The following is a 72,089-nucleotide window of genomic DNA, read 5'->3' as shown; positions in this document are numbered from 1 at the left end:
CCTGAATACTGCATTGAGGTGACGAGCCTTCGTGTAGTAGCGAAGGTATGAAAGGCATGCATTGATTGGTGACGAGCCCTTTGCTACGACCTACAACCATATGATCGTATGAGATGTCTAGGACTGACGACCCTAGAATGGATCACTGTTTGGATGGTGACATGAGGAAGGTATCTTAGCTTCCCAATCCTGCTGTATGAAAAGGACTAATAACAACTTGGTAATCATATCCATGCACCGCATTTGCATGTGCTTTGTAGATGTGGCGCACTTTGAGGTAGTGTCATGCGTAACGTAAGATGAAGACGCTGAGGGTGTACGCGTGAGGGCACGCATCATTCTGCATGCATCCTTGCATTAACAAGAGTACTTAGGACTTGTTTACTTGTTCTGCTTTATCATTACTGCTCGACTGAACTGATAACATGTTAACCAGTGCCTTATTGTTCCACTGAGTTGATCACTCACTCCCACGTTCTGGGGCGGTGTTAAACACCCACCAGACTCTGTCTCAAGTTCTGATGTTGCAGATGTTGATGCGACTTCTGAGGCAGAGCGGGAGATGGATGATGATGAGGCTGCTTTCTCTTATATGCAATTTTCAGACGGGTTCTAGCGAGCTTGTTCTGATGCGCGGGACTCTAGGATTATTTTTGGGAATTAAATGATGTAACTTGATACTTGTAATTTTGATAGCCACACTTTCATCACGACCTGGTTTGTGTATATACTTCAGGGATTCACACTTGTACACATATATTTCTATAAGTCTTCCACTTGCTTTATTCACTTATCCCTGAATTATATCTGTGTTTTGGCTTAATCTATTCCATGTTTTATGCACTAATACAGACAACATACATCCATCATTAAATATGTTGCATAAGTGATGTTTTGGAACTCGGGAGCTGAGTTATGCTCGACCCCCGAATTTCAGGGCGTTACAATTAGATCAATGGTCATACTTACTCGATTAGGGCCATGGTTATACGATATGTGTAGGGAAATTTCTTTTTCTCATGGGTGAAGTTTGGTCAGAAACTGATAGTCCGAAATCCTCAATTTTGCGTATAAGCGAATGGCCCAATTCACTTAAGTTCTATTAAGTTTTCTAAGGATATTCACGTTTCTCACACACTTCACTCAGGGCTCATGTTGTGCATTTCTGGACACATCTAGGCTTAATTCCCGCGATGGTTGTCAAGCCCAGTAAGGTGGACATAATCCTATAGTTTCATGGTCATCAGACTCTTGACCTGTGGTCTAGGTCCGATACGTGGTTTCAATGTACTCTCGAGAGCAACAAGCTCTTGGGATTTCTCCTAGGTCTTTATGTAGTATTGAGTCAGTGGTATTAATGGTTTATGCCTTCTCGTTTGTGAAAATGGCAACCCATGCATAATCTACCAATTATCTAGTTTAGTACTTAACTAAATTCTACCTTAATTTCGACAGGATACGGTCCTTAGGTGGTTCTGCCTAAGGTTGTACTCGAGTCCTTGTACGGATTTTTTCGAGACGTTACAAAAGGGGCTGATGGAATTCTACTCAGATGTTTGTTAAAGAATGAAGCAATGACTGTTATGGAAGGGGTCCATGAGGGCGTCCGTGGAGCTCATCAAGTGGAAAGGAAAATAAAACTCATGCTCAGATGTTATGGATACTTTTGACTTGAAATGATGGTCGACTATGTCCAATACACTAAAGGCTGCGAGGCTTGTTAGAGGAATGGCTGATCCAGCATGTACCTATGACCGAATTGCATCCTATTATAAAGCCTTGGCCATTTCGAAGGTGGGCGATCGACTTGATTGGACAAATTTATCCACCTTTGAGGAAGATGGATTCATTTATTATCGTAGTTACTGACTATTTTACGAAGTGGGTCGAAGCAAGATCTATTCATAAGGTCAGTCAAGAGGATATTATAAGGTTCATAGAAACTAATATCATCCATCAATTTGGTATTCCTGAGTCCATCACCATGGATAAAGGAGCAGCTTTTATATTTACGAAAACAAAGGCTATGGCCAAGCGATATGGGATAAAGATTCTCCATTCGACTTCATATTATGCTTAGGCCAATGGTCAATCTGAAGCCAGTACAAGGAAATAAAAATTATTTTGAGAAAAATGATACGAGGAAACCTGAGGGAATGGCACCTCAAATATCTGAAGCTTTCTGGGCCTATAGGGTATCACCTCATACTAGTACTGGGGTGAGTCCATTTATGCTGACTTATGGATATGAAGTTGTTTTGCCACTAGAAGTTATGATCCCATCTATGCGAGTTACCCATCAATCACAGTTAAGTCCAGCTGAGTTCATAAAGGCTATGCTGGTTGAGCTTGAAGGGATGGACGAGACTCGTGTTAAAGCTTTTAATTCTATGATGGCCAACAAGGTGGTCGTGGCTTGGGCGTATAATAAAAGAGTAAAAGGAAAAGCTTTTAAGGAGACATAGTTTGGAAGTTGATCCTTCCTATTGGACAGAAAGATCGAGAGCTGGGAAAATGGTCCCGTAATTGGGATGGACCATACACCATCTAGCTATAAACGGCTGATTCCTGAAGCAATACTTTCCACCATTGTGGGAAGTTGTCAGGGATCAGGTTGAGTCAATTCAATAAAAGGAATTTTAAGTAAATTGAATAAAAGCCCTTAGACGAGGGGCCTAGCTAAAATGTTTTAAATAAAGGTTTCAAGGCCATAGAAGAATATTAAAAAAAAAAGTTGTTGATTTGAAGAGGGGTGGGGTCAAACAGTTAAGTCATTTTGTGGCCCTTTGGTGTGACCAAAGGCTCGGGCAGTAGCAACTTTTGTATCCCTCGCCCAGTTCCTTCTCTCACTCCATGACACCTGCGGGCTCACGAGTTCAGCCGAAGCGTGCTCTATGTAAGATAGACAGTTGTCTCCTACTTTGAGTGAGTGGCCGAATCGATGATTGATCACCTTAGACTTCGGTCATACCCAGTGTCTGCCTACTTTGGTGCTCGAGGTCATTGTTGTTCGGTTTGAATTGAAACTGCAATCCCAATTCTGGCATGCCCACACACTCATCACTCGTGCTAGGAAGAGGAATGTTGAAATAATGGCGAACAATTACATCCTTGTATTTCCCTTGATTCCAAAACAATATACATCTAAATAATATAATAGAGAAAGGAAAGGTGGTCCAACAGTAATTTCGACAGCATCGCGGCATGTATAGAGTCCATCGAAGCGATGAAGGGGTTGTATGGGCCGAAACCCTCGGTCAATATTCAAAGGATGCAAGTGTCAAAGATCAAATAGTAGAGGAACCCATAAAAATAAATCCATAGAACTGCATTCCATAGACAACATCGCGCAACAGACTCCTTTTGCGCAGGCATGCAACATAATCCTGTTATGTGGGTATGTAATGCGCTCCTGTTGTGCAGGCACGCAATGGGCTGACATCCCGCCAATACCTGAGCTCTCTCTTATTCTCTAGACACTCTCCAACTTCTCTGTTCTTTAAATGAAGAGAGGAGTGAGCTATTCATAGACATGTGTGAACTGCTTTTCCGCACAACAGAATCAACGCACAACGAGAGCAGTGTGTAACAAGATCAGTGCATAATTGAATTAGCACACAACGGGATTAGGGCACAATGAGATCAGCACACAAAAGAATCAACATGCAATGAGATGAGCACACAACACCTTTAGCGCACAACAGGATCAGCGTACAATGGGATCAGTGCACAACAACTTCAGCGCATAACAACTTCAGTGCACAACAACTTCAGTATGCAATAGAACTTGTGCACAACAAAACCTATGCACAATGGAACCTACGCACAGTAGAACCAAGTCCCACGATAACCTAGGGAACATCTCTAAAACCTGTGATACATCTCCATAACCCACAATGACTCTACGGTACATCTCCAAAACCCGTGATAACCCGCAATACATCTCCATAACCTGCGATGACTCCATGGTACATCTCTAAAACCCGCGATAACCCGCACATCTCCAAAACCTGTGATGACTCCGCGATTCATCTCTAGTAGATTTTTACATTTTTTGTGCCTCAACAGCTAGCACAAATACCCCAAGTGACTTCCATAACCTCATCGGGTTTGACTGTTTCCACCTTCTTAAGTTTCATTGCTTCGACTTTCCTTGTGAGATTAGCTACTCTTACACTCATATCATCTTCTTCTCTTAAGACATAAATCCCTTCTTTCTCTCTTGATTGAGTTGGCTTGGGAGTGGTGGGTTGTGGGAAGGTGTCCCATGATTGTGTGTTTTCAGCGAGTAGATCAAAATAATCCCATGCTTCATCGACCTTTTTGTTCATGAATTCGCCGTTACACATCATCTCAACAAACTGGTGCATGGACGAAGTCAATCCATTATAGAAAAATCTTATTACCCACTATATTTTGTTACCATGATGTGACACAAATTTAGGAGATCCTTGAATCTCTCGCAACTTTAAAAGAAGTTCTCTTCCTCCTTTTGGGCAAAATTGATGATTGCCCTCCTTAAAGTGTTTTTTTATGAACCAGGAAGAACTTTTTAAGGAACTGTTAGGTCATCTCATCCCATATGCTGATAGATCACAAATTTAAGGAGTGCATCCACAACTTAGCCGTCTCCTTGAATGAGAAGGGAAATAACTTTAGTATTACTGTGTCATTAGACATGTTTTGAAAGTGCAATGTGGTAATTGTCTTGTCAAATTCTTTTAAGTGCAAGTATAGACTTTCAGAGTCTAGTCCATGAAATTTAGAAAGGAGTTATATCACTCCTGGTTTGGATTCCACATTTCCTGCATTAAGTGAAAACACCAAGGTGTACTCGCCCTTGTCGGTTGTAAATAATCTCGCAAAGTTCTAGGCGGGGGAGCGTGATGCACCTTGTTCTCATCTTGAACTTCCTCAACTGGATGTTGGTGGATGATTGAATTCCCTATGATAATTGTAATTATATGGATATTTGGGAACTAAACTAACAAAAAGTTCAAAATTCCATTATGTTTTAAATGCTCCATTATATGATTAGATAGGATAAGACTTCAATTCCAATCGAGTTATTATTAAATCAAGTAGATTGAATATTGAGATTGCTATAGGTGGATTCTTGGATTCTTAGTCTTTTATCTTTATCAATTAAAACATTTTTTCTTCATCGCTGGATTAAAAACACAAATAACCAAGTTAGATTTAGATTATTTTTAAACCATGTTCCCCATTCCCCATGGTTTCAACATCGTTCTCACTGAGTTATTATTACATCGCATCCTTATACATGGGTTTGCCAACAAGTTTTTGGCATCGTTGTCAGGGAGTATCGTTGAACATGATTAGGTTTAGGTTTTCTAATTTTAATTTTTGTTTTAGGTTAGATTTTTTTTAGTTTTTCTGAATTTTTCTAACCTAGGGTTTTTAGAATCTTTTAATTTCATATTTTTTCTAGGGTTTACCTTATTTTCTTTTTATTTTTAACATAACTAATATCATTGCTTGCTTTGTGTGTAAGACCATCTAGATCGTGTTCCGCTTTTCTCGTAACATCCTTCCTTACTACCTCTACCCGCTTTCTATATTGTTGTAGGATTTTTTTTGTAGGAATTTATTTTAGGATTAGATTCAGAATTTCGGTCTCATCATGTTCATGTAAGAGTGAACACATGAATACGCTCATCTACTTCCAGAAGATGAGAGATATTGTGAAGGGCTATTAGATGATTGTTCACAACCCCAAGTGTAGGGTCGCAATTTAATAATAACTCGGTGAAACCGAGGTCACTTGTACGTATTTTAAAAATAAATAAAATTAGAACTAAGAAAATATTTAAATTAAAATTTGGAATAGTTTAGAGTAATTACGAATAAAGTATCAATAATCAAAAGGAAACTAGAGCTCCAAGGATCCACATGTAGCTATCAAGATGCTACCTTGATTTAAGAAACACAATTGGAATTGGAGTCCTATCCTATTTAATTGGAAAATCAAATCTTTAAACTTTTCATTGACCTCGTCCACACCTGAAGGAATATTGTGATGATTGGAAGGGAATTCATGCATCCACCATGCCAAAGAGATGATGGTGAATCACGAGTTTTACTAATCTCAAAATCTCAAAGCAAGAAAAGAAGATATTCAAAGCTATCACAGCATCTATTATAATTTGAATCACAATACATTATAGAAAACTAAAAATATTCCTTAAATTCAAACTAGAAATCAATAAGGTTTAACATAAACAAGAATCAAAGTAAAGGAAACATCAAAATAAACTACAGCTTCACCTCTTAACCTAAGTTAAGAGATTAGCTAGTCATAAGTAACTCAAAAATAAAAGAAAAAGTAAAAGATATACTAGAATTCATGAAGAAATTGAAGTGGAAGAACGTTGTTAGTGCTCCGCCTAGGCCTTCTGTAAGACCTGTCTCCTAGTCTGTACTGTTCTATAGACTCTCGTGGTCCTCCTTGTCAAATTTCGGTGACCGCGATCTGTAATCGGTGTTTGTACGCAACCCTGAGTCACACCCTATCAACACGAGTCGACTCGACTCGAGACTTATACTCTTGCGACCGCACCGTCGCCATAGTTCCAATGCCACATCTCGCATACCAATGCAATACCCAGGCTAGGAGTTGTGGGCCCACGTTTATTTCAAGGAAAATGCCACGCGTTGCGAATTACGAGAGAATCTTTACTAAACTTCACATCAATCAAGTCAAGTACAAATCCATACCTAGCCATCCCTTTTTCACCAACAAGGCATGACACCCATTCCTCTCTCACCCAAAAGTCAACAAGCACCATGCCCTCTCATCCCATCACTCCATCCATCACCACTCCTCTCTCTCTCATTTTCTCAAACAAACCAAAGAGAAGCAGCCATCCAAGCATTTTCAAACTCCAAGATTTTGCCAAGTGTGGCCCACTTTCTACCCCTCTCATCTCTCATCCCAGCTCTTCAATCTCCATCATCCTCCATCAAAGTTAAAGCTTAGGAACCAAGGATTTCAAGGAGCTAAAGAAGAAGATCCAACGGTGGGTGTTTATAGGATTAGATTTGTATTTTTATGATGGGCCAAGTGGAGCCCACCGATTGATGGTATGGATCCCATTTGGGACCCATCTTGATGTATGTATTGTAATCCTTAAGGGGCCCATAGTGGCGGGGTCCCTCCATCATCACACTCTCTCTCTCTCTCTCTCTCTCTCTCTCTCTCTCTCTCTCTTTCCCATCTTGTGGCCCACCATGATGTATTTTTTTATCCATGCCATCCACCATGTGGACCATGCCGCTATCCATCCAGGGCCCCACCTTATTGCCCATTTTGGGTGGGCCTGGACAAAGGAAAAACATAAATGTCAGCTGATCTAAAACTGGTGGGCCATACCCACATAGGACCCACTCACCATGGCAGCGATCTGGCTGGCCTACAGCAGCTATATAGCTGTTATGATGTAAATCCACACCATCTGTTCATCTGGTGGGACCCAACTTGATGCTTATGCTATCCTCATCATCTGTGGGATCATGGGACCCACGTCCAGGTGTGGCTCATCCAGACCGTCCATATCATAGGCCAGCCATGATACATGTATTTTATTCCACACCATCTAGATAAGCTGGACGGTGGAGTCTGCCTTGAAGCATGTGTTTCATCAATGCTGTCCACCCATTTTCCTGGTGGGTGGGACCCACCCACTCATGCTGAACGTGTGGGATGGGGCCCACCTTGATGAATGTATTCTCTATCCCCTGTCCATTTGATTGGGACGGTGGGATGGCACTGTGATGTATGTGCTTTAAGCCACGCCGTCTATCTGTCTTGGACGTAGGACCCACCCATACGTGTTGCACGTGTGGGGTGGGGCCCACCTTACTGATGTATGTGTCCTACATCCAGCCGTCCATTAGGTTGGATGTGTAGTCCACCTTGATATGTGTATTATATAGCCACGCCGTCCATCTGCTATAGACGGTGGACCCCTTGCTGCATGTGTTATATATGTCATACCGTCCATCCATTGTTGGACTGGTGGGCCACACGTGTGGACCCACCTAATGTATGTGTTGCTCCCATGCCGTCCAGCAGATGTGGGGCCCACGTATTATGTGTTGTACATCCACACCGACCAGTTGTTTGGGACGGTGCTGGATGCACCCTGAGGCATGTTTTAATCTACGCCATCCATTGCGTGGATGGTGGGCCCCACATTGACATATTTGTGGCCTTTGACGAGGCCAGATGTGATGTATGAGAGGCCATCTGCTCGGCCCAATGTGATATATTTGTGACCCATTTGGCGAGGCCCATTGTGAGTACATGTGGCCCATGAGTGAGGTCGTGAAAAGGCCGAGCTAAGAGTCCTAGAGGGGGGGGGGGGGTGAATAGGACTATGCCAAATTAAAAATTAAATGCGAAATTTAAACAAATATAAATAAAGATATCACTTAAACAATCCCACAAAGCAGAAATGAATAACAACCTTGAATGTACAAGTATTGAGAGGTTGAAACAGATGTTGTTCTAAGAACAACCTTACACCAAAAAGCAATGGTTTGTGGTAGGACAACCTGATTCCTAGAATGGTCTGTGTATCAAAATCTAAAACTAATATAGAGGAATAAAGAATAAAATAGCAAAGAAAGAAATTAAGCTATTACAACATTCCCACACTTGCATAAAAAGGATTACAACATTCTCCACAAATGCATAAAGGGAAATTACAACATCACACAATCAAATAATCACCACAAGACCAGAAGTTATAGTGGTTCGCTTGTGTGTACACCAACTGTTTAGAAAAGCATCCACACAACTACTCCACTCCTAATATCCTCACACAGTGGATATTAGCATTCACTATGAAATAGGTTTTTCAAGGTTCACCTAAAACCCTCACAATTGTGTCTTTCAAGTGGGCTTACACAATTCAAAAACCCCACACTCTGAGTTTTCTGGATCACCTCAGACAAACCAAAAGAAAGAGATTTTTCTGGCACAATCTCAAATAAACCAAAAGAATAGATTTACAAAACAGTAAAATACTTATCTGGATATTCTCCTTTGTTGTAGCCCGGAAGAGCCAATTCGGAGTAGAAGTTTGACATAGATGTTCAATGTTCACACTCACTTATGAAATGGTTCTAAGTTCTAAATGGATTTTATATTAAATCACCTTGGGCTAGCTTAATTTGATTTTGATTCTAAGAAATGGGAAAACTTCAATCCCTTTTTCAAATAAGATTGGAATGTAGAATACAAAATCAAATGCAAAAAGCTAATTGAATAGAATATAAAATGACCACCAAATAGCTTAAGAATATTACTAACTTATCTCTCAGAGCGGTGTCTTGATTTTGTTTGAATTAGATATCAAACTCTGAAAATCATGCTCTATTTATAAGTGTAGAAACTGCTCACTCGACTAGCCCAGAGGTCATCTTGACTGGTCGAAGGACCAACAAACTTTTGAAATTTTAGGTGCGATAAGATCAGGTCATTCCACGACTGGTTGAAGGGCTTGCTCGACCAGTCGAGTGGCCTCCACGATTGGTCGAGTCCTATCCACGACTGGTCGTGTGGAACCCATATTGGTTGCTGGACTTTGAGTCGAGCCTGCTCGACTGGTCAAGCACTATTCACTCGACTAGTCGAGCAGTCTCCAGGACTAGTTGAGGCAATAACAGAAAATCTCGAAAATAAGTAACAAACCTTGAACTGGTCAAGGAATTTCTTAAACTGGTCGAGCCAGTATTAGGACTAGTCGAACATAGTCTAAGACTAGTTGAGAAAAAGTTTATACACTTATAAAGTGACCCAATTAAACTATGCAATCAACAATGACCTAACTTATGCTCAATTTAGGGTCTTTCATACCTTATAAGTGATGTTTGAACATTGAAACATCTTTTGCTTCAGTCAATTGTTGATCTTAATGAACATGAAGCTTGAATTTGAAACATTTTGAAGCTTCAACTTGAAGTACTTTGAAGCTTGAATTTATAACCTTTTGAAGCTTGAACTTGAAATATCTTGAAGCATGAGCTTAAGGTACTTAAGTTGTATTTCACCTTGAGCTTTGAGTACCAAAGTGATGACTATTGTCTTAACTTAAATGAAGCCTTGAAAACATGAACTATTAGTTGATATTCTACTTGAATTCTTATACTTGTGATGCTTGAATCTTGAAATGAAACACCTTGTAATGGATCATCTTGAACTTGAAGACGAACTAAACAAGATACAAATTCCAAGAGGTTTTGACACTACTAAATTTGACAATCATAGGAGCTAGAGAACATAGCACTTACAGGCCCGACGTGTTGTGTATATGGACCATGAGTGAGGCCCAACATGTTGTGTATATGGCCCATGAGTGAGGCTCGACGTGTCGTATATGAAACCCCTGTGATGCGGCCCCATTATGATGTATATGTGGCCCATGAGTGAGGCCCAACGTGTCGTATATGAAGCCCATGTGATGCAAATCATCATGATGTATATGTGACCCATGAGTGAGGCCCGATGTATTGTGGCCAAGAGAATTCCCAACGTCTAGACCGAGTGGATATATATGAACGCATGAGGGCCATATACTAGTAGGTCGCGTCTCCCACTATGTCGTGGTCAGTTGGGGGGGGGGGGGGGGGTGTGACCTTACTCGCCTGAGTAAGGGGGCAATATCTAGGTTGAATTTGATAAGCTTGAGGAATGGGTCTGCTATCGATGAGCCGGGCCCGATATTGACAGGTGGATAGTGAGGTCTCTTCCACTTACCCAGTTGTGCGCTCGGGTAGTGGCGACAAGCTGGCATAGTGTACTAGACCCCGGTGATGATCCAAGAGATGTACGGTACTGACATGTGGACTTATTGAGTAGGAGTTGCATACTCATTCATTCATTCATTCACTATCCACTTGGGCTAGTGGTGCACAACTAAATGTTATGTATATCTTCACAATGGTTAGGATTTCGGTTGGGGCGCGTGACTAACTCGAGATCAGGAGTTTACCACATTGAGTCGTTTGGATAAAAGTCCCTTGTGATGGACCCCATAGCCTGCGATACTACGTACTATCATCCCGACTTCACACTCCAGCTTGGTCATTTCATTCACACCGCATATTGCATTACATCCGTGGCATATGGCATTTTGGGTAACTATGTTTCTACATCTGTATGGCTTAGATATGACTAGTGCATTCGTGGACTTGTCAGGATTTGCATATTCATTGCATCTCCAGTATATGATATTTAGCTTACTATGTCTCCGCATTGCATAGTTATGCTTCATTGCTTCCTCAATATATGATATTGCCTTATTATGCTTTTACATCGCACAGCCTGGATAAGTCGATACTATTCATGGATTCACTAGTATGTTTCTGTATTACTCTAATATTGTATTCTGACCACGCTTATATTGCGTGCACACTTACACCACCCTCTAAGCTTTCTATAAGCTTATGCACGATAGATGGTGCAGTTGGCATTAGGTCACAGCAGCGTTGAGCTTGGAGCGTGCAGTTGTCTTCTGGAGCTTTGATTTTTTATATATGTATTTCCCTTTTAGCACTATATTCAACTAATTATATTAGTAGCTATGTGATGATGATGTTGCCTTTATGATTTGGGTATACTTCTTGTTATGCTTCTTATAAGATAAATGTACGTTGGAAAATCCTCCTTTTAGGATCTTAGGATTGAAACCTGGTGTATGGGCACTGGGAAAAGAGAATGGGGTACTACGGAGGCTGTTGGCACCGGATTAGGCGATCGAGAATTTTGTGAGCCCATTTTCTGAATTTGGAGCATGACACCATCTCTCCCTTTCCAAACCCTAGAAGATGCTTTGGAGCATCCTAGGGAGTCCTATTTATAGTAGTGGAACTCCAACTTTTGCATCGATTTAAAAAAATCTATAAACAGCCTCAAATTTATGCACTTTACATGTTTCCCAAAATAGACTTTCAAAACTTTCATTTTTTATACTCAAAGTTTTAGAATATGTTTTTTCAGGACAATTTTTAGGAATATATTTTTTTAGGACAAATTTCAGGATTCCTTTTCTTTTTCTTCACTTCAAATCTTCAATTCTCTTCATTCCTCACTTATTTTCCTTGGATCTATGACATTTAAATTCTTCATTAATGACTTCCAAATCTCCAAATCTTCATTTAGTAATATTTTAAGTGTAAATCTTCCTTTTGGCATCAATTTCACCTTAAGCTCTCAAAATCACCTCGCACATGAAAACATGCATAATTAGATCGATTAAGACTATCATGTTTATAAAACCAAGGTATAAGTAGGGGGAAATATGCAATATTTCACACTCAACACACCCCCCAATCAACATTTTGCTAGTCCCGAGCAAAACATGTGTGAAGTGATCTTCAATCTTCAATGTTCAAATCACTTTTAGAAAATAATCTTTTGTGCAATCAAGTATGAATGAGTACAATCTAAAGAAGTGAGAGTGCAATTTTGAAAACCTAGAGATGAATCACACGAGCAATCAATTAAAAAGTTTCTTTATCAATCATTTAAGAGCATAAGTTTATATATCAAGTTTTTACAATGTTCTTAGTGAATTATATTTACTTTCCATAACATACTACAATTTCATAATGTTAGCCATCCTTGTCACCTCAAGTTTTATTGAATAATCAAGTATTGATTCCGAACTTATCACATTTTCCTTCTTTTTCCAGTTTTTAATTTTATATCAACGGTCCTTTTTATTTATTCATTCTTTTCAGACTTTTCATTCATTTCTAGTCTTTTCATCATACATGACGTTTTTGTCAATCTCTCTATTTTTTTTTACTAGTGCTTTTTATTTTTGTTAAGGTGGATAAAATTCTTCAGACTTAATCTCAATATCTTTCAATGATATATATATATAGGGAAATTGACCGTACTGACCTCGAAGTTTGGGCAAATTACCCAGAAAGCTACGTCATTCCATATATCCTAAAAGTGACCTTCGGACAAGCTTCCAAAAATTACTTAGACTAAAATGCCCTTGTCCTTGTGTCAGTAGTTGTACAATTTTCTGGGGAATAAGAAGTTATGTAGTATTTAATGCCACGACAGTAATGTGTACGAAACGTTTTTTTTGCGCATGGGCAAGGACCAAACTTGTGGGGCCCACATTGATGTATATGTATAATCCATGTCGCCCATCCTTTTTGTTGTGTCATTTTAGGGCTAAGGCCCAAATATTAGCCTGATCCAGAGCTTGTGTGGGTCACATAATAGAAAATAATGGTGAAAATGGAATCCACTGTTGAAACTTTCTAGGCTCACTGTGATGTTTGTTAGAAGTGGACATTGCCCAGGACTTTTTAGGCCCATGGTGAGTTGGCCGACAAGGTGGACGGAACGGATCTCCCCATTGTTGGCCTTAGGGTATTATACCAATGGCTATCCTTTCATTTGGTAGTAAAGGAAGTGAATATGTAACAACCACGACCCATATAACATGAGAACCATGACCCATATAACATGATAACTATGACCCATTACAACCACGACTTATATAACATGAGAACCACGACCCATATAACATTAGAACCATGACACATGACAACTATGACCCTTACTACATTACAACCATGACCCTTACCACATTATAATCACGACCTAGGTATGCGTCATGGTTGCCATGTTATATGGGTCGTGTTTTTCATGAGGAAATGGTCGTGGTTGTCATGGGTCGTGGTTCTCATGCTATATAGGTCGTAGTCTTCATTTTATAGGCCTTAGCAAGGCCAAACTAGTGGGGCCTACATTGATGTATGTGAATAATCCATGCCACCTATCCTTTTTCCTGTGTCATTTTAGGTCTAAGTTCCAAATATCAGCCTGATCCGGAGCTCGTCATGGGTCATAGTTATCATGTTATATGAGTCGTGGCTCCCATGTTATATGAGAACCACGACCCATGACAACTACGACCCTTACCACATTACAACCACGACCCGACTACGGTCGGTGCTATAAATTTTCTGTGGTCCACGTTATATTCATTTTCTATCCATGCCGTCTATCCATTTTGCGAGCTCATTTTAAGGAATGACGACAAAGATGAGATGGATCAAAATCCTAGGTGGATAACACAATAGAAAACAGTGGCGATTGAATGTCAATCATTAAAAACTTGTTGAGGTTCCAAAAGTTTTAGATCATGCTGATATATGTTTTTTCCTTTCATCACGTCTTTGTGAAATGATCAATGGGTTGGATGGAAAATAAACATTTCAGCAGGCCTAGGAAGCTTTTAATGATGAGAGTTCAATCACCACTATTTGTTTGGAGTGATGTGGTCCACCTGAGATTTGATTCTTCGCAAAATGGATGGTAGCGTGGATACACGTGGTGGAGCAGACGCAGCTTTTCTATGGTGGATGGTATCAATAACGAATCTGAGTCCGTCTAGAGTCCCTTTCTCCTACGGAAGAGGATTAGCTGGTGTACCTCACACCGGATGCGGATGGAAGCGGATTTCCTGCGAAAGCCTTTCGCAGCAAGTTCCTATGTAAGGATTTTGCATGGGGCCCACTGCAATGTTTGTGGGAAAGCCACTCCGTCCATCCATTTATATATCTCATTTTAGGACATGCGACCAAAAAATAAGATGGATCCAAAACTTAAATGGCCACACGAAAAGGAAATAGTGGCGATTTAGTGACCACCATTAAAACATTTATATGGCCATAAAAGTTTTGTATCGGTTTAAGTTCATGGTGTTTTCACTTCATCTCAATGAAAATGACCTTATAAATGGTTTGGATTGAATATAAATAGTAATGTGGAGCCTAGGAAGATTTCAATAGTAGGCATTCCTTTTCCTAGTGTTTCATCTCGTGTGGCCCATTTAACTTTTGGATACGCCTTATTTTTGGTCGCATGTCTTAAAATGAGATCTAAAAATGGATGGACAGAGTGGCTTTCTCACAAACATTACAGTGGGCCCCACACAGAATCCTTTTGTAGGGCCCTCCTACGAAGGGATTTCGTAGGAAATCCGCGTCTGACGCGGATTGCGTTCACACCTCACACCAGCTATATAGCTACTGTATTGATGTCAGCAAGTTCTGTGGGTCTGATCATGAGGTATGTGTTATATCCAGACCATCCATCCATTTTGTGAGCTCGTCTTAAGGCTTGAGACGAAAAATAAGACAGATCTAACTATCAAGTGGACCACACTGCCAAAAGTAGTGGGGAATTGAATGTCTACCATTGAAACCCTTTTCGGGGTCACATAAGTTTTGGCTCAATATGAAATTTTTTTCCCTCTTAATTCAGGTCTTTGTGACCTTATGAACAGATTGGATGGAAAATAAACATTATGGTGGATCCTATTATTTGTTTAACGGTGAAAATCATTATCTTCGTTGCTATTTGTGGTGTGGTCCATATGATCTTTAGATATGATTCATTTTTTAGATAATGCTCTAAAATGATCTCTAAAAATAGATGAACGGTGTAGATATAATAAATACACAACTGTGGGGCCATGTAACTATTTGTATAACTCGGAGCTCGAGGAGCATCTCTTCGCATGACACGTATCGACAGTAGTTAGGTAGCTGGCGTGTGGTACACGGAAATGGAATGGCTACTCCCCACCACCAGCCCCATGGCTGGTGGTCGGTGCTATGTGGGCCCCACCATGATGTATGTATTTCATCCATTCCATTCATCCATTTTTACATATCATTTTAGGCCTTGATCCCAAAAACTTGAGGATATAAATCTAAGGTGGACTACAAAATAGGAAAACAATAGTGATTGGATATCCACCATTAAACTCCTCCCAAGGCATAATGTATTTTTTATTTGACATCCAATCTGTTGATTAGGCCATACAAGCCCAGATGAAGGGATAAAACAAAGATCATCTTGATCCAGAACTTTTATGGCCCCTAAAAAGTTTTTAATGGTCGATGCTCATTCAACACTCTTTCCTCTAATGTGGTTCACTTAAGATAGGGATATACCTCATTTTTGGTTTCATACCATAAAATGATCTGGAAAAATAGATGGACAAAATGGATGAAACACATACAACATATTGGGGCTCATGGAGCACTGACCACCAGCCATTAGCTGGTGGCATGGGGAGTAGCCAATCCATTTTCGTGGTACACCAACCAATTCGCTTCTGCATCCATCCGCGACAAAGAAGCTATATAGGTGTGGTATTGACGTCCACAAGTTCTGTGGGTCCTATCATAAGGGATGTGTTATATCCAGACCGTCCATCCATTTGGCAAGCACGTCCTAAGGCTTGAGACTAAAAATAAGACAAATCTAAAGATAAAGTGGACCACATCCGGATGACAACCACGACCCAAATAATATGACAACCATGACTCGTATAACATGATAACTACGACCCGTGACAACCACGACCCGGATGACAACCACGACCCAAATAACATGACAACCACGACCCATATAACAAGACAACTACGACCCATGACAACCATGACCCATAAGATGACAACCATGACCCATATAACTTGACAACTATGACCCATGACAACCACAACCCATATAACTTGACAACCATGACCAATATAACATGACAACCTTGACCCTTCCTATATGACAATCACGATCCATTCGAAGGGTCATTGTTCACATGCACGATGGATCATGGTTTTCATCTATAAAGGGTCATGGTTGACATTTGACCCTACCCCTAAAATGACACAACAGAAAGGATGGGCGGCATAGATTATTTACATACATCAATGTGGGCCCACTTGGGTCGTGATTTGCATGGGTCGTAGTTGCCATGTTATATGGGTCATGGTTGTCATATTGCGTGATTCGTGGTTTGTAATGTGTTCACTTCCTTTTCTACCAAACCATTGGTACTATAGCTTAAGGACCACAATGGGGTGATCCGATCCATCCACCTTGTCGGCTAGCTCGTTGTGGGCCCAAAAAGTCCTGACTTGGGCAATATCCACTTCTAACAAGCATCATAATGAGCCTGGAAAGTTTCTATAGTTACAATTATTTTCAATTTTATGGCCCAAACGAGCACCGAATCAGGCTGATATTTGGGCCTTACCCCTAAAATGACAGCTCAAAAAGGATGGGCGGCATAGATTATACACATACATCAATGTGGGCCCATATGGGTTGTTGTTTGCATGGGTCGTAGTTGTCATGTTATTTGGGTCATGGTTGTCATGTTACATGGATCGTGGTGGACCACAACACAGGAAAACAATAGTGATTGGATATCCACCATTAAAATCCTCATAAGGCCCACTATACTGTTTATTTGACATCCAATCTGTTGATTAGGTCGTACAGACACAAATGAATGGAAAATAACAAAGATCAGCTTGATCCAAAACTTTTATGGCCCCCAAAAAGTTTTTAGTGGTCTACGACGGTCATTTAGCACTGTTTCCTGTAATGATGTCCACTTGAGAATGAGGTATACCTCATTTTTGGACTCATACCATAAAATGACCTCTAAAAATATATGGACGGCATGGATGAAACACATACATGGTGGTGGGGCCAACATTGATGCAACATGACAACCACAACCCATATAACTTGACAACCATGACCCATATAATATGACAACCTTGACCCTTCCTATATGACAACCAAGATCCATTCGAAGGGTCATTGTTCACATGCATGATGGATCATGGTTTTCATCTACAAAGGGTCGTGGTTGATATTTGACCCTACCCCTAAAATGACACAACAAAAAGGATGGGCGGCATAGATTATTTACATACATCAATGTGGGCCCACTTGGGTCGTGATTTGCATGGGTCGTAGTTGCCATGTTATATGGGTCATGGTTGTCATGTTGTGTGATTCGTGGTTTGTAATGTGTTCACTTCCTTTTCTACCAAACCATTGGTACTATAGCTTAAGGACCACAATGGGGTGATCCGATCCATCCACCTTGTCGGCTAACTCGTTGTGGGCCCAAAAAGGCCTGACTTGGGCAATATCCATTTCTAACAAGCATCATAATGAGCCTGAAAAGTTTCTATAGTTACAATTATTTTCTATTTTATGGCCCAAATGAGCACTGGATCAGGCTGATATTTGGGCCTTACCCCTAAAATGACAGCTCAAAAAGGATGGGTGGCATAGATTATACACATACAACAATGTGGGCCCATATGGATTGTTGTTTACATGGGTCATAGTTGTCATGTTATTTGGGTCGTGGTTGTCATGTTGCATGGATCGTGGTGGACCACAACACAGGAAAACAATAATGATTGGATATCCACCATTAAAATCCTCATAAGGCCCACTGTACTGTTTATTTGACATCCAATCTGTTGATTAGGTCATACAGACACAAATGAATGGAAAATAACAAAGATCAGCTTGATTCAAAACTTTTATGGCCCCCAAAAAGTTTTTAGTGGTCTACGACGGTCATTCAGCACTGTTTTCTGTAATGATGTCCACTTGAGAATGAGGTATACCTCATTTTTGGACTCATACCATAAAACGACCTCTAAAAATGTATGGACGACATGGATGAAACACATACATGGTGGTGGGGCCAACAGACCGCTGAGCAGCAGCGATTGGCTGGTGGTAGGGGGAGTAGCCGATCCGTCACTTTCTCAGGTTTTGAAAAAGAAGATAATTTCTTATTCACTCCAAGACCGTATGACTTCTGAACTAAGGACAAGGGCATTTTCATCCGAAATAATCTTCAAGCGTTGTCAGGAGGCCACTCTTAGGATATATGGAATGGCGTAGCTTTCTAGGTAATTTGCCCAAACTTCGAGGTTAGTACGGTCAATTTCCCATATACATACTAACAATCAGAAATTCTAGTATTATTCACAGAAATCAAATTGAATGTGTCTTATGATTTAGATTATCATGATATTCAAAATTCCTCGATTAAATGAAAGAACTTAAGCGATAGTCTTACTCAGTTGATCAAACTCCAACAATTTTAAATTCAATATCTTATCTTATCATCATACTCAAAGCATTCTTAATTCCATAGATTATCATTTCCCAAGCATGTTTTTAGCTCGAAAAATTGAAAATTTTCACAATTTTTGCTCAAAACTAAGAAAACACTAATTAGTTTACCTAATCCACACTCCCAACCTAAAACTACATTGTCCTTAATGTAAAAGATATGAGCATGCAATGCACATAGGACAACGAAAAGAAATGGGAAGTGATGGGAAGATAATACATGAGGAAGGAGAATTGAAGCTTTTTCAAAGTTCTTCACATGTAAATGGGTTAGAACGAAGACTAAACAAACTAAAATTGAACTATCCTAATCCTAAATCCTATGAAAGAAATAAACCTAATTACATCTTCATTAGACTAAGAGGTCAATCCTGGTATACAGGATCAGTCAGAGGCATGGACATGTCCTCTAAATCAAACTTCTCAATAAATGGCTTAAGACGATGTCCATTCACTTTGAAAACATTGTCATTCGTCGAATTCTTTATCTTAATAGCCCCATAAGGATAGACATTAGTAACAATGAAGGGACCAGTCCAACGAGGTCAAAGTTTACCCTGAAAAAGATGTAACTGAGAATTGTACAAAAGGACTTTTTGACTGCTTATGAATGATTTTCGACGGATGTTCCTGTCATGGAATACCTTAATCCTATCCTTGTAAATTCTCAAGTTCTCATAAGCGTAATTCAAGATTTCTTCAAGTTCATTCAATTGAAGTTTATGCAGTATGTCAGTGTTGTTTAAATTAAAGTTTAAATTTTTGATAGTCTAGTAGGCTCTATGCTCTAGCTCCACTGGTAGGTGGCAACCTTTCCTATAAATAAGTTTAAAGGGAGATATTCCAATGGGGGTCTTAAAAGTTATACGGTAAGCCCATAAAGCATCAGTCAAGTGAATTGATCAATCCTTACAGTCAAGGTTAACCATTTTTTTCCAGAATTTGTTTAATTTCCCTATTGGAAATCTTAGCTTACCCAGTCAAGGTGATATGGAGTGTTCACTTTATGAAAGATGTCATATTTGTTCATTAAGTACTCAAATAGCCTATTACAAAAGTGTGAACCTCCATCACTAATGATGGCCTGAGGTGTTTCGAACCAGGAAAGGACATTTTCTTTCAAGAGTCGAATGACCATTTTATGATTATTATTCCGGCATGGGATTGTTTTAACCCACTTGGTGACATAGTCTACTGCTAACAAAAAGTAAATACTCACAAAGGATTGGGGGAATGGTCTCATGAAATCGATGCCTCGACAATCAAATGCTTCAATGATAAGAATATGGTTTAGAGGCATCATATTTCAATGGGACAACCCTCCCAATTTTTGACAATGCTCATAAGCTTTGTAAAACTCGTGAGTATATCTGAACATCGTGAGCTAGTAAAAGCCGCACTGTAGAATTTTGGCCATGATCTTTTTTAGCAAAAAAGTGACCACCACGGGCCTGAGAATGGCAAAAGGAGATGACACTCTGATGTTCATTTTCTAGCACACATTTCCTTAGAATTTGGTTCGGGCAATATTTAAACAAATAAGAATCATCCTAAAAAAACCTACATACCTCAGTGAAGATTTTTTCTTATCTTACGCAGTCCAATATGTTGGTGTGAAACCTGTAGCAAGATAATTCGTAATGTTAGCAAACAAAGGTAATTGAGAGAGTTTAAACAATTATTCATCAGGGAAAATAACATTTATCGGTCTTAACTTAAGGGAATCAAGGAGATCAAGTCTTGAGAGGCGGTCTGCCACTACATTCTCTACTCCCTTTTTGTCTGTTATTTCTATGTCGAATTCCTGGAGTAAGAGGATCCATCTTATCAGGCAAGGCTTGGCATCATTCTTAGAGAGAAGGTACTTTAGCACCGCATGATCAGTATAAAAGATGATCTTGGATCCAATCAAGTAGGACTTAAATTTGTCCAAAGCAAACACTACAGCTAAGAGTTCCTTCTTCATAGTAGAATAGTTCACTTTAGTAGAATTTAGAGTTCTACTCGCACAGTGAATCACATAGGGCTTCTTCTCTTTTCTTTGGCCTAACACCACCCCAATAGCATAATCAGAGACATCGCACATAATCTCAAAAGGTATGCTCCAGTCGGGTGGCTGCTCTTGAGCTTAGTGAAAGCTTCATGGCATTGTTCAGTCCACTCGTATGGTGCATCCTTTTGAAGTAGATTATATAAAGGACGAAGAGATGGTTAAAGTCATTTATGAATCGTCTATAAAATTCGGTGTGTCCTAAGAAGGATTGCACATCATGTATGCTCTTGGGTGGAGGTAGGTTAGAGATAAGATCAATTTTAGCCTTGTCTACCTCAATTCCCTTAGATGAAATTATACGTCCAAAAACAATTCCCTTAGGAACCATGAAATGACATTTCTCCTAATTCAGAACTAAATTATTTTCCTCACATCACTTCAGCAAATTTTTAAGATTTTCTAAACACTCGCTGAAGGATGGACCAAAAACAGAGAAGTCATCCATGAAGACCTCTAAATATTGCCCCACCATGTCAAAAAAAATACTCAACATGCATCCCTGAAAAGTGGCGGAGGCATTGCATAGTCCAAATGACATCCTTCAGTAAGTAAAGGTGTCAAATGAACATATGAACGATGTCTTTTCTTGATCTTCAAGAGCTATCTCTATCTTATTGTAACTCGAATATCTGTTAAGGAAGCAGCAGTAGGAATGACTAACTAGCCTTTCTAAATTTTAATCAATGAAGGGCAAAGGAAAGTGATCCTTCCTTGCGATGGTATTCAACTTTCTGTAGTCAATGCACATTCTCTAACTAGTAGTGACTCTAGTTGGCACGAGTTCATTGTCGGCATTGGTTACGATGGTGATTCTGGACTTCTTAGGAACCACCTGAGTTAAACTCACCCATTGACTATCAGATATAGGGTATATGATACCCATATACAACAATTGAAACACTTCTCCCTTAACCACCTCTTTCATGTTTGGATTTAATCGATGTTGTTGTTGTCGAGATGTTTTTGCATTATCCTCTAGATGAATGCGGTGAGTACAAATCAAAGGATCAATTCCCTTGAGATTCACAATCGACCATCCAATGGCTCCTTTATGCTCAATGAGAGTAGAAATAAGTATACTTTCTTGTTCTTTCTCAAGGTGGGAAGAAATCACCATTGGGTATGTGTCATCTTGACCTAAGTAAACATATTTGAGATCAGCGGGCAAGGGTTTTACGTCAAGCTTTGGTGCCTTGAGGCTAGACGGTAGAGGCACTACATTGGTTTAGGGCAATTTCTCAAATTATGGCCTCCACTAATTAACTTCAAGTATCAGCATCACATTAAGTAAGGCATCCATCTCCTAAATCATGTTATCATCTAAATCAAGGGAGTGGGTCAAGCACGTCTCTAGAGGGTCAGAGTATAGAGTCAAAAGTGCTCTATTTTCCATGAAAGATTCGATTATGTTAATGTCATGGGTATTATGTTCATTCTCTGTCTATTTGCTCATATTGAAAAAGATATTGAGCTCCAATGTCATATTTTCAAAAGATAGATTCATAATTCCATTCTTATAATTAATAATGGCATTTGATGTAGCAAGGAATGGACGACTAAGAATAACGGGTATCTGAGTACTCACACCCACACTAGGTTAAGTATTCAGAACAACAAAATCTACTGGATAGTAGAATTTATCAACCTAGACCAACACATCCTCAATCATTCCTCTCTGTACACGGACCGATCAATCAACAAATTGTAATGTGGTCCATGTGGGTTTTAATTCACATAGATACAATTGTTCGTAAACCAAGAAAGGAATCAGATTTACACTCGCCCCCAAGTCAAGAACTAGTGCTCAATCCAGTGGTTCCAAATTACATAAGTGATGGTTGGGCTACCAGGATCCTTGTATTTTTGTGGCACATCTTGCTTGAGGATGGCACTCACTTTTTCTTTCAAAAAGATTTTCTATTGTATGTTTTGCTGTCTTTTGGTCATACATAAATTTTTCAGAAATTTGGCATATGAAGGGATTTGTTTAACGCCATTGAGTAGAGAAATATTGACCTTCACTTACTTAACCACTGTTGATTGTTAAATATTGCATATTTTCCCCTATTTATATCTTTGTTTTATGAACATGATACTACTTAATGTTATATTTTATACATGTTTGTGTTGCAAGGTGAATTTGAGAGCTTAAATTGAAAAGAATGTTAAAAGCATGGATTTAATGCTCAAGAATCACAAAGCTAAAGATTGGATCTTAGAAGACCAAGAATGAAGAATTCACATGCCAATGATCCAAGAAAACTAAGTGAGGAAGGAAGAGAATCGAAAACTTGAAGTGTAGAAAAGGCATCCTAAAAATTTACGTGCTTCGACCAACCCTGTATCTACTTCGACCAGCCCTGGCTCTGCTTCGACCAGCCCTGACTCTGGCTTAACTAGTTGAAGAAACATTAGCTCGAACTCCAACAATATTATCTTTTAAATTCGCATGATCCTTGACTAGTCGAAGACTTCCCTCAACTAGTCGAAGGTGACACTAAGGTTACATAGATTTTGGGCAGACTGCGTAAATTTGAGGCAGTTTCTGGACTTTTCCAACTCGGTGTGAAAGTTGGAGTTCCACAACTATAAATAGAAGTTTTTTTATGATGTTCCTTAGCATCTTCTAGGGTTTAAGGAGTAGAACAAAAGGGTGGAGAGCCATCGCCACAAGTTTTACTTCTTCTTCCGTAGCTTGTTTTTATGTTTTATTTAAGAGTTCTTAGTTCAATCATGTCTATGGTTGACTAAACCTCTTAGCTAGGGATAAGAGTTGAAGCTTGTAGCACGATTGAGATGTCTTCTTTACTTTGATTCATGTTTATTTTGAACTTCATTAATTTTTAGTTGATTTTAAGGAATATTTTCAGTTTTTAATGGTTTGTTGTGATTCCAATTACAATAAATTTGCGATAGCTTTGAATATCTTCATTTCCTCTTTGAGATTGTGGGATTGGTAAATCCTATTGTTCACCATTGTCCCTTGGGCATGGTAGGGTGACGGAATTTCTTCCAAATTTTTATAATTCTCTTCCATTGAAACTGGATCAATGAGAAGTTTAGGGATTTGACTATCTTTTTCTTTAACTGGATAAGATAGGACTTTGATTTTAGTTAGATCTCTTGACTCATGCAAGGTAGCATCTCAATTTCTGCAAGTGGATCCTTGGCACCCTAGTTCTCACCTTTCATTTGTTAGTTTAATCAATATTCACAATTACTCACTTTATTTCTAGATTTCTAACTTAGATCTTCTTCTAGTTCTAGTTCTAGTTACTTTTAGAATATGCACAAGTTTAGTCCTTGTGGATTCAACCTCTGTATCACCGAGATTATTATTACATTGTGACCCTACACTTGGGGTTGTGAACAACCACGTCTAGAATATCCTGTGAGTTATATAGAGGTTTTGGTGCAATTAACCGTTGAGGGAATGGTGCAATCGACTTGTTTTGAGATTTTAGTTCCATCTCATGTGGGATGTTCCTAAGTCCATCATTCTTAACTTCTTCCGAGTCCTTAGGCTTTTCAGCCCTCGCCGGAATGGTTTCGTCAATTGTATTTCCACTTTTAAGAGTGGTGATACACTTAGCTTGTTTCACATGTTGATTGGAAGAGCTTGGGTCACTGATTTCACATTATGGCTTTGGATTGGGGAGAGGTTGGGCTGAAAAACTCCCTTTTCTCCCCAGTTGTTAAGTGTGACCCAATCCTTTGAATTGATGATCCAAACATTCCCATTGTTGTTTTGAGATCTTGGAATGCTTGCACTGTCTTTTGGTTGAAGATCTCTTGGTTTTATATAAATTTTTGAACTGGATCCTTTTGAGGTTTCCTTTGATTTAAAAGTTGAGTAAGAGCCTCTTGAGGATTGGTCGTTTGTCCGTTCCTCCAACTGAAGTTTGGATGGTTTCTCCAATTGGAATTGTATGTATTTGAGGTGGGTTTGTTAAATGGTCATTAGTAAGTATTTATGAATTTGATTGCTCATTTAATAAATGTTGAAAAACAGGGATTGTGGGACAATCCTGAGTCGCATGTATGTTGCTAGCACAAATACCATAAATAACTTCCACAACTTTCCTTGGTTTGATAGCTTCCACCTTCTTAAGTTCCATGGCCTCAACTTTTCTTGTGATATTAGCAACCCTTGTGAAAAGGCCAAGCTAAAAGTCCTATAGGGGGGGGGGGGGGGGGGGGAATAGGACTATGCCAAATTAAAATTTGAATACGGAATAAGAAAGAACTAAAACAAGATAGCACTAATCAATCCTAAATAGCATAAATAAATAGCAACCTCAAATGCAAAAGTATTGAGAGGTTAATACAGATGTTGTTCTAAGGACAACCTTACACCAAAAACTAATGGCTTATGGTAGGACAAGTTGATTACTAAACGATCTGTGTATCAAAGTCCCAAACCAATGTAGAGGAATAAAGAATAAAAAAGAAATAAATATCTACTACTATTACACCATTCACCACATGTGTAGAAAGTAAATTACAATCATTCACCACAAATGCACAAAGATAAACATTCACCACAACTCCAACAATTATACTGGTTCGCTTGTGTGTACACCAACTATTAGAAAATAGCCATACAACTACTCCACTCCCAATATCCTCACCCACGGGATATCAGCTTTCACTATGAAATAGGTTTTCCAAGGCCAACCTAAAACCTTCACAATTATATTTTCAAAGGGCTACCACAATTAAAATCCCACTCACTGAGATTTTCTAGTTATCTCAGTAAAAAATAAAACGAAAGATTTTTTAGCAATCTTACAAACCAAATACAGAAAATTGAAATGTACTTATCTGAAGATTCTCTTTCTGATGAAGCCTGGTAGAACCAATTCAATGTAGATGTTTATTGTCCAATCTGACATAAGAAAGGGTTCTTAGGTCTAAATGATTTTTAGATTAAATCAACCTAGGCTAGCTTGATTTGATTTTGATCTCACAAAGGGTAAAATTAATATTCCCTTTTTAAAAGAAATAAAATTGAATAGTGATCTCAAAATCAAATGCAAAAAAGCTACTAAAAGAATCTTAAATACTAACTAATTAGCTTTTAGAATGTGGGGACAAGTTTCTTAGATTTGTGACTTGAATAGCTTTGAATGAATTGAAAAACTCTGAAAATATCCTCAATTTATAGGCAAAAATACCGTTCACTCGACTGGCCTAAAGGTCAGCTCGACTAGTCGAAGGACCAACAACATTTCAAAATTTTTAGTGTGATAAAATAAGATCACTACTCGACTGGTCGAGTGGCTTGCTCAACTGGTCGAGCCCTGCACTCGACTGGTCGAGTGGGACCCAGAAATGTTGCTGGACTTTGAGTCGAGCTTACTCGGCTGGTCGAGCACTGTTCACTCGACTGGTCAAGCAGTATTCAGGACTGGTCGAGGGTCCAATAGAAAATCCTAAAAATTCACAACAAACCTTGGACTGGTCAAGGGAATTCTTGGACTGGTCGAGCTAATGTTTGGACTAGTCGAACCATGACTAGGACTGGTGGAGCCAATGTCTGGACTAGTCGAACCATGACTAGGACTGGTCGAAAAAATAACCCATAAAATTATCAAATGACTTATGATATTTTATGACCTATCTTAAGGTCAGTCTAAGGTTAAACAAACCTTACTTGTGAGATTGATTCATCACATATCATTCTCTTGAAGTAGTTGAAGCTTGAAGACTAGATCTAGTACTTGAACTTCTTGTTCTTGAACCCCTTGATCTTGTACTTGAACTTCTTATTCTTAAAAGAGAACTTCTTGATATTGTACTTGAACTTCTGATGTTGAAAGAGAGTGACTTGATCTTGTAGAAAAGGATGACATGAAGTTGATCTTACAATAACCACTAAATAAGATGTAGATTCCAAGAGGTTTTGACACTTCAAAATTTGACAAATCTATGAGCTAGAAAGGATAGCATTTACACCTTGCACTCATGTTATCTTCTTCTTTTAAAGCATACATTCCTCCCCTTTGATTAAGTAAGCTTAGAAGTGGTGGGTCTTGGGGAGGTGTCCCATGATTACACATTTTGTACCAATTGATCAAGGTAATCTCATGGATCATCGACCTCCTTATTCATGAATTCACCATTACACATCATCTCTACAAATTGGCACATTGGTGAAGTTAATTCATTATAGCAAAAACTTATTGTCCGCAAAATTTTATAGCCATAATGTGGATAGGAATTCGTGAGATCTTTAAACCTTTCCTAGCATTGGAAGAAGGTCCCTTCATCTGTCTGGGTGAAGTTCATGATTACCTTAAGTGTTAGTTTTATGAAACAGGAAAAACTTTTTTGAGAAATTCCTGGGTCATCTCAGCCAATGTGGTGATAGATCGTGGCTTTAAGGAGTGCATCCATGCCTTAGCCTTCTCCAACGGTGAAAATGAGAACAGTTTGAGTCACGTTGTGCTCCCAGATACGTTTAGAAAGTGTAATGTGGAGACTATCTCATCAACCTCTTTGATGTACAATTATGGACTTTCAGAGTATGGTCCATGTAATTTAGGAAGGAGTTATATCACTCTAAGTTTAACATCCATGTTTCCTGCATTAAGTGGAAACACCATGCAGGAAGGTGTACTCACTCCCGTCGATTGTAAATAATCTCACAAAGTACGAGGCAGGGGAGCATTATGCACCTCATTCTCATCTTGAACCTCCTCAACTAGAAGTTGAGGTTGATTTGTAGCCATTACTTTAATTAACTAAAAGGATCTTAAGTGGTGTCTAGTCCTTTGATGGATAAGCAACCCTTCGACTAATCGTCCTTCACTCAAGAGACGTTGAGTGTTGTCACGAACCCACTTGGGCATGAAACATACACAACCCTTAAGCACTAAACAACTAAAACCTAGAAGAAAGAAAAATAAAGCAAATAAGAAATTTAGAAAAGAAAGAGATAATTGGAAAGAGGTTACCGGATTGGAGTTGCTATGTTAAAATCATACAAAACAGAAAACAATGTTAGTTTTTAAAAACAATTTCAGGAAAAATCCTAACAAAAAAAAAAACAAAAGTTAAACCTAATCTTAACCTAATTCTAATTCCAATTAATCTCAGAAAAACATAGCCATTGTCCCCGACAATAATGCCAAAACCTTCTTCACAACCCAAGTGTAGGGTCGCGATGTAATAATAACTTGGTGAGACCGAGCTTGAATCCATAGGGACTAAACTTGTATGTATTTTGAAAATAACTAGAACTAGATAAAGATCTAAATTGAAAATTGGAATAGTTGAGAGTAGTTGTGAATAAAGTATCAATAATCAAAAGGAAACTATAGCACCAAGGATCCACTTGTAGTTATGAAGATGCTACCTTACTTGATTCAAGAAACATAATTGGAATTGGAGTCCTATCCTATCCAATTGGAAAATCAAATCTCTAAATTTTCATTGACTTAGTCCACACATGGAGTATTGTGATGATTGAAAGGGAATTCATCCATCCACCATGCCTAAGAGACGATGGTGTATCACGAGTTTTACCAATCTCACAATCTCAAAACAGGAAAAGAAGATATTCAAAGCTATCACAACATTTATTGTAATTTGAGTTATAATAAAGCATAGAAAATTGAAAATATTCCTTAAATTCAAACTAGAAATCAATGAGGTTCAACATAAATAAGAATCAAAGTAAAGGAAACCTCAAAATAAACTACAGATTCACCTCTTAGCTTAGCTAAGAGATTAGATAGTCATAGTTAACTCAAAAATAAAAGACAAAGTAAAATATATACTAGAATCCATGAAGAAATTGAAGTGGAAGAGCATTGTTAGCTCTTCACCTAGGCCTTCTCTCCCTTTTTAAACCCTAGAAGATTCTGTGAAGCATCATAGGGAGTCTTATTTATAGTAGTGGAACTCTAACTTTCACACCGAGTTAGAAAATTCTAGAAAGTGCCTCAAATTTACGCACTGCGCAGTTCCCAAAATAGACTTTCAGAACTTTCATCTTTTAGACTCGGAGTTTCAGAATATGTTTTCTCAAGACAATTTTCAAGATTCCTTTTCTTTTTCTTCACTTCAAATCTTTGATTATCTTCATTCCTCACTTGGTTTCCTTGGAACTTTGGCATGTGAATTCTTCATTAATGATTTTTAAATCTCAAAATCTTCATTTAGTAATCTTTTGAACATAAATCTTCCTTTTGGCATCAATTTAACCTTAAGCTCTTGAAAGCACCTTGCATATAAAAACATGCATAATTAGATCGATTAAACACAATCATATTTATAAAACCAAGGTCTAAATAAGGAAAAATATGCAATATTTCACACTTAACAATGATTATATTAAGAAACAACTTATGTCTCAAAGTTTTACTAAAACCATGATTGAGAACCAACCAGGATATAATATTCCATCAGTTAAGAAGTCCCTATGCAATCATATGTAGGAGAACAATTTGACTCCACTGATTAAGAAATCATTATGTGATTATTGGAGTGAGAACATTGTCACCCATTCGGCAAGAGGAAAATAATGAGTGATTATATTATGGGTGATAATGCGTACCAACAACCATCAAACCCTCCTTACAATGACTCGTATGACTATAATCAGTGGAAATATCAAAGTTTAAATGGGAGCTGTACCAACCATAGATTTGAATGACTATTCTCTTGGATCCCCTACCTTTGAGATCCAACCAAAAATGATTCAAGAGGATTCACTTTAGATATTCATGGATGATCAAAGAGAAAATTAACCAACACATCGTGTGTAAGGCCCGTATCCTAGTCCATACCATTCTTTAGACTCCCACGATCCTCCCTGTCATATTCTGATGACCCGCGACCTGTAACTAACATTTACACGCGACCCTAAGTCACATCCCGTTATCTGAGTCGACTCGACCCAAGACTTGTACCCTAGTGATCGCGCTGTCACCATGGTTCTAACGCTACATCTTGTGCACTGGTGCGATACCCAGGCTAAGAGTTATGAGCCTGCGTTTATCTCGAGAAAATGTCGCACGTTGCGAATTCTGAGAGAATATCTACCACATTTCACATCAATCAATCAAGTACTAGTCAAGTACATAACTCATGCCTCTCTCATCCCTTTCTTACCAATAAAGACAAGCAACCCATACCTCATACCACCTCACCCCCCACAAGTCAACTCTCTCTTACACACACCCATCCCTCTCTTACACTACCCATCCCTCTCATCTCATCCTTCTTACAACACCCTGTCCTCTCTCATTCTCTCCACCATTTCCCAAGCTTCCATGAGAGAAAAGACTAAGGAGAGAAAAGAGAACCTAAGATTAAGGCCCACCTTCCTACCCCCTCATCTTACCATCCAACCCTTCAATCTTCATCATTATCCATTAAAGGGAGGGCTTAGGAGCCAAGGATTCCAAGGAGCTAAAGAAGAAGACAACTGGTGGGTAATCTTGGGAATTCCACCCTTAATTTCTATTTGAGGGCCCACTTGTGGTGGGACCCATTTAATGTATGCGTTGTAAACCGAGAGGAGCTCATAATGGCGGAGCTCCTCCCTCACACACACGCCTTCATCTCTCTCTCTCTATCCCTCTCTTTCATATTTTATGGCCCACCATGATGAATGTATTTTATCCATGCCATCCACCGAGTGGGCCCACTTGGCAGCTCATATGGATGGGCCTGATTGAAGGAAAACACAAATATCAACTGATCCAAAAATCATGTGGGCCACTCACGTTGGACCCACTGATGTACGAGTGATATCCACCATCCATTGCTTAGACGGTGGGATCCACCATGATGTATCTGTTTCCTATCCACATCGTCCAGCATTTCTTGACGATGGGGACCCACCTCATGTATGTGTTATATACACGCCGCCCATCCATTTTTGGGTGTGGGACCCACCCCACATGTGCTGCAAATGTGGGAGTGGGGTCCACCTTGAGATATGCATTGTATATCTAGTCGTCCATCTATGTGGGAGATGAAAACAGATTAGCTGGAGCACCTCACACCAGCTAATAGCTGCTGCATTAACATCAGCAGTGGGTCTGATCATGAAGTATATGTTATATCCTAACCATCCATCTATTTGGACGTGGACCCCAGACCAGCCATGTAACTGCTATATAACGTCAGCAGGTTATGTGGGTTTGATCTGAGGTATGTGTTAAATCCAGACCGTCTATCTGCTGGTGGGCCAGAAGCCCAGCCATATGGCTGTTGTATTGACGTCAGAAGTTCTGTAGGTTTCATCCCCACCATCCGTTCGCTGGATGGGTGAGACCCACCTTTAATGCATGTATTGTATATCAGCATCGTCCATCTAGACGGTGCCATGTGGGGCCTACTTTGATGTATGGGTCTTATCCTGTACCATCCATTTACTGTTGGATAGTGGGACCCACCTCTAATGTATATGTTTTATTCAAACTGTCCATCCACTTTATGAGCTCGTCTTAAGGCTTGAGATGGAAAATAAGATAGATCTATCTATCAAGTGGACCACACTACAAAAATCAGTGGAGGATTGAACATCTACCATTGAAACCCATTTAGGGTCACAGAAGTTCTGGATCAATATGGAATTTGTTTTCCCTCTTAATTTAAGTCTTTGTGACCTTGTGAACAGATTGGATGGAAAGTAAACATTGTGGTGGGACCGGTGAATTGTTAATAGTGAAAATCATTATCTCCACTGCTATTTGTGGTATGGTCTAGATGATCTTTCGATATGATTCATTTTTTGGGTAATGCTCTAAAATGATATCTAAATATAGATGAATGGTACAGATAGTCCAGTTAACACAGTGGGCCCACTTGATGTATATGAGGTCCATTGTTGCAGCATAATGCGATGTATATGAGGCCCTTGTATGAGGCCCAATGTGATGCATGTGAGGCCCATGAGTGAGGCCTAATGCAATGTATGTGAGACCCTGGTGTGAGGCCCAAAATGATGTATATGAGGACCGATGTGATGTGTGATTTCGCCATGATGTATGTAATAATGTTTATGATGGGCCATGCCTTGGGAGCAATGATGATTAAATGTCCACATTATAACTCTCCCTAAGGCCCATTGTTAGGCCCATTCTCACCTCCCCTTAGTGGGCTAACCCAAACCGTTGGGCCCCCATGATCGTTAAGCCCTGTTAAGGCATAAAAAAGAGAAGAAAGAATTGAAGATTAGGAAAATAAATATTAAAAAGAAAGGAGGAAACGAAAGATGAAAAAGAAAGAGTATCTTTTAAGGGGTTTACGCGGATCCGCGCAAACCATATTGGTTGCGAGGGTTTGCGTAAATAGTGACACCAATTGCACAGGTTTGTGTAATGGATTTCAAGACACGTTGTCCATAAATGGTCAAGATTGATAAAAGACAGGTCCCATGGCACGAAGATCAAGGGTTCACACATGTGGAAGTGTATAAATACCCCACTCCCCCTCTCATTTGAGAGATTGGAAGATTTTGGAAGGAGTGCAGAGCTACAGAGAAGACTGAAGGTAGGACTAAACAGAAGTCCAGGGTTTGCACGGACCCGTGCAAACCATATTAGTTGCATGGGTACGCACAACCAGACTACCCTGTAGTCAATAATGATGGAAGGTGAAATGCTGTGGAAATGACCAAGCTCCAGTTCTCCTTTTGTATAAGCTTCAAAAAGAGAAATCAGACGATCTAATCCACACAATATTCCTCTTAAAGAGATGATCAAATCAGAAGTCGAAGTGCTGTCAGATTTGATATTCGAATTCACTATTCAAACTCTGTCAATTTATTGTATTTCAAACAATCTATCTTAGAATCAAGGGAAATTCGAGGATGTAAATGAATCTAATATTAATAATATAATGATTGTTCTTGATGTACTCTCTCTCTGTTATATTTGAATAAGATAATCTCCCAACTCGAATGCATTTGTTTATTGTTCAAAACAAAATGGCGACTCTGCTGTGGAACTTTATCTTTTTCGATAGTAACATTGAGAGTGTTATAGAACTTTTGTTGTAGTTTGGTGTCTTTCCAACGCCAAAATAGCAACTCTCAGTGGGAACATCCTCCCCTTCATCTCTTAGATAGATTACTTTATCCTTCGAATACTAATTATAATTTAATTCTATATTTTCTATTGAAGGTGAAAAGATCAAGTTATAAACTATAAACAATGGCAATCTCTACGAGGAAGGTGAACTTCTATTTCAATACCACTGAATTTGTAGTGGAATACGCATCAGACCAGTCTCTAAGGTGTAAGACCCAGTCTCCCATGAACAAAAACAAGTTAACCCAAACAATGGTTGGAGTTGTGTCTGCTTCACCTTAAACACCGGAAGGTGACAAGGACTAGACTGTTGTAATGTCCGAAGGACGAGAGCTCGAAATGCGAGAAGCCCCAGAACAAACTGTAATGACCCAGGAAATTTTGTGCTTATCTTTCCCTAAGTAGTTGTTTTTGGGGTAATTAGCGCTATACTCGATTGCTTGTGAAATTCGTATCAATCACTTTAAATTCGATCTGCATGACTCAAAACTTGCAGATTAGTTAGCGCTATGTTACTCTGAAATCTGGGATCCATCGCTAAATCCAGTTATTCTGGGAAATTTTTGAAAGTTCTGGATCGCACCTGGACCACGCGTCGAAAGTCTGATTGCGATGATCTTAGGCTGTTGCGGTCACCATGTTGGGCTTGACTATCACCTCGAAAATCAAGTCCATGTGATGTTCTGGGTCGATTTGATTGAGTTCGGAGTGAAGAGTGTGAGAACGGTTGGAAATTTATTAAGCTTTTCTGAAATCTGAGTCGTGTCGCTTGCGCGATGATTTTAAGCTATCTGACCGTTGGATTCTGACCCAATTTCACCCTCTGATCAGGGAAGGTGGCCCAGGCATATCCTTGTGCTTGTGGACCTGATCGAGATTCTGTGACCATTGAATTGAGTGTGGTCCGCCACGGCTGATCTGAAGAGCCGGTCGGTACGAAAACTCAGCCTGACCTAGATCCATGGTCAGTGAGCTTAAGTCCGACCTTTCATAGTTATAGGCCCACCAGAAGTGCTTCGTTGGATTGAGAGAGGCTTGCTTTGGTTATAACCTAAGTATACCTTGTCCCTGGGGTTTTTTCATCAATTTGAGGCCTATTTATAGTCCTTAAACCCTAGCTCTCTTTTCCATACGAATTTTCTCTAACCCTAGCTTGGAGAGAGTGGAAAGAGAGAGATAGTGAGAGAGAAGTTGGTGAATCATCTTGAATTCTTTCCTGTTCTTCTTCATCCTTGAACCTTCACTTTGAATCGTTATTCCGGCGATTCTGAGTTCATCTTTAGGGTAAGTTAACCTAACCCTAATCTGTGTTAGAGCTTAGAATAGTCTTGGTGTTGTTGTATCTCATTTTTATCCTTGCTTTAGGGTATTCTATCGCCGTTGACGAAGACAACTCGTCTGAAATCAGTTCGGTGTTCTTTTCTGGCTTAAGGTGCGGACTTTAAGTGTATAGGTTATGGTTTTTAAGGCTTTCAATGCCAGTTAATGGTTTATTCTTGTGATGGATGAGATTTCACATGCCAAATGTTATGTTTATGTTGTGTTCCTGATATGCATGTGTTATATGGAGATTTTTGTATTCTATGTGTATGTATAAAGTACCGTATACGTATAAAATATGCACCTGTGTTTGCCATGATTATTTGTCATGTATGTATGCTAGATGTATGTGCGACAACTCCTTGGTAAAGGGAATTGTCCAAATGTGTGTTTTTCAACATATGTCATATATGTTGTCTTGTGTATTCTAAGTGTTTGTAGAAATGCCCGAATGATCTAAAGTGTAACTTATTACACTACTTGCGGGTGTTGAGAAGTGATTCTCAACACTCCTATTGATGCGTATGATTTCCTTCATGTCAGTTACATTCCTTGTTATTTACATTCAAGTCTTACTTATGCTTACATTTATGTTAAGTTGATATTCTTCAAATGCTTGAGTACCACATGATTGAAGGTGTTGTTCCATTACTGTTCTACATTTAATACCATTATCTGTTGTAGTGTAATGTGTTTGGGACTATGAATAGTCCAGGAAATCGGTAATTTACCTTAAGGTTGGGGCTGAGATCGCTTTCGCCACAAAGGACGTGATTAGACGAACCCGAGTGGTATTAGAGTTGTCGGCAGTGGTTTGGCCACGCGAAGTGTTTGCGCACTCTATGTCGTTCAATCTAACGTGCGCTCATGCTAGTCGAGTTCGTTAAGTAACCCGATTATCTGATGTATGTTCACCATGTATGGACGCTACTGCTTGAATCTAGGGTACCGAACTTACCAATGAAATCCTATTAACCATGGTACCTTGATCCGCTAAGACTCATGAGCTGGACATGGTGGTATGGGACACCGTGGTCGAGCTGTCGGCCTACGCTGGGGTGACGAGCCTCCCCGTAGTGACCAGTGAGTAACTAAACTCGTGAGCCGATTATGGTGGTATGGGACACTATATTCGTGCTGTCGGCCTACATTGATTGGTGACGAGCCCTTTGTAGTGACCTCGAGCATACCTGGATACCGCAATGAGGTGACAAGCCGAACTATGGTAATAAAGGTATGAAAGGCGTGCATTGATTGGTGACGAGCCCTTTGCTACGACCTGAAACCATATGATCATATGAGATGCCTAGGATTGACGATCCTAGAATGGATCACTGTTTGGATGGTGATATGAGGAAGGTACTTTAGCTTCCCAATCCTGCTGTATGAAAAGGACTAATAACAACTTGGTAATCATATTCATGCACCGCATTTGCATGTGCTTTGTAGACGTGGCGCACTTTGAGGCGATGTCATGTGTAACGTAAGATGAAGACGTTGAGGGTGTACGCGTGAGGGCACGCATCATTTTGCATACATCCTTGCATTAACAAGAGTACTTAGGACTTGTTTAATTGTTCTGCTTTATCATTACTTCTTGATTGAACTGATAACATGTTAACCAGTGCCTTATTATTCCACTAAGTTGATCACTCACTCACACGTTCTAGGGCGGTGTTAAACACCCACCAGACTCTGTCTTAGGTTCTGATGTTGCGGATGTTGATGCGACTTCTGAGGCAGAGTCGGAGATGGATGATGATGAGGTTGCTTTCTCTTATATGCAGTTTTCAGACGGGTTCTAGCGAGCCTTGTTCTGATGCGTGGGATTTTGGGATTATTTTTGGAAAATTAAATGATGTAATTTATTACTTGTAATTTTGATAGTAACACTTTCATTACGACCTGGTTTGCGTATGTACTTCAGGGATCTGCACTTGTACACATATATTTCTATAAGTCTTTCGCTTGCTTTATTCACTTATCCCTGAATTATATCTGTGTTTTGGCTTAATCTATTCCATGTTTTATGCACTAATACGGACAACATACATCCATCATTAAATATGTTGCATAAGTGATGTTTTGGAACTTGGGAGCTGAGTTATGCTCGACCCCCGAATTTCAAGGCGTTACACAAGCTTACCTTCGCCAAGGGTTAGGGGACCGATAATGCGTAACATTGCTAAGCGGAATCCTGAACTAGCCCCTCCTACAATATATCTCAGGCGAACAACTCCACAGTTAATGGCACGTGACTTCCCAGCCTTGGTCGCCCCAAGAGTCAGGTGGACAAAAGTGCAGAAAGGTAAGGCACTACTTGTAGGTTCACCGATTTCTGTATCACCCCAATCGATCAGTGGCAGTAGAAGTATAGGAAAATTAAATGAGACTCCTCTCTTCGTAAGTCTATCATGTCAGCATACTCCTGTCCCACTCCGACTACAGCTTCGTCAGGAAGTGGAGAAGTCGCAGTACATATGGTCGGAACAAATTAAGAAACTATGCCAACTACAAAAGACAGCATGAATGAAATGGCACAGGTAGAGAGAACACTGATGAAGGAATGCAGAAATCTCAGAGAAGCTTTAGTGACTCTCACACACAATGTAGCTTAGATGGCAGCTCCCCTGATGATTGGCACCATGAATAGACAAGAATACTAAACCGAAGGCTTCCAACCACCGAGGGCAGGATCATTCAGGTATATCCCAACAGTAAGACCTATAACATAAGAGGAAGTACGAAAAGTCTTCGAGGAGGCTATTAGAATTGAGGAGTGTGAGAATGTTGGCCGATTCAGATGTCGAATGTCATACTCGCGAGAGGTAGAAGATGTTCCGTTCCCAGCTAATTTCAAACACCCAGATTTTCAAAAGTTTAATGGAGAAGGGTCGCCAGAGGAACACTTAATGCATTTTATTACTAGCATGGAGAATTTTTCTACGATACCACAATATTTCCTATGACGTTTGGATCATCTCTGATAAGTAAAGCATTCCGGTGGTATTCTAGTTTGGCTCCGGGATCGATATGCACTTGTGAGCAAATGCAAGACGCTTTCATGTCGAACTTCTTCTCTTCTAAGCACAATGTCAACATCAGGGAATTGGCTTCTATACGGCGGAGAGAAGGGGAACCACTGGAGAAGTTTATAAACAGATAGAAGACATTGGGAGCCTCATGTAAGCAGCTGCCAGAAGAGAAAGAATATGTCAAGATGTGCCTAAATTCCATGGAAACGGGAATCACGTTTGGGCTCACAAGTGCCGATATTAAGACTTTTCATGACTTGGCCACCAAGGTTTGTGCCTTAGAATTGATGACTCGGAAGTTCCCAGCGTTTCACTATGAGACAGCTAGGAGGGGACCCAATAGGATGACTGCAAATACTATGGATCATGAAAAGAGAATTCAAGAGACAAGAGACTTAGGGGGAAAAAGGTCGGAATGGAAGGAAGAGTTAAACCGGCTTAGAAGCAGATACAGTGGAAAAAGACTAAGATCGCTCAATTCTCACGAAAGGTTTACGTTCGATAGGGAAGATGATGTCCTTATGATGAACCAGGTGCTGAAAGCCGGTATGATAGAATTACCTACACCTAAGTGCCCTGAAGACGCAACAAGAGCAAGAGAAAGAGATTTCTGCCACTATCATCGCCTGGTGGGACATCCAACAAAAATTGTTAGATGTTGAAATCCATAATACAAAGGATGATAGACAAAAGTGAAATAGTTATATGAAAAGAAAAGGAAAGAGATGCAAAGGCAACAGTGCATATGCTGACAATTCAAGAAAAGGCTCAAGAAAGAATAGGGAAAGAATATTATAAGACAGCAAGAAAAGTAGCAGTGATTACGCTATGGTCCTAAAAAAGGATAATAAGCCCCTCGAAGCAGAAAATAAGGGTTACAAGAAAAGAAATCGTCGAAGGTCAACACGATGGTGATAAGAGAGAAGAGAAGAGTGAGATAATGAAGGTAACTTATGATTTGGTAAGTCACTTGAAAGGCATACCGGCTCGGTTGAGCATTTATGATGCGCTTAAGTTGTCAGAGGAATTTCGGCAAAGTCTGGTTCGAGCACTATCTGATCATGATGTCAGAGAAACATTGCTTGTGGAAAGCAAAGAATGCAAAGAACAAGAAGACTGCATGCCAGTCGTCTCCTTCTCTGATGACGATTTAGTTTGTAATACAGGACACAACAGGCCACTGATGATAGAAGGCCACATATGTGGTAAGAAAGTTAAATGGATTATGCTTGACAATGGGTCTACGATGAATCTACTACCATTGAAAATGTTAAGTAAACTGGGTTATCGTCGCTCTGATTTGCGTCCCAATGGAATGATGATACAGGGCTTCAATCAGGATGGGCAACGTGCACTCAGTAAAATTACAGTAACATTGGAAATAGAAGAGCTAACTACTGATGTCATTTTCCACATCATAAATGATGTTATGACATACAATCTTCTCTTAGGAAGGTCGTGGATACATCAGTACGATATTGTGCTCTCTACGCCACATCAATGTTTCAAGTACTGTAAAGACGAGATACAGTATAAAGTAGAGGTCGACGCAAGACCTTATTCAGAAGCTGAAGCCTTCTTGGCAGATGCCAGTTATTACAAAGGATTCGTTAAAGAAGAAGAGAGAATGAATGATTGTAATGACCTGGAAAATTTCGTGTAAAGACCCGAGTACTACCTCAAATTTCTTAGAAGTATATTATGGGTTAATTAGCGCTAAACTCGATTGCTTGTGAAATTAGCATTAATCACTTTAAATTCAATCTGCAGGACTCAAAACTTATAGAATCGTTAGCGCTATGTTACCCTGAAATCTAAGATTCAACGCTAAATCCAGTTGCTCTCGGGAGTACTTAGAAACTTTGTATCAGACCTGGACCGTGCGTTGAAAGTCCGATAGCGATGATCTTAAACAATTATGATCTCTTGGTTGGGGTTCACCATCACCTAAAAAATCAAGTCCAGATGATGTCCTAGGTCGATTTGCTTGAGTCCGGAGTGAAGAGTGTGAGAAAGATGAGAAATTAAATATGATTTTATGAAATCTGAGTCGTGTCGCTTGAGCGATGATTTTAAGTAATCTGACCGTTGGATTCTGACCCAATTTCACCCTCGGATCAGGGAAGACGGCCCCAATATGTCCTACTGCCGGTGGACCTGATCGACTTTCGGTGACCGTTAAATTGAGATTGGTCCACCACGGCTGATCTGTAAATCCGATCGGTATGAAAACTCAGACTAACCTAGATCCATGGTCAGTGAGCTTAAGTCCGACTGCACGTGGAAAAAGGACCACCAGAAGCGCTCCGTTGGATCGAAATAGACCCGATTTGGTTAAAATCTATGTATACCTTAGCCTTGGAGCTATTTCCATCAATGTTAGGCCTATATAAAGACCTTAAAACCCTCACTCTCTATTCCATACGAATTTTCTAACCCTAGCTAAGCGAGAGAGAAGAAAAGAGAGAGAAAGTGAGTGAGAAATTGGTGAATCATCTTGAGATTCTTCCTTGCTACTTTGCATCCCTAAACCGTCACTTCTAAATCGTTATTCCGGGGATTCTAAGTTCATTCTTGTGTAAATCAATCAAACCCTAGTCTATTTTGGAGCTTAGAATAGTCTAAGTGTTGATGTAGTTCATTTTATTCATGCCTTAGGTTTTCTAGTCGCCGTTGACGAAGACTTATCGTCTGAATCAGATTGGTGCACTTTTTCTAGTTTAAGGTGCGGACTATATTCGTATAGGTTATGATTTTCAAGGCTTTCAATATTGGTTAATGATTTATTATTGTTGTGGACGTAATTTCACATGCCAAATGCGATCTTTATATTGCGTTCCTGATATATATGAGATATATTGAGATGTGTGTATTCCTAGTATATGTAGAAAGTATCATATACGTATGAAATATGAACATGTGTTTGCCATGATTATTTGTCATGTATTTGTGTTAGTTGTATGTGTATCAACTCCTTGGTGAAAGGAATTGTTCAAATGTATGTTATCACCAACATACGCTATGTATGTTGGAATATGTAGTCTAAGTGTTTGTAGAAATGTCTGAATGAACAAGTGTGTAATATACTATCCTATTTACGAGCGTTGGAAGAGATTCTTAACTCTCCTATTGCTATGTATGATTTTCTTACATGTAATTTACATTCTTTGTTGTTTAACTTCAAGTACTACTTATGTGTAAATCCATGTTAAGTTGATATTCATCAAATGCTTCCATATTGTATGATTAGAATTGTTGTTCCATTACTGTTCTAAATTGTTAATATGAATATCTGTTATAATTGAATGTGATTGGGACTATGAAATAGTCCAGGAAATCGGTAACAAACCTTGAGTTCGTGGCCAAGGTTATTTTCGCCACGTAGGACGTGTTTGACGAACCCGAGTCGTATTAGGGTTGTCGGCAGTGGTTTGGCCACACGGAGTATTTATGTACTTTATGTCGTTCAACTCAACGTGCGCTCGTGCTAGTCGAGTTTGTCAAGTAACCCGATTATCCCGGTGGATGTACACCATGTGTGGGCGCTATTGTTTGAATCTAGGGTACCAAACTTACCAATGTAATCCCGTTAACCATTGTACCTTGATCCGCTAAGACTCATGAGCCGGGCATGGTGGTATGGGGCACCGTGGTCGAGCTGTCGGCCTACGATGGGGTGACGAGCCTCCCCGTAGTGACCAGTGAGCACACCAGACTCATGAGCCGATTATGATGGTATGAGACACTATATTGGTGCTGTCGGCCTACATTGATTGGTGACGAGCCCTTTGTAGTGACCTCGAGCATACCTTGATACTACACTGAGGCGACGAGCCTTAGGGTAGTAACTAAGGTATGATAGGCATGCATTGATTGGTGAAGAGCCCTTTGCAGCAACCTAGAACCATATGATCGTATGAGATTGTCTAGGATTGACGACCCTAAAATGGATCACCGTTTGGGAATTGATATGAGGAAGATACCTTAGCTTCTCAATCCTGCTGTATGAAAAGGACTAATAACAACTTGGTAATCATGTTCATGCACCGCATTGCATGTGCGTTGGAGTCGTTAGCACTGCGGGAGGTTGTCATGCGTACCGTAAGATGAAGACGCTGAGGGAGTGCAGGCGAGGGCATGCATCATTTCTACATACATCCTTGCATTAATAAGAGTAATTAGGATGTGTTTGATTGTATTGCCTTATCATTACTGCTTGATTGATTTGATATCATGTTAACTTTTACTGTATAGTTCCACTGAGTTGATTACTCACTCCCACATTCTGGGACGGTGTTTCAACACCAACCAGACTCTGTCTTAGATGCAGATGATGACACGACCCCTTAGGCAGAGCAGGAGTATGAGGATGATGAGGACGCATTTTCCTTTATGCAGTTCTCAGGCGGGTTCATGTGAGCCGTGTCCTGATCTACGGGAATACAGGGTTTATTTTGTAATGGTTTTTTTCATTTGATACTTGCATTTTGAGACACACATGAATGTAATTATGACCTGACAGAGTATACATATTACAGGGACTTGCACATGTACACATATATTTCTTTAAGTCTTCCACTTACGTTTCTCACTTATCCCTGGATTATATTTACAGTTTGGCTTAATCTATTTCATGTTTTATGCACTCATACAGACAACATACATCCATCATTAAATATGTTGCATAAGTGATGTTTTGGAACTCGGGAGCTGAGTTATGCTCGACCCCCGAATTTCAGGGCGTTACAAGTTGGTATCAGAGCATGATTTGGATTAAACCAGACCTGGGTTATGGTCACACAACGCACGCTGTCGCCACCTTAGTGTAGGAGGGTGCGAGATTATTTTAGAATCTGTGTAGGTTTTCTAGTTGCTCCTATCGGTGAAAGTTTATTGAAAACGATCGCCGAGATCGAGTCTGTGCACACTCCTGATCACACACAGTGACCCAAAATCTCTTATAGACCATCTATTGACGAATTTAGATGGTGTATCATCCCATCCCAGCCATTGAAATGTCTGTAAACCTGAATCTGTATCAGATTCTATTCTTAGTGGCCCGATATGCGTCGAATCGGACTGAGGGCCCAATTGGGGCAATTCCAAGGGGACCCAGGGGGGGACCCACATCATTTTCTAGCTTAGGGGCCAGGAGGACCTTGTCCAAATGGTAAGTCATCGTTGGACTATCCAGAGAATGGCGATGACCTTGCCGGTTCGGCGAGCCCTTGCCGCCCAGCGGGCCAGTCCGGGCGGGCCGGCTTGGGCCGATGCATGTGGGGTCTATTATGGCCCACTCCTCCATGGTTGCTCATTTTTATCACCTCCCAAACCCTCCTTCCTTCACAAACCCACCCTCCAAGCTTCCCTTTTCTTGAAATTTCTCTCAAAACCCCACAAAAATCTCTCTCCAAACCCTTCCTTCTTCCATTTTCGTGCATTCCCATCCTACCCATCTCCATTGTTGTTTTCCCTCTCTTTCCTTTTCATTTGAGCACTCAAATCCTTCCTTTGAGTCTCAAATTCGTGGAAGCCTCACCATTCTTCCCATTTTCCTCTTTTCTCTCATTTTTCATGGCCCTATTTGAGCTTGTTACGGCCATATTTTCCATCTCCTCCATTCTCTCTTTCATGGGGAAGAAGAGAGCACCCGTTGATGAAGCCGGGCCTAGCCGCCCAACCCATGCACGGAGGCCGAGAGGTGCCGCCGCAAGCACGACCGCTACGCAAGAGTTTCAGACAAAGCGGGACCTCGATCCTCAAGCTCCTATTGGAAGAACCTTGTTGGCGGAGCTATCTCATGGAGTTTATGAAGGTCGTAGGGTCCTTTTTGAAGCTCATGTAGATCCATGGCTATTTGACAAATTTCTCTTATTGGAGCGCCTGGAAGGGGCCGGTTGGTGTCCGCTATTCGAGGGCGAATACCGGGCCAATGTGGGTACTGTCCGAGCTTTTTATGCCCTCATTCGGGAACCTTCGCTGGAGCCTTTGTAGTTCAAGATCCCTTGCGGAAGAGATCGGGAGGCCTCGATCAACGTCGCTTTGATATCCCGACTCCTGAACGTGCCGCTTGGCGAGGTTCATGCTAGTGAGAAGAATCTTAGTAGTGCGCGCGAGAGGGATTGCCACACGTGGTTTCTGTGTGGTTGTCTGGTTGAATGACAGCCTAACAGAAGTCTTTTAGCTATCACCATATGTAGACATTCAATGTTTATCCATGGTGGAGCAACCGTAGCGAGTGTAGGAGCCTAATGGTGGATTTCCTGTATCAGGTGGGGTAAGGAGAGAAGCTATGTGTGCCAACGTACATCTTGCGTCAGATTATCCTTATCGCTCGTTCGAACAGGAGGACCGAATTGCTCCCATTTGGCCAACTCATTTATAAGCTTGCACATGAGTTTGGCTACAGGCTTGGGGCGAAAAAGCCGATACCTGTTCATTATATTAAGGAGATGACCCTTAATCAGATGGACATTAGGCCTCATCGATGATAAGCCTCACTTGAAGAAAGTGAGGATGAGACTTAGAGCGATGAGGAAGAGAGTTATGAAGAAGGTGGAGCTGAGATAGAGGAAGAAGAAGAAGAGCAGGACGAGGAAGAAGTGGAGGCCTAGGACACGAGTGAGAGTTCTCCTCCTGTGGCACCGGAGCAGGGGGCAGATCAGGCCGCTCAGCCGATGCATTCTGACTTGCGCTGTTCATACTATGGGAAGATTGGGCATTCGGATCGTAATTGCTTTACGCGAATGCGGGACAATAGATTTACTCCACCGCAGAGGATCAGTCGTCCGATGCCTCAGGTCATATCACCTCCACCCCTTCGGTTAGCACCAGCTCACCCATCCTTCAAACCTTTTGTGCCTTACTTTAGGCCACCTCAGCGGCCCATGGTTCCACCGCTAAATCGTCCACAACAGGCTCGAGTTCACACGCTTACAGCTGAAGCACGTGGGGCTGACTTGGCACCGAGATCTTTTGAGGTTACAGCTCACATCTAAGGTATTCCCGTTTCTTTGTTGGTGGATACAGGGTCCACTACCTCTATTATATCGTATGCGGCAATTAAGCGCCTGAGTTTGGGCACTATTACTATGAAGGGAGTGACGCTCACTACCGCTACAGGGACCTCCTCTGATATTACCAAGATGTGTATGGGTTGTTTGATTGATCTAGGGAATAGATCATTCCTAGTTGACCTGTTTATCGCACCTCTGTACCATTATGATGTCATTTTGGGTATGGATTGGCTCACGATGATGCGATCAGAGATTGATTGTGAAGCTAGGCTGGTGACAATCCATGTACCTGAGGGCAAGACCTTTACTTTCCCTGCTCAGGTCAGTTACCCTTTTCGTTTTGCTTGTTATACTTCTCTGTTGGAGAGTATTGCTAGTTCGGTGCTTGAAAGTACGCCTGTAGTTCGGGATTTTGACGTTGTGTTTGAGTCGATTCCTGAATTACCCCCCCAGCGCGAGATTAATTTTACTATCGATCTCATGCCTGGTGCGACACCTATTTCATTACCACCTGTCGTATGCCTCTGAGTGAAATAGAGGAATTGAGGAAGCAGATAAATGGCTTATTGAATTTGGGCTTTATTCGACCTAATGTATCCCCTTGGGGAGCACCTGTTCTGTTTGTCAAGAAGAAGGATGGTTCCTTGCGATTATGTATTGATTATCGCAGGTTAAATTAGGTGACTATGAAGAACAAGTATCCCTTTCTCAGGATCGATGATCTATTTGATTAGTTGAAGGGGGCACGGTACTTTTCGAAGGTTGATCTGCAGTCAGGGTATCATCAGTTGCGCGTCAAGAATGAGGACGTACAGAAGACCGCATTCAGGACTAGCTTCGGCCATTATGAGTTCCTTGTGATGTCGTTCGGTCTTACAAATGCACCGGTCGTGTTCATGGATCTGATGAACAGGGTGTTTCGGCCATTTTTGTTCCAATTCATCATTGTCTTTATCGATGATATTTTGATATACTCTGCGAGTCGGGAAGAGCACGAGGAACACTTAAGAGCAGTCTTGGATACTCTTTGGAATAATCAGCTATTTGCTCAGTTCAAGAAATGTGATTTCTGGAAAGAGGAAGTCAAGTTCGTAGGACATGTGGTGTCCAAGGAAGGGATAGCTGTTGATCTCGCTAAGGTAGCTGCAGTTCAGGACTGGAAGCAGCCTGGTTCGGTTACTGAGGTGAGAAGCTTTCTGGGTCTAGGAGGCTATTATCGACGTTTCATTCGAGACTTCTCGAAGATACCCAGACCGTTGTCTCAGTTGACACGGAAGGACTTGAAGTTTGTTTGGAATGAAAAGGCGGAGTTAGCTTTTCAGGAGCTGAAGGACAAGTTGACGTCCACCCCTGTGCTAGTATTGTCAGAGCAAGGGGTTAAGTATACGATATATACTGACGCCTCTCGCATTGGTCTGGGTTGTGTCCTTATGCAGAAGGACAGAGTGATTGCATATGCCTCGAGACAGTTGAGGAAACACGAAGAGAATTACCCTACACATGACCTGGAGTTGGCAGCTGTCATTTTCGCATTAAAGCTCTGGAGACATTACCTCCACGGAGAGGAGTTCGAGCTCTTTTGCGACCACAAGAGCCTTAAGTATATTTTCACGTAGCATGACTTGAATATGAAGCAACACCGATGGATGAAAACATTGAAAGACTTTAAGTTCGATGTTTCTTACCATCCGGGCAAGACAAACCTTGTGGCAGACGCGTTGAGTCACAAGAAGGCTATAGAGTTTGCGGCTCCGCTAATGATAGCAGAATGGGACATGATGGAGTTTGTACGAGACTTTGAGCAGAAACTTACGGTGCAAGAGCCATATGAGGTCATCGCACACATTCGAGTACAGCCCCTCATTGACGAGAGGATCATTGCAGCTCAGGCAGATGATGAGCTATTGGTGAAGATGAGAGAGCGGGTTGTTACTGATGAGGACTCCAAGTGGAGTGTTGGTTCAGATGGGGGCTTACGATATCGTAGCCAGCTATGTGTCCCAGACATTCCTGACTTGAGACGGGAGGTTCTCGAGTCAGCCCATAATTCTAAGCTTACAATGCATCCTGATAGCACGAAGATGTATCAAGATATGAGAAGATCTTATTGGTGGGACAACATGAAGGTTCACATTGCTGAGTTGTATCTCATTGTCTCACGTGCCAGCAGGTCAAGGCAAAACATCGCCGACCTCCTGGACTGCTTCAGCCCATGCCCATAGCAGAATGGAAGTGGGACTTCATCTCTATGGATTTTATTTCAGGGCTACCGAGAACGAGGAAGGGACATAACTCTATTTGGGTGATCGTCGACCGGTTGATGAAGTCGGCTCATTTCTTACCGATCAGAGTCACAAACTCTGCAGACGAGTTGGCTAGGTTGTACATCAAGGAGATTGTACATCTGTACAGAGTTCCCTTGGAGATTGTGTCTGACAGAGACACGCGATTCACATCTATCTTCTGGACTCGTATCCAAGAAGCAATGGGTGTGAAATTGAAATTCAGCATCGCGTTTCATCCGCAGATAGACGGGCAGAGGGAACGTGTGAATCAGATTCTGGAAGACATGTTACGAGCTTGTGTTTTGAATTTCAAGGACAGTTGGGATGATTATCTCCCCTATGCAGAGTTCGCGTATAACAATAGCTTCCAGGCAAGTATCGGCATGGCTCCGTACGAGGCATTGTATGGTCGCCTATGTAGAGCACCGCATTGCTGGGCAGAAGTTGGCGAGCATAGCTTGATTGGCCCAGAGTTGGTGCAGGCGACTTCAGAGAAAGTTGACATTATTCGACGTCGATTTCTGACAGCCCAAAGCAGGCAGAAGAGTTATGCTGATACGAGGTGGCGACCGCTTGAGTTTGAGGTTGGAGACCATGTATTTCTTAAGGTTTCCCCTATGAAGGGAGTTCTGCGGTTCGGTAAGAAGGGGAAACTCACGTCGAGATTTATTGGTCCATTTCAAATTCTTGATCAAGTGGGAGTGGTAGCATACCGCCTTGCTATGCCCACATCACTTGCGGGCGTGCATAACGTATTTCATGTTTCTATACTGAAGAAGTATGTTCTTGATCCTTCACATATTATTAGTTGGGAGCAGGTGCAGTTGAGCGAGGATGCCACATATGTACTGCGACCAACGCGTATCCTAAATAAGAAGGAGCAGGTATTATATAGCAAGGTCATCCCTCTTGTGAAAGTACTATAAATGCATCATAGTGAAGAAGAGGCTACTTGGGAGACTGAAGCTGAGGTCAGAAAGAGCTACCCTCAGATCCTTAAGGAGTATGAGAAGGTACGAATTTCGGAGATGAAATTTTTCTTTAAGGGGGATAGATTGTAATGACCCAAAAAATTTCGTGCAAAGACCCGAGTACTACCTCAAATTTCTTAGAAGTTTATTATGGGTTAATTAGCGCTAAACTCGATTGCTTGTGAAATTAGCATTAATCACTTTAAATTTGATCTGCAGGACTCAAAACCTATAGAATCGTTAGTGTTATGTTACCCTGAAATCTAGGATTAACACTAAATCCAGTTGCTCTCGGGAGTACTTGAAAACTTTGTATTGGACTTAGACTGCGCGTCGAAAGTCCGATAGTGATGATCTTAGATAATTATGATCTCTTGGTTGAGCTTGACCATCACCTCAAAAATCAAGTCCAGATGATGTCCTGGGTCGATTTGCTTGAGTCCGGAGTGAAGAGAGTGAGAAAGGTGAGAAATTAAATATGATTTTATGAAATCTGAGTCGTGTCGCTTGCGTGACAATTTTAAGCAATCTGACCATTAGATTCTGACCCAATTTCACCCTCGGATCAGGGAAGATGGCCTAAGCATGTCCTACTGCCGGTGGACCTGATCGAGTTTCAATGACCGTTGAATTGAGATTGGTCTGCCATGGCTGATCTGTAAATTGGATCGGTACGAAAACTCAGACTGACCTAGATCCATGGTCAGTGAGCTTAAGTCTGACCACACGTGAAAAAAGGACCACTAGAAGCACTCCGTTGGATCGAAATAGACCCGATTTAAGTATACCTTGGCCCTTGGGCTATTTTCATCAATGTTAGGCCTATATAAAGACATTAAAACCCTCACTCTCTATTCCATACGAATTTTCTAACCCTAGCTAAGAGAGAGAGAAGAAAATAGAGAGAAAGTCAGAGAGAAATTGTTGAATCATCTTGAGATTCTTCCTTGTTACTCTGCATCCCTAAACCGACACTTCTAAATCGTTATTCCGATGATTCGAAGTTCATTCTTGGGTAAGTCAATCAAACCTTAGTCTGTTTTGGAGCTTAGAATAGTCTAAGTGTTGATGTAGTTCATTTTATTCATGCCTTAGGTTTTCTAGTCGCCGTTGACGAAGACTTATTGTCTGAATCAGATCGGTGCACTTTTTCTCGTTTAAGATGCGGACTATATTCGTATAGGTTATGGTTTTCAAGGCTTTCAATGTTGGTTAATGATTTATTATTGTTGTGGATGTAATTTCACATGCCAAATGCAATCTTGATATTGCGTTCCTGATATATATGAGATATATTGAGATGTGTGTATTCCTAGTATATGTAGAAAGTATCGTATACGTATGAAATATGAACATGTGTTTGTCATGATTATTTGTCAAGAATTTGTGTTAGTTGTATGTGTATCAACTCCTTGGTGAAAGGAATTGTTCAAATGTATGTTATCACCAACATACGCTATGTATGTTGGAATATGTAGTCTAAGTGTTTGTAGAAATGTCTGAATGATCAAGTGTGTAATATATTATCCTATTTACAAGCGTTGAGAAGACACTCTCAACTCTCCTATTACTATGTATGATTTTCCTACACGCAATTTACATTCTTTGTTGTTTAACTTCAAGTACTACTTATGTGTAAATCCATGTTAAGTTGATATTCATCAAATTCTTCGATATTGTATGATTAGAATTGTTGTTCCATTACTGTTCTAAATTGTTAATATGAATATCTGTTATAATTGAATGTGATTGGGACTATGAAATAGTCCAGGAAATCGGTAACAAACCTTAAGTTCGTGGCCGAGGTTGTTTTCGCCACGTAGGAGGTGTTTGACGAACCCGAGTCGTATTAGGGTTGTCGGCAATGGTTTGGCCACACGGAGTGATTGCACACTCTATATCGTTCAACTCAACGTGCGCTCATGCTAGTCAAGTTCATCAAGTAACCCGATTGTCCCGGTGGATGTACACCATGTATGGACGCTATTGTTTGAATCTAGGGTACCAAACTTACCAATGTAATCCCGTTAACCATTGTACCTTGATCCGCTAAGACTCATGAGCCAGGCATGGTGGTATGGGACACCGTGGTCGAGCTATCGGCCTACGCTGGGGTGACGAGCCTCCCCGTAGTGACCAGTGAGCACACCAGACTCGTGAGCCGATTATGGTGGTATGGGACACTATATTGGTGTTGTCGGCCTACATTGATTGGTGATGAGCCCTTTGTAGTGACCTCGAGCATACCTTGATACAGCACTGAGGCGAGGAGCCTTAAGGTAGTAACTAAGGTATGATAGGCATGCATTGATTGGTGACGAGCCCTTTGCAGCGACCTAGAACCATATGATCGTATGAGATTGTCTAGGACTGACGACCTTAGAATGGATCACCATTTGGGAATTGATATGAGGAAGGTATCTTAGCTTTTCAATCCTAATGTATGAAAAGGACTAATAACAACTTGGTAATCATGTTCATGCACCGTATTGCATGTGCATTGGAGACGTTGGCACTGCGGGAGGTTGTCATGCGTACCGTAAGATGAAGACGCTGAGGGAGTGCAGGCAAGGGCATGCATCATTTCTACATACATCCTTGCATTAACAAGAGTAATTAGGATGTGTTTGATTGTATTGCCTTATCATTATTGCTTGATTGATTTGATATCATGTTAACTTTTACTGTATAGTTCCACTGAGTTGATCACTCACTCCCACATTCTAGGATGGTGTTTCAACACCAACCAGACTCTGTCTTAGATGCAGATGATGACGCGACCCCTGAGGTAGAGCAGGAGTATGAGGATAATGAGGACGCGTTTTCCTTTATGCAGTTCTCAGGCGGGTTCATGTGAGCCTGTCCTGATCTATGGGGATACAGGGTTTATTTTGTAATGATTTATTTCATTTGATACTTGCATTTTGAGACACACATGAATGTAATTATGACCTGGCAGAGTATACATATTACAGGGACTTGCACATGTACACATATATTTCTTTAAGTCTTCCGCTTGCATCTTTCACTTATCCCTGGATTATGTTTACAGTTTGGCTTAATCTATTCTATGTTTTATGCACTCATACAGACAACATACATCCATCATTAAATATGTTGCATAAGTGATGTTTTGGAACTCGGGAGCTGAGTTATGCTCGACCCCTGAATTTCAGGGCGTTACAATGATGAAAGCAAAGCCCAAAAGAATATTCAAGCGAGTGTGATGAAAGAGGAAGCAGAATCATCTAAAATTACGGAAACCAAGAAGAGATTCTATTTTGTACTAAACATTTGAGACAATCGGGGCAGCCACTGCTAACATTATTGTCCCTCAAACAATTTAAAATCTTAAAGTCTAATTATATAGTGATGTTTCCATATGCTGAAAGGAACAAGCCATTCTCGGCTGTTTCGGAAAGATTTTGAGTCAGGGCCAGTGCAAAATATCCGGAACCAATCGAGTTTTACGCTTTCACGGAAGCAAAGAAAGAGGAAGAGCCAAAAATAATATATATCACGGGAAGCTGACACCACAAGATCTTAAGAAATATAGCCCAGCAAGCAAGAAGATCATGAAAAGTACGGGTTTTGATTACAAAGAACCCACCGGTCTAAATCACAGGAAAGGAATCCAGATTCCTATTGGGGTTAGTCAGAAAAGACGAGGAAAATTTCAAGGGTTGAGGGCAGAATCATCGGTGAACATGGTTACAGTTAAACAACTATCAGTGGCAGATCCTAAAATAGTTGAGCATCCTGAAATGGCTCCAAAGAAAATGGAAGATGGGGGGCATCCAACGATAGACAATTTACGGGAAATAAATCTGGGTACAGAAGAAGAGCCGAGGAACACATTCATCAGCGCCGGCCTATCTGATTAAGAAGCCGAGAAATATGTCAAACTTCTTAAAGAAAATAGAGACGTCTTTTCTTGGACATATGCAGAGATGCCTGGTTTGGAACCATCAGTAGCAATGCACCTGTTGAATATTTCTAAAGAGAAAAGGCCAGTTAAACAGGCGTAAAGGCGATTTCACCCGGACTTGGTTCCCTTGATAGAAGAAGAAGTGAACAAGCTGATAAAAGCTGGGTTTATCAGGGAGGTCAAATATCCCAAGTGGATATCGAACATTGTCTTAGTAAAGAAGAAAAACGGACAAGTCAGGGTGTGCGTTGACTTCAAGGATCTGAATGAAGCCTGCTCGAAAGATTTTCATCTCCCAATAATCGAATTGCTAATTGATAGTATGACTCAGTATGCTATCATGTCCTTCATGGATGGTTATGAAGGTTATAATCAAAGTAGAATGACACCTGAAAATGAAGAAGTAACGGCATTTAGAACTTGGCTAGGAATTTACTGTTATAAGGTCATGCCATTTGGTCTCAAAAATGTTAGAACGACGTATCAAAGGACAGTGCGGAATATCTTTCAAGATATAATGCAGAAGCATGTTGAGTGTTAAGTGGATGATTTGGTGGTCAGGTCAGGTAATCATCAGGAATATCACGAACATCTGGCGTAAGTCTTCCGTCGACTTAGAAAGAAGCAGCTAAAAATGAATCCAGCTAAATGTGCTTTTAGGGTGTCATCTGGAAAATTCCTTAGTTTTGTTATCAGGCTAGAGGCATGGAGATCGATCCAGGGAAAGTTAAAGTCATTCAAGATATGCCACCTCCAAAGACATTGAAGGAATCGAAAAGTTTACAAGGAAAGTTGGCATACATTCGCCGTTTCATTTCAAATCTGGCAGGGAGATGTCAGCCATTTTCTCATTTAATGAAGAAAGGAACAGAGTTCGTTTGGGACAAAGCCTATCAGAATGCGTTCGGATCGATAAAGGAATTGATGAAACAGCCGCTGGTATTGACAGCCCCTATAAAAGGGAAGCCGCTCATTTTATACATATTTGTAGCTGAGAATTCTTTAAGAGCCTTGTTAGCATAGGTGAATGAATCTAGGAAAGAAACCACTTTTTATTATCCAAGACAAACTCTGATGGGCACAAAATGTAATTATTCCCCGATTAAAAAAGAATGTTTGTCACTGATATTTACGGTATAAAAGTTGAGGCATTATTATCTCTCTCATGACATAACTTTAATCTCAAGAGTAGATCTGATAAAGTTTTTAATGACAAGACCGATGCTATCAGGAAGACTAGCCAAATGGATGCTGCTACTTTCAGAAGAAATGATCACATATGAGCTAGCAAAAGCATTAAAGGGGCATTCAGTAGTGGATTTCTTGGCAGCGCATCCTGTACCAGAGAGCGAGACCATTAGCGACAATTTTCCTGATGAACAGGTTATGTTGGCCGAGTCGCAAAGCCCATGGCAGATTTATTTCGACGGCACTTCTCGAGCACCAAGGGTAGGGGCCGGGATGATATTCATTTCTCCTCAAGGTGGCTTGTTACCTTACTCTTTCATGTTGGGTGCTACGAGTACAAACAATGAAGTAGAGTATAAAGCTCTCGTCATCGAAATGAAAATTTCTCAAGAAATGATGATAAAAATGTTGCATATCTTCGGGGATTCTAAATTGATTATAAATTAATTGACGACTGAATTCGACATAAGAAAGCAAGAGCTCTTGCCATACTGTTGAAAAACATAGCAGTTATTGGAGCAGTTCTACCATGTCAAAATTAAACATGTACCACAATCTGAAAATGCAAAAGCAGATGCTTTGGCCAGCCTGGCAGCAGCTCTGTCCTGCAAAAACCGAAGTCCTCTCTAGGTGACTATAGAAGAAAGAAGCTTTTTACCCTATTAGGAGGTCATTGATGAAATTATTAAGGCACTTCCTATATCAGGTTTGGAGGTGACAATAGATGATTTGCGTTAGCCTTTCATAAATTACCTCAAATATGATATCTTGCCAGAAGACCCAGTGCAGAGACAATAAATCAAGCAAAGATCGGGTAGATTCATCATATGTAGCGAAGTGTTGTATAGAAAATCCTTCAATGGGATGCTACTACGTTGCCTAGATGAACAAGAAGCAGGCCAGATGTTACGAGAAGCCCACTCTCAAGAATGTGGGGCACATCAAGCTAGCCGAAATTTATTTCATTGGATACATCGATGTAACACCCTGAAAATTGGGGGTACGCATCACTTATGCAATATAGATAATGATGTTTAAATGTTGGTCATATTAGTGCATTAAACATGATTGGGATTACACTAAAACAGCATATCATACTCCAGAGATTATTAAATTTAGCAAGCGGAAGACTGTGATAGATATATAAGGTATATTAGTGGTTACAAATCCCCAGAGTATGATCATGTCACCAGGCTGAATACATACATGTTTGTTCCAAAATATACAAAATGACAAAGTGAAATGTCCCACTAATTTGTATCCCTACAATCGCGTCGATCAGTACATGGTCTACATAGACCCACTTGATAGCTGCATATAGGAGAACTCCTCCTCATCGTCGTAGAAGTCAGGCTCCGCTTCGTAAGCCTCGCCATCATCTGTAGCTAAAATAGAGTCCGGTTGGTGTTTTAAAACACCGTCCTAGAGTGGGAGTGAGTGATCAACTCAGTGGTACTATAAGGCAAAGGTTAACATGTTATCAATTCAATCAAGCAGTAATGATAAAGCAATATAATAAGCATTTCCTAACTACTCTGGTTAATGCAAGGATGAAATATGGTAATGATGTATGCCCTCACCTGCACTCCCACTATGCTCTTCCTTGTGAAAGGCACATGCAATGCGATGCATGGTCGTGTTAGCCAAGTTCTTAATTAGACTTATTCATACAACAGATTTGGAAAGCTAGAGTACCTCCCTTTATATCATTTACCCAAACGATGATCCATCTAGGGTCCTCAATCCTAGTTAATCACATACGATAGGCAAGTTATAGGGCAACATCACCCCTGATTTAAAAGCAGTGATAGGCAAGTTCAAGTCACTATGGGAGGCTCGTCACCTCATTGTAGGCCTGGTTTATATTCGAGGTCACTACGGAAAGGCTCGTCACCTTAGCCTAGGCAGACAACTCAAATACAGTATCCCATACCACCGTATTTAGTTCACAAGTTTGTGTTGCTCACTGGACACCACGAGGAGGCTCGTCACCCCAGCGTAAGCCAACAGCTCAACCACGATGTCCCATACTACCATGCCTGGCTCATGAGTCTTAGTGGATATGGTACTAAGGTTGAAATGGGTTTTACATTGGTAAGTGGTATGTTAGATTCAAGCAGTAGCGTCCATACATGGTAAACACACAATAGGCCAATTAGGTTATTTGACAAGTTTGATTAGTATGAGCGCACACTGAATTAATTGACATGGAGTGCATAAGCACTCCGTATGGCCTAACCACTGTCGACAATCATCGTTCGACTCGGATTCATCGAACGTATCCAATGTGGTGAATCTAATTCGGCCACTTGACTGGGAACTATTACTAATCGCATGGACTACGTAGTAGTCCTAACCATACTCAATTACAATAGGTAATCACATATGATAGTCCAAAAAAAAATTCACGACCAATTCAAATACAATTCTCATTTAGGTATTTTAACAATCATATTGCACATGTTATCATACATAGACATTTCATCCATAAATCACGTAGTAGCAAGATAGGTTATATAAAGGAACTGTAACTATAGATAAGGAAATTGAGAATCCTATCTCAATACCCTCGTTAAATACATTTCAGTAAACATTTTATCATTCAGACATTTTATCAAATACTTAAACTACACATTTCAACATACATATAATAAATTAGTTATAACATATATTATGGCAAATCCTTTCACCAAGGAGTTGTCATACGTACAATGAACATGATTTTTAGATCAATAGTCATGGGAAGCATAAATCATAATTCCCTATTCATTCAAACATTTCAACAAACACATGGAATACATTTTAGTATACAACTTAGTTTACACGTACAAAATCTGTCGAAAACGTCATAACTAAGATCATATAGTAGCAATCAAGTTAGACATAAATCATTACTGAAATTAAAAGCCTTGAAAACCATAACATTGCACCTTTCGTCAGTTTACTCGTTATGAACTCGATTCGTACACTACGTCTTTGTCTATGGTACAATGGCTACCTAAACATTGAAATAGGTTAGTTATTTCACTAATTTCTCTATTTGGATTCCTAAAACAGATTAGGATTAGATATCTTATCCAAAAATGGATTTAGATTCGACGGTGTAGCGACACGAGAGAGATGATTTAGCATATTGGATGGTGGGAGAATCCCAGCAACAAACCACAGATCTCTCACACTTCTCCTCACTCTTTCCTCCTCTTTTCTCTCTTCTCTCTCCTAGGGTTAGGAAAATTCGTATGGAATGAGAGAGGGGTGGGTTAAGGTCCTTATATAGGCCTAAAACTGAAGTCAACAGCCCTAGGGCCATGACATACTTAGGGTATAGCCAAAGGATGGCTGTTTCAGGCTAACGGAGCTCATCTAGAGATCCATTGTTCACATACGGTCTAGAGAAAGTTCATTGGTAATGGATCCGCAACAAGTTAAGATGTAACGCCCTGAAATTCGGGGGTCAAGCATAACTCAGCTCCCGAGTTCCAAAACATCACTTATGCAACATATTTCATGATGGATGTATGCTGACTGTATTAGTGCATAAAACATGGAATAGATTAAGCCAAAACACAGATATATTCAGGGATAGGTGAATAAAGCAAGCGGAAGACTTATAGAAAAATATGTGTACAAGTGTAAACCCCTAAAGTACATATACAAGCCAGATCGTATGGAAGTGTTATTTAACAAAATTATAAGTATCAAATTACATCATTTGAGTTCCCAGAAAAATAATCCCATAATCCCGCACATCAGACCGAGGCTCGCTAGAACCCGTCTAAAAACTGCATATAGGAGAAAGCAGCCTCATCATCATCCAGCTCCCGCTCTGCCTCAGAAGTCACATCCACATCTGCAACATCAGAGCCTAAGACAGAGTCTGGTGGGTGTTTAACACCGCCCCAGAACATGAGAGTGAGTGATCAACTCAGTGGCACAATAAGGCACTGGTTAACATGTTATCAGTTCAATCAAACAGTAATGATAAAACAGAACAATTAAATAAATCCTAAGTACTCTTGTTAATGCAGGGATGTATGCAAAATGATGCGTGCCCTCACGCGTACACCCTCAGCGTCTTCATCTTACGTTACGCATGACATCGCCTCAAAGTGCGCCACATCTACAAACCACATGCAAATGCGGTACATGGATATGATTACCAAGTTGTTATTAGTCCATTTCACACGGCAGGATTGGGAAGCTAAGATACCTTCCTCATATCACCATCCAAACAGTGATCCATACTAGGGTCATCAATCCTAGACATCTCATACGATCATATGTTTGAGGTCATAGCAAAGGGCTCATCACCAATCAATGCACGCCTTTCATGCCTTTACTACCACAGTTCGGCTCGTCACCTCATTGCAGTATCCAGGTATGCTCAAGGTCACTACAAAGGGCTCGTCACCAATCAATGTAGGCTGACAGCACGAATATAGTGTCCCATACCACCATAATCGGCTCACGAGTTTAGTTGCTCACTGGTCACTACGGGGAGGCTCGTCACCCCAGCGTAGGCTGACAGCTCGACCACGGTGTCCCATACCACCATGTCCGGCTCATGAGTCTTAGCGGATCAAGTACCATAGTTAATAGGATTTCACTGGTAAGTTCGATACCCTAGATTCAAGCAATAGCGTCCATACATGGTGAACATACATCGGACAATCGGGTTACTTGACGAACTCGACTAGCACGAGCGCACGTTGAATTGAGCGACATAGAGTGCGCAAACACTCCGCGTGGCCAAACCACTGCCGACAACTCTAATACGGCTCGGGTTCGTCTAATACGTCCTACGTGGCAAAAGCAATCTCAACCACGACCATGGAGCGAATTATCGATTTCCTGGACTAATGCATAGTCCCAAACACCTTACACTACAACAGATATTCATGTTAAATGTAAGACAGTAATGGAACAACAACTTAAATCAAGGTACATGCACTTCTGAAGAATATCAACTTAACATTAATGTAAGCACAAGTAATGCTTGAATTTAAATAACATGGAATGTAACTTGCATAAAGGAAATCATGCGCATCAATAGGAGTGTTGAGAATCACTTCTCAATGCCCGCAATTAGTGTAATAAATTACACTTTAGATCATTCATGCATTTCTACAAACACTTAGCATACATGGAACAACATATATGACGTATGTTGGAATACATGCATTTGGACAATTCCTTTTACCAAGGAGTTGTCATACATGCATCTAGCACACATACATGACAAATAATCATGGCAAACATAAGTGAGTATTTTATACGTATACGGTACTTTATAAATACACATAGAATACACAAATCTCAATATAACACATGCATATTAGGAAAACAACGTAAACACAACATTTGGCATGTGAAATCTCATCCATATCAAAAATAAATCACTAACTGGCATTGAAAGCCTTGAAAACCATAACCTACACACTTAAAGTCCGCACCTTAAGCAAGGAAGGAAACACCGAACTGATTTAAACGAGTTGTCTTCGTCAACGGCGATAGAATACCCTAAAAGAAGGATAGAAATGAGATACAACAACACCAAGACTAATCTAAGCTCTAACACAGATTAGGGTCAGATTAACTTACCCCAAAATGAACTCAGAACCGTCAGAATAATGATTCAAAGTGAAGGTTCAAGGATGAAGAAGAACAAGGAAGAATCCAAGATGATTCACCAACTTATCTCTCTCACTTTCTCTCTCTTTTCCACTCTCTTTCCAAGCTAGGGTTAGAGAAAATTCGTATGGAAAAGAGGGCTAGGGTTTAAGGACTATAAATAGGCTTAACTTTGATGGAAATAACCCCAGGGACAAGGTATACCTAGGTTATAACCAAAACCTGCCTCTTATGATCCAATGAAGCACTTCTGGTGGGCCTATAACCACGAAAGGTCGGACTTAAGCTCATTGACCATGGATCTAGGTCAAGCTGAGTTTTCGTACCGACCAGCTCTTCAGACAGCCGTGGCGGACCACTCTCAAATCAACGGTCACTGAATCTCGATTAGGTCCACAAGCACTAGGATATGCCTGAGCCACCTTCCCTGATCAAAGGGTGAAATTGGGTCAGAATCCAATGGTTAGAATGCTTAAAATCGTCGCGCAAGCGACACGACTCAGATTTCATAAAAAAAATATTAAATTCCAACCGTTCACACACTCTTCACTCCGAACTCAATCAAATCGACACAGAACATCAGATGGACTTGATTTTTGAGGTGATGACCAAGTCCAACTCGGTGACCGCAACAGCCTAAGATCATCGCCATCGGACTTTCGACGCGCGGTCCAGGTCTCCAGAACAATTGGATTTAGCGATGATCCCAAATTTCAGAGTAACGTAGCGTTAACTAATCTACAAGTTTTGAGTCATGCAGATACAATTTAAAGTGACTGATGCGAATTTCACAAGCAATCGAGTATAGCGCTAATTACCCCAAAAACAACTACTTAAGGAAAGATTAGCACAAAAATTTCCAAGGTCGTTACAATCTACCCCCCTTAAAGAAAATTTCGTCCTCGAAATTCATACCTTCATATAATCCTCAAGGATCAGAGGGTAGGTCTTTCGGACCTCAGCTTCAGATTCCCAAGTAGCCTCTTCCACACCATGATGCGTCCATAGCACCTTCACAAGAGGGATAACCTTGCTACGCAATACCTGCTCCTTCCTGTCGAGAATACGCGTCGGTCGCAGTACATAAGTGGCATCCTCACTCAACTACACTTGCTCCCAACTGATAATATGCGAAGGATCAGGAATGTACTTCTTCAGCATAGAAACATGAAATACGTTATGCACGCCCGCAAGAGGTGTGGGCAAAGCAAGGCGGTATGCTACCGCTCCCACTCGATCCAGAACTTGAAATGGACCAATAAATCTCGGCGTCAGCTTCCCCTTCTTACCGAACCGCAGAACTCCCTTCATAAGAGAGACCTTCAGAAAAACATGGTCTCCTACCTCAAACTCAAGCGGTCGACGCCTCGCATCAGCATAACTCTTCTGCCTGCTCTGTGCTGTCAGAAGTCGACGTCGAATGATGTCAACCTTCTTTGAAGTCACCTGCACCAACTCCGGGCCAAGCAAACTATGCTCACCAATTTCTGCCCAACAATGTAGTGCTCTGCATGGGTGACCATACAACGCCTCAAAGGGAGCCATGCCGATACTCGCCTGGAAACTATTATTATACGCGAACTCTGCATACTGAAGACAATCATCCTAACTGTCTTTAAAATCCAAAACACAAGCTCGCAACATATCCTCCAGGACTTGATTCACGCGCTCCGTCTACCCATCTATTTGCGGATGAAACATGGTGCTGAACTTCAGTTTCACACCCATTGCTTCCTGGATACGAGTCCAGAAGATAGATGTAAAACGCGTGTCTCTATCAGACACAATCTCCAGGGGAACTCCATGCAGACGTACTATTTCCTTGATATACAACCTAGCCAACTCGTCTGTAGAGTAAGTGACTCTGATCGGTAAGAAATGCACCGACTTCGTTAATCGATCGACGATCACCCAGATAGAGTCATATCCCTTCCTTGCCCTCGTCAACCCAGAAATAAAATCCATAGAGATGAAATCCCACTTCCATTCAGCTATGGGCATGGGCTGCAACAACCCAGGAGATCGGCGATGCTCTACCTTGACCTGCTGGCACGTGAGACAACGAGAAACAAATTCAGCAATCTGGACCTTCATATTGTCCCACCAATAAGACCTCTTCATATCCTGATACATCTTCGTGCTACCTGGATGCATCGTAAGTTTAGAACTATAGGCTAACTCGAGAACCTCCCGTCTCAAGTCAGGGATGTCAGGAACACATAATCGGCCACGAAAACGTAGGCCCCCATCAGAACTAACACTCCAGTCGGAGTTCTCATCTGTACCAACCCGCTGCCTCATCTTTACCAAAAGCTCATCATCTGCCTGAGCTGCAATGATCCTCTCGTCGATAAGGGCCCGTACACGAATGTGTGCGGTAACCTTATACGGCTCAACCACCGTAAGCTTCTGCTAAAATCGCGCACGAACTTCAACATATCCCACTCTGCTATCATCAGCGGAGCCGCAAACTCCAAAGCCTTCTTGCGACTCAATGCATCTGCCACAAGGTTTGCCTTGCCCGGATGGTAAGAAACATCGAACTTAAAGTCCTTCAATGTTTCCATCCATCTGCACTGCCTCATATTCAAATCATGCTGCATGAAAATATACTTAAGGCTCTTGTGGTCGCAAAAGAGCTTGAACTCCTCACCATAGAGGTAATGTCTCCAAAGCTTTAATGCGAAGATGACAGTTGCCAATTCCAGGTCGTGCGTAGGGTAATTCTCTTCGTGTTTCCTCAACTGACTCGAAGCATAAGCAATCACCCTGTCCTTCTGCATAAGGACACAACCCAGGCCAACGCGAAAGGCGTCAGTATAAATAATATACTTAACCCCTTGCTCTGGCAATACTAGCATAGGGGTGGACGTCAACTTGTCCTTCAGCTCCTGAAAAGCTAACTCCGCCTGCTCATTCCAAGCAAACTTCAAATCTTTCCGTGTCAACTGCGACAACGGTTTGGCAATCTTCGAGAAGTCCTGAATAAAGCGTCGATAATAGCCTGCAAGACCGAGAAAACTCCTTACCTCAGTAACTGAACCAGGTTGCTTCCAGTCCTGCACTGCAGCTACCTTGGCAAGGTCGACAGCTATTCCCTCCTTGGACACCACATGTCCCAGGAACTTGACTTCCTCTTTCCAGAAATCACACTTCTTGAACTATGCGAAAAGCTGATGCTCCCTAAGAGTATCTAAAACCGCTCTTAAGTGCTCCTCGTGTTCTGCCCGACTCGCCAAATAAACCAAGATGTCATCAATGAAGATAATGATGAATCGGAACAAGAATGGCCGAAACACCCTGTTCATCAGATCCATGAACACGGCCGATGCGTTTGTCAGACCGAACGACATCACAAGGAACTCATAATGACCGAAGCTGGTCCTGAAAGCGGTCTTCTGCATGTCCCCATCCTTGACGCGCAACTGATGATACCCTAACTGCAGATCAACCTTCGAAAAGTACCGTGCCCCCTTCAACTGATTAAACAGATCATCAATCCTGGGCAAAGGGTACTTATTCTTCACAGTTACCAGATTCAGCCTGCGATAATCAATATACAATCGCAAGGAACCATCCTTCTTCTTCACAAACAGAACAGGTGCTCCCCAAGGAGACACACTGGGCCGAATAAAACCCAATTCCAGCAAACCATCTATCTGCTTCCTCAACTCCTCCATTTCACTCGGAGGCATACGATAGGTGGGTAAAGAAATGGGCGCCGCACCAGGCATAAGATCGATAGCAAAATCAATCTCACGCTGAGGAGGTAATCCAGGAATTGACTCAAACACATCTTCAAACTCCTGAACTGCCGGCGTACTAACCAACGCCGATTCCGCCGAACTCTCCAACAGAGAAGAATAAAAATCAATACGAAGAGGGTAACTGACCTGAACTGGGAAAGTAACAATCTCACCCTCAGATCCATGGATCGTCACTGATCTAGCTTCACAATCGATCTCAGCTCGCATCCTCGTGAGCCAATCCATACCCATAATAACAACGTAATGATAAAGCGGTGCGACTAGCAAATTAACACGGATCGATCCACTTCCCAGATCGACCAAACAATCCAAACAATGCTTGCCCAAAGTAGAGGAAATCCCCGTAGCGGTAGTAAGCATCACTCCTTGCATAGGAACAGATCTCAAACCCAAATGCCTAACTGCCGCATAAGATATAAGAGAAGTAGTGGACCCTGTATCCACTAACACAGAAACGGGAATACCTTCAATGTGCGCTATCACCTCGAAGGACCTCGACACTAAGTCAGACATAGGCGCTTCAGCTGAAAGCGCATGAACACGAGCCTGCTGCTGACAATTCGGCGGAGGAACCATGGGCCGCTGAGGTGTCCTGAAGCTAGAAACTGCAGGTCTGAAGGATGGATGAGCTAGCGCTAATTAAAGAGGTGGAGGAGAAATAACCTGAGGCATCAGACGGCTAACCCTTTGCGGTGGAGTAAAACCACCGGTTCGCATACGGGAGAAGCAAAAAATGTCCAAGTGCCCCATCTTCCCACAGTAGGAACATCGAAGATCAGCTCTCATTTGCTGAGTGGACCGCGCTGATGCCTCGGAGGAGAATCTGCTCACGGCCTCTTGCCGAGGAAAGGTGCACCTTGAAAGTCCGATCGCGGCCTAGGAACCATCGGTGCTTGCATGCGGGACGCTCTATCCCCGTCCTGCTCTGCTCGCAAGGACATGCTCACCAGCTCCGCATACGAAGAAATGCTAGCACATCAAATCTTTGATCGGATCTCAGGTCTCAATCCCTCAGAGAAACGCCGCATCCTCATCGGCTGATCACCTAGGATCAAAGGAACATACCGCCCCAACTCAGTAAACCGGTTCTTATACTCTGTAACCGACAACCCTCCCTGGCGGAGGTGAAGGAACTCACTCTCCTTCTCAAGTCGGTACGTGACCGGGAAATACTTCTCGTGGAAGCGCGCCTCAAACGCCTGCCACTACCACTCAAAGACTTCCTCGACAGTGTGAAGAACACTGTCCCACCACAGACTGGCCTCCTTCTCAAACATGAAGGTGGCAAGCTGAACCTGCTCGACCTCAGAGCAGTGCAGCGGTCTCAGCATCTTAGAGATGCGGTCTATCCAATACTCGGCCTCCTCGGGTCTATGAGAACCCGCAAAAGTAGGAGGTCGTAAGCGATGGAATCGCTCGATAGTGCCGTTGGCACTGGCACTCCCAGATGGAGGCATAGGTGAAACAGGTGGAGTCGCCCCCACTGACTGAGCAAAGATGCCAGCCATGGAAGAGAGGAACTCCTGCTGCTGCTGAATCTGCTGCTGCTGCATCAACAACATCATCTGCTCAAACCTATCCACAGGTGGAGTAGATGAAGGTGCACGGCTCGGCCCAGGAACCGAGGGTGTGACTGGAGGAGCCATCGGTGTCGACCCAACACCAGCTCGAGATGGACCCGCCTGTGGATCTGACTGGCTATCGCTCAAGGGAGGAACCCCAGCAAGCGACTCAATCAAAGAGAGACGGGCCGAAGTCTTCGAACCCTTAGGAGGCATCCCTATATTCAACAGAGGATGCAACCTGTCAGATTCTAAGTCACATAATCCATCCACACAATAGCACAACATAACTCCAAAGGCAAACAACATGCATTCCATTAATCAAAATTGTCGCAATACAAGTAGTGCAGCAATACATGAATCACGACTAGGAAAGCATGAAAACAACAACATCTAACACTTCAAACAACCACAGCAACTACAACAACCACAAACAACTACAACAACTACAACAACTATAACACTCCAACTACAAGCTAACAACGGCTACACACAGAAAGAAAATAACAAACAAAGCAAAAGACGGCCACGACGACAGCTACTCGTCGGAATCAAGAGATGGAGGCGGAGCACCCTTATCCTGCAAGCAACACAGGATAGACTTCAGAGTTCGAGTCACCTTCTTAAACTTATGTTTAACAAGGCCTCGAAGATCAACAATATCCTGGCGTAAAACAGCTTGCCCTTCTTCAAGCCATATAAGACGAGCATCTCTGGCAGTCTTCTCTGCGCCCTGCTCTAGCGCCACAGGAGGAGAGCTATCACTCGAATCCTGTGCCTCATCTCCTTCCTCGTCTTGTTCTATTTCTTCCTCACTCTCCGCACCACCTTCAGGATAACTCTCTTCATCACCGCTCTCAGACTCAGCCTCACCCTCTGAGGCATGCCGACTAGAACCAACTTCCATCAGCTTAAGAGTCCTCAAATTGATGTGACGAACAGGAACCGGTTTCTCAGCTCCAAGCCTATAGCCAAACTCATGTGCAATATTGCAAATGACGTGGCCAAATGGAAGCGACTAGGTCCTTCTACTCGAACGAGCGATGAGAATAATCTGGCGCAGGACGTACGTCGGCACACACAACTTCGCTTCCTGCCCCACCTGATATAGGAAATCCACCATCAGGCACGTACACTCGCTGCGATTGCTCCACCTTGGATATACATTGAACGTAAAGATGTGGTGAAGCAAACGGAAGTCGTCCATCATGTAGGAAGCCAGAAGACTCCTATTTGGCTGCCATTCAACCAGACGACCACACAAGGATCGGGTGCGACGATCCCTCTCGTGCACACTGTCCACATTCTTCTCGCTGGCATGTACTTCACCAAGTGGCACCTTCAGGAGGCGGGATATCAAAGCAACATCGACGATACCCACACGACCGCTACCACAAGGAATCTTAAACTGCAGAGGCTCCAGCGAAGGCTCCAAAATGTTGGCATAAAAGGCTCGAACAGTGCTAGCATTCGCGCGATACTCGCCTTCGAACAAGAGACCCCAACCAGCCCCTTCTAGGCGCTCCAACAACATAAACTCACCAAAGAGCCGCGGATCAACATGAGCCTCAAAAAGGACTCTACGGCCTTCATAGACTCCATGCGACAATTCCGCCAACAAGGTCCTACTAATGGGAGCTCGAGGATCAAGGTCCCGCTTCGTCTGGAATTCACGTGCGGCGGACGTGCTCGCGGCGGCACCTCTTGGCCTCCGTGCACGGGTTGGGTGGCTCGGCCCGGCTTCATCCACGGGCGCTCTCTTCTTCCCCATCAAGGAAAGAAGGGAAGAAATGGAAAAGATGGCAGTCACAATCTCAAAGAGGGCCATGAGAAATGAGAGAAAGAGAGAAATAGGAAGATGGTGAAGCTTCCACACAACTATTAGCCAAAAAGGGGATGTAAGAACTCAAATGAGAAGGAAAGAAAGAGAAATCAGCAAGGGGAAGGAAGATTTGAAAATGGGATGGTGGGTTTGCACGAAAAATGGAGGAAGAAGAAGATGAGGGAGAGATTTGAGAGGATTTGGAGAAGGTTTTGAAGAAAAGGAAAGCTTGGGAGAGGGATTTGTGAAGGAAATAGGTAAAAGAAAAAGGTCTTAAGGGAAAACCGTGGAGGGGTGGGCCACCTTAGGCCTAGAAGTGATTGGCCCGCGTCGGCCCGGCCCGCCTGGCCCGCTGACCGGCGATGACATCGCCGGTCTTTGGACATTTCGGTGATGCCTCGCCATTTTGGCGAGGACCTCCTGGTCCCCCATGGTCCAAAACGTGTGGTTTCCCCCCTGGGTCCCACAGAAAATTTCCCGATTGGCCCTTTGCATAGTTTGACGCCTATCGGGTCATTCTGACAAAAATCTAATTCAAATAACGATTTCTTGAAGGTTTCAAGGTGAAAAAGGGAAGATAGACCATCTAAACTCCTTAATAGAGGATCTAGGAAAGGTTTTGGGTCGCTGTGTGTGATTAGGAGAGAGCACAGACTCGATCTCGGCGAAGGTTTTCAGGAAACTTTCGCCGATAGAAACTACGGAGCATAAACACCAAATCTATGATAGACCCGCACCCAAATACACTAAAGTGGCAACAACGTGCAGTGTGTGGCCATAACCCAGGTCCGGTTTAATCCAGATCATGCTCTGATACCAACTTGTAACGCCCTAAAATTCGGGGGTCGAGCATAACTCAGCTCCCGAGTTCCAAAACATCACTTATGCAACATATTTCATGATGGATGTATGTTGACTGTATTAGTGCATAAAATATGGAATAGATTAAGCCAAAACACAGATATGATTCAGGGATAGGTGAATAAAGCAAGTGGAAAAATAATATGTGTACAAGTGTAAACCCCTGAAGTACATATACAAGCCAGATCGTATGGAAGTGTTATTTAACAAAATTATAAGTATCAAATTACATCATTTGAGTTCCCAGAAAAATAATCCCATAACCCCGCACATCAGACCGAGGCTCGCTAGAACCCGTCTGAAAACTGCATATAGGAGAAAGCAGCCTCATCATCATCCAGCTCCCGCTCTGCCTCAGAAGTTGCATCCACATCTGCAACATCAGAGCCTAAGACAGAGTCTGGTGGGTGTTTAACACCGCCCCAGAACGTGGGAGTGAGTGATCAACTCAGTGGAACAATAAGGCACTGGTTAACATGTTATCAGTTCAATCAAACAGTAATGATAAAGCAGAACAATTAAATAAATCCTAAGTACTCTTATTAATGCAGGGATGTATGCAAAATGATGCGTGCCTTCACGCGTACACCCTCAGCGTCTTCATCTTACGTTACGCATGACATCGCCTTAAAGTGCCCCACATCTACAAACCACATGCAAATGTGGTACATGGATATGATTACCAAGTTGTTATTAGTCCATTTCACACAGCAGGATTGGGAAGCTAAGATACCTTCCTCATATCACCATCCAAACAGTGATCCATACTAGGGTCGTCAATCCTAGACATCTCATATGATCATATGTTTGAGGTCGTAGAAAAGGGCTCGTCACCAATCAATGCACGCCTTTCATGCCTTTACTACCACAGTTCGGCTCGTCACCTCATTGCAGTATCCAGGTATGCTCGAGGTCACTACAAAGGGCTCGTCACCAATCAATGTAGGCCGACAGCATGAATATAGTGTCCCATACCACCATAATCGGCTCACGACTTTGGTTGCTCACTGGTCACTACGGGGAGGCTCGTCATCCCAGCGTAGGCCGACAGCTCGACCACGGTGTCCCATACTACCATGTCCGGCTCATGAGTCTTAGCAGATCAAGTACCATAGTTAATAGGATTTCACTGGTAAGTTCGGTACCCTAGATTCAAGCAATAGCGTCCATACATGGTGAACATACATTGGACAATCGGGTTACTTGATGAACTCGACCAGCATGAGCGCACGTTGAATTGAGCGACATAGAGTGCGTAAACACTCCATGTGGCCAAACCACTGTCGACAACTCTAATACGGCTCGGGTTCGTCTAATACGCCCTACGTGGCGAAAGCAATCTCAACCACGACCATGGAGCGAATTACCGATTTCCTGGACTAATGCATAGTCCCAAACACCTTACACTACAACAGATATTCATGTTAAATGTAAGACAGTAATGGAACAACAACTTAAATCATGGTACATGCACTTCTGAAGAATATCAACTTAACATTAATGTAAGCACAAGTAATGCTTGAATTTAAATAACATGGAATGTAACTTGCATAAAGGAAATCATGCGCATCAATAGGAGTGTTGAGAATCACTTCTCAACGCCCGCAATTAGTGTAATAAATTACACTTTAGATCATTCATGCATTTCTACAAACACTTAGCATACATGGAACAACATACATGACGTATGTTGGAATACATGCATTTGGACAATTCCTTTTACCAAGGAGTTGTCATACATGCATCTAGCACACATACATGACAAATAATCATGGCAAACATAAGTGCATATTTTATACATATACAGTACTTTATAAATACACATAGAATACACAAATCTCAATATAACACATGCATATCAGGAAAACAACGTAAACACAACATTTGGCATGTGAAATCTCATCCATATCAAGAATAAATCACTAACTGGCATTGAAAGCCTTGAAAACCATAACCTATACACTTAAAGTCCGCACCTTAAGCAAGGAAAGAAACACCGAACTGATTTAGACGAGTTGTCTTCGTCAACGGCGATAGAATACCCCAAAAGAAGGATAGAAATGAGATACAACAACACCAAGACTAATCTAAGCTCTAACACAGATTAGGGTCAGATTAACTTACCCCAAAATGAACTCAGAACCGTCAGAATAACGATTCAAAGTGAAGGTTCAAGGATGAAGAAGAACAAGGAAGAATCCAAGATGATTCACCAACTTATCTCTCTCACTTTCTCTCTCTTTTCCACTCTCTTTCCAAGCTAGGGTTAGAGAAAATTCATATGGAAAAGAGGGCTAGGGTTTAAGGACTATAAATAGGCCTAACTTTGATGGAAATAACTCCAGGGACAAGGTATACCTAGGTTATAACCAAAACATGCCTCTTACGATCCAACGAAGCACTTTTGGTGGGCCTATAACCACGAAAGGTCGGACTTAAGCTCATTGACCATGGATCTAGGTCAGGCTGAGTTTTCGTACCGACCGGCTCTTCAGATCAGCCATGGCGGACCACTCTCAAATCAACGGTCACTGAATCTCGATCAGGTCCACAAGCACTAGGATATGCCTGGGCCACCTTCCCTGATCAAAGGTGAAATTGGGTCAGAATCCAACGGTCAGAATGCTTAAAATCGTCGCGCAAGCGACACGACTCAGATTTCATAAAAAACATATTAAATTCCCACCGTTCACACACTCTTCACTCCGAACTCAATCAAATCAACCCAGAACATCAGATGGACTTGATTTTTGAGGTGATGACCAAGCCCAACTCGGTGACCGCAACAGCCTAAGATCATCGCCATCGGACTTTCGACGTGCAGTCCAGGTCTAATCTAGATCTTCTAAAAATTCCCCAGAACAACTGGATTTAGCAACGGATCCCAGATTTCAGAGTAACGTAGCGCTAACTAATCTATAAGTTTTGAGCCATGCAGATACAATTTAAAGTGACTGATGCGAATTTCACAAGCAATCGAGTATAGCGCTAATTACCCCAAAAATAACTACTTAAGGAAAGATTAGCACAAAAATTTCCAAGGTCGTTACATAAGATTTTGGTCTGATCGGATTAGTGGATCGATCGTGGAGGACCCGTTTCAGTTCAACAGTCATCGTCACTCAATCAGGGCTATAAGTATACCAATGGGTGCAGAGAAATTTTTCTGATCCAATGGTGTAGTTGGGTCAGAATCTGATGGTCTAAAACCTTAAATTTGGCTTGCAAGCGAACGGCCCAATTCACTTAAGTTTAAGTTCATTTTCTGAAGATATTTGCGTTTCTCACACACTTCGTGTAAGTGTTATAGTTTATATCCCTGTCTGTTGTCAAATTTGTGGTGCCAAAATCAGTGTTATATATGACTTGCATAAGTGAAGCTCTCTCAAGGATCAACATTCATAAACAAGCTAAGCTCACAACAAGCAAAGCTCACAAGTACAAGGATCAATCTTGAATACAAGAACTGCTCACATGACAAGACTCAAGCTGCAAGACTTCAAGAAGAGTACAAGGCAATTTGTAAAGAACTCAAGACACTTTCAAGATTGAACTACATCAAGACTTCAAGGCTCATACTTCAAGGTCACTAGTTCCTAATGTTTCAATGTCCTTACTTCATGGTTGAGGTTTGACTAACCTTAGGTTGACCTTAGAAGTAGGTCACTTTGGATATATAAATCGAATGTTTATTTTACATAAGTTTGGTCTGTTCTTCGACTAGTCCTAGGCCTTCTTCGACTAGTCCTAGAGTTGCTTCGACCAGTCTAAGAAATTCCTCGATCAGTCGTGAGTTTGTTACAAAAATTGGATAATTTCTGTTAGGCTTCAACTAGTCCAGGAATCTGTTCGACCAGTCGAAAATCTTCGACTCAAAATCCAGCGATGTTTTTCAGGTTCTTCGACCAGTCGAAGGTGACCTACGACCAGTTGAAGGAGACCTTCGACCAGTCGTAGAACGGTCAAAGCTTATCGTGCCTGATTTTTGAAATATCTGTTATTGCTTCGACTAGTCGAAGAGCTCCCTAGACCAGTCGAAGATGCGATCTGCTCACCTATAAATAGTGCACGAATCTCAGAAGAAATCATCGAATTAATTAATCCATTCAAGACAATCTTCATCGAACTTCTGAGAGATAATTTTGTGCTCCATCTAAGCTAAGTATGCTTATTTAATATTCTCTTTCCTTAGCTTTATTTAATTGATTTTGTTTCTGCTATTCCAATCTAATTTGATAAGAGGAATTGTTATTCCCTTTCTTTGGAATCAAAATCAATTAAGGCAAGCCCTATTTGGTTTAATTTAAAATCTATTAGAATTAGAACCATTGTAATTGAGTACTGGACATTGAACTTGGACATTCAATCATCTACTCTGATTTGGTTCTACCGGGCTGCTACAACGAAGGAGATAATCAGGTATTTTACATTTAATTGTAAATTTCTTTCTGTTTTGGTTTCTTTCAAGATTTGCCAGAAAAATCTTGTTGTATTGGTTATCTGAGGAGAGCCAGGAAAACTCAGAAGTGGGGTTTTTTTAATTGTGTAAGTCCACAGACAAAGACACAATTGTAAAGGTTTTGGGTGAACCTGGGAAAACCTATTTTGTTAGTGAACGCTAATATCCCCTGTGTGAGGATATTAGGAGTGGAGTAGCATTCTGTGTGGCTGTTGGTGAACACATAGGCGAACCACTATAATCCCTTGTGTTGTGGTTGAATGATTTATACTTCTGATCTTTAATTATTCTTTTCTGGGATGTATGTATGGTGGTGAATGTTGTAATCATTTAATTCAAGCATTGTGAGAATTTTGTAATAGTTTAGAATTTATTTTCTGCTATTCCTTTATCAGCTTGATATTTAATTTCCTTTAAAAGTTGTTCCAGTAAGGTTGCCCTGTCATTTTTATAGTGTATGGCTGTCCCAAGAATAATACATTTGTGATTACAATTTATTTCAATTCAGTTTGTATTTATTTCTGTATTCCTCTTTAGTTTGAGATTTGATACAAAGATCTTTCTAGAAATAAGGTTGTCCTACCATAAACTCTGGTTTTTGGTGAAAGGTTGTCCTTAGAACAACATTTGTATCAACCTCTCAAGATCTAAATTTTGAGGCTGTTTTACTTTCTTGCATTGTGATTTATTTTGGCTATCATATTCTTTTTAATTCCGGTGTTATAAGTTTTATTTGGCATTGTCCTATTCACCTCCCTTTAGGACATATAACTAGGCCTTTTCAAGTGGTATCAGAGCCTAATAGCTCTTTTTTAATTCTTGGATTTAATTCTTGAGCTAACGATTTAAGCTATTTAAGATGTCAAATTTTGATAGCCTTTCAGTCACATGGCCTCCACCCTTTGATGGCTCTAACTATGCCTATTGGAAAGCCAGAATGAGGATCTTCCTCAAATCAATGGATGAAAATGTGTGGCAAGCCACAGTGACTGAATGGAAACCTCCTATCATGGAAGTTACTGGGGTTGATGGTTCAAAATCTATGAAAGTCACACCATATTACCAATGGACCACTCTTCAGAAAAGTGAGAGTAGTGCAAATGCTAAAGCACTAAATGCA

This window comes from Magnolia sinica, chromosome 7, assembly GCF_029962835.1.
Source record: "Magnolia sinica isolate HGM2019 chromosome 7, MsV1, whole genome shotgun sequence".
Lineage (NCBI taxonomy): Eukaryota > Viridiplantae > Streptophyta > Magnoliopsida > Magnoliales > Magnoliaceae > Magnolia > Magnolia sinica.
The sequence above is the reverse complement of the archived record's forward strand: the minus strand, read 5'-3'. Positions refer to the sequence as shown.